Source organism: Apteryx mantelli, chromosome 28 (assembly GCF_036417845.1).
Source record: "Apteryx mantelli isolate bAptMan1 chromosome 28, bAptMan1.hap1, whole genome shotgun sequence".
NCBI classification, from domain to species: Eukaryota; Metazoa; Chordata; class Aves; order Apterygiformes; family Apterygidae; genus Apteryx; species Apteryx mantelli.
The window spans coordinates 7,458,869-7,527,440 of NC_090005.1; the positions used below are offsets into that span (position 1 = coordinate 7,458,869).

General features: G+C 58.6%; 1 protein-coding gene, 2 long non-coding RNA genes and 1 gene segment (V, D, J or C); all 4 read left to right on the plus strand.

Moving 5' to 3' along the window:
* The first annotated feature begins 5,122 nt into the window (after positions 1-5,122).
* LOC136994412 (uncharacterized) lies at positions 5,123-7,018 on the plus strand. The gene is made up of 2 exons (XR_010886497.1): positions 5,123-6,050; positions 6,498-7,018. It is a non-coding gene; the product is annotated as an uncharacterized lncRNA (long non-coding RNA).
* Positions 7,019-13,384: 6,366 nt separating this feature from the next.
* On the plus strand, positions 13,385-14,176 carry LOC136994358 (Ig heavy chain V region 3-like). The segment is given in 2 exon segments: positions 13,385-13,442; positions 13,839-14,176. Coding segments are annotated over 2 exon segments (396 nt in total).
* Positions 14,177-20,166: 5,990 nt separating this feature from the next.
* On the plus strand, positions 20,167-43,636 carry LOC136994411 (uncharacterized). Its single transcript, XM_067312166.1, has 3 exons — positions 20,167-20,258; positions 20,653-20,844; positions 42,654-43,636. Exons 1-3 carry the CDS (start codon positions 20,201-20,203, stop codon positions 43,025-43,027), a joined length of 624 nt encoding a protein of 207 aa, XP_067168267.1. The 5' UTR covers positions 20,167-20,200; the 3' UTR covers positions 43,028-43,636.
* A 3,051-nt stretch (positions 43,637-46,687) lies between these two features.
* LOC136994405 (uncharacterized) lies at positions 46,688-48,258 on the plus strand. Its single transcript, XR_010886491.1, has 2 exons — positions 46,688-46,954; positions 47,632-48,258. It is a non-coding gene; the product is annotated as an uncharacterized lncRNA (long non-coding RNA).
* The last annotated feature ends 20,314 nt before the right edge of the window (positions 48,259-68,572 follow it).

Consider the following 68,572-nt stretch of genomic DNA (forward strand, 5'->3'; position numbering starts at 1 on the left):
TGGAGGGAGCGACACGGGGTACAGAGCTGAGGGGTACCCGGGCCGTGGGCAGCAGCCCAGCACCCAGCTGGCTGGGCAGGGGTCCCAGGGGCACAGACAAGGCAAAAAGCAGGCAGAGCATCTCTGCAGGCAGAGCCAAGCAGAGGAGAATGATACAGAGCAGCCCTAGCCACATGGGGCTTGGGCTTTGGGAACAGCTCTGTTTCCATGGACCGCTGTGACCACAAGGCGGGCAAGGGAGGGTTGGATACCGCCAAAGAGAGACATTCAGAGTTCATGAGGGGTTAAACAGCATAGATTTAATAAAGGACTTACACTCCATGCTGCACAGGGAGCCCCAGGAATCGCACAGAGGGGTCTCCGATGGGAGGCTGCTGGATGCACGGGTCTGATGCTCAGGTGGGACTTGACTCGTTGTATTCTAAGGGATCCTTAAATCTACTAGAACTATTTCCTTATCTCAGCTGTGCTAACCTTCAGAAACTACTGCCCGGGAAGCAGCTAGCCATTGTTTGACAAAACGGAATGTGCATGCCTGGCTCTGATGGGAATCTGGTCAACGTGTAGTTTCACACACTGGGCCTGCTGCCACGTACTCTGACAGTCACTGACTCCTCGCCAGATCTTCCGCAGGTGTTCTCACTACAACCACCCATTTGGACCCAGTCCTGTGACAGACAGACCGACACAGTATGTGAATAACCCTGCTCTGGTAGCAGGCATGGCTGAGGTCGACTCAATGCAGCCTACTAATCTGGCAGTGTAGGGGTCAAGCAGAGAAGACATGCAGCCTGTGATGCACTTATGGTGACCCTGTCTGCCAGAGCGGGAGGCTGGAAAGCCCGCAGAGCTCAGAGAAAGCCGGGGCTGACCGTTGCTCTGCACCACCCCAGACCTGCAGCATGGCACCAATTCTCACCCACGCTGAGCAGCACAGGGAGAACCACAGTCAAGATTCTGCCCAAAGCCTCCCCAGACTCACTGGGTCCCCTCCCAGGCCCTTACAGCTGGCCTCTGCCTGCTTAGGGCACCTGCAGAGCTGGCACAGCAAGAGGAGTGCCTGGCTATGCTGAAAGCTTTCCTAATTGTGGTGGTGTGCTCAGTGGCTCCAGGGGAGTCACGGCTGCTCTTTGCTCCTGCCCCAGTGCCTACCTAGGAAGGGAATGTGGCAGCCTGGGGCTGATCGATGCCATTTGGGAAGAGACGTGCATTGTGCCTGCTGGTGGGACCTTCCCCTTCTGCAGGGGGTTGATGCTGGTGTGGGAGGTGCCAGTGCCAATGAGTCCAGCACCATGTGCAGTCTGCTTCTGGTGGCACAGGCCTGGGCTCTTTCCCACAAACCTCACTTGTGCTCCTTGTCTTTCCAGGTACCTTTTCCCAGGCACACGTGGTGGCATCTGTTCCCAAGGAAGGGAAGGTCTCTGGATCTCTAACACTCACCTGCACCATCACTGGCACTTTGGGGGGACTCTGTACAACTCTCCTGCCATGCATACAGCTTCAGCTAAAAAAAACTATTATGTGCATTTGTAGCGGGAGGCGCCCAGGGCCAAAGTCACAGAGCAGCAGCCAGTCGGGTACTATGAAGAAAGACGGGACCACGGTGGAGGGTCAAGCCACTGCCTCTCATGACATTTCTCGGGGCGAGGCGTCTCTGGCTCTGCATGCTCTGCACCCCCGGGACTCAGCACAATACATCTGTACCATTCCCACAGGGACAGGAACCCCGGCTGTGCTCTGACACAAACCTCTTGCTGGAGCCTCTGGCTGAAGGTGCAAGAGCTGGAGGGGAGTGGAGTGGCGGGGGGACCTCGCAGCTCCTGCCAGGGAGAGCTGGGCCATCACTGCGCGCTGCAGGGAGATCCCAGCTGTGCCGCAAACAGTTCCAGTATCCCCTGATCAGCCTCCCTGCCCTCCACTGTCTCCAGCGACCCTCTTCCCAGGAACAGCCATGGCCAGCTCTCAGGCTCTTCAGCCTCCAGGAAGGAACCAGGGCACACTGGAGATCAGCTGGCCTGAAAGGGATGCATGCTACTCCCCATCCTCCCAAAGCCGGCCTCCTGGTTTGAGTACAGACCGGTGCCATGTCAGCATGTGCATGTACCAGCCGCTGGGCATTTACAAAACAAGAACACCCCCTAAATGCCACAGACAAAAGCATTCTTAACAGCACTGCTCAGTTTGCTGAGGGTTTCCTTTCTAATCACCCAGACAACCTTCATTTGACTTGCAGATTTGTCTTTCAGGTCCCAGCAGGACAACTTGCAGTCAAAAGAGGAAAACAAGACTCCCTCAACATTCCTGTGCAAAAAGTCATTTCTGGAGCTCATGGGGAGAGAAGGACAGAGTTAGGGCATTTGTCAGGAAAGATGATCCCGGAAGGACAAAACTGAGCCTTCCATTCTGAATGGGATTATTTGATGTTTGTTTCCCAGATCTGAGAATGTAATGGGAGCAAGAGCTTTTGAGAACATGTGTCTCTCTAAGGTTAGCATCTTGGAGCTGAGAAGTAGGAGGCCAGGCAAATGTGAGAGTACATCAAGTGATTGCTTGAGCTCTCACCATGTGCTGCTCATCCTTGGCTCCTGTGTCTGCAGGTGCTCTTGCTCAGGTGCAGACAGAGGCCTCTGGGCCCACAGCAGGGAAGGTCTCAGAGCCTCTCACCCTTACCTGCCACATCTCTGGCATACCCCTCACTGACAGCCCACCCAAAACCATGAACATGCTGTTACCTCCTTTCTTCCTCCTCAGTCTCTCTCACACACACACAAAGCAAAAGGGAAGCTTTTGCTGGTCAGGAAGAAGCACAAAGAGCCTTGAGAGCATTTTCACAGGGAAAGCCCAAGCTGAATCAAGTGTGGCTACCTCATGTTCTTTAGGGAGTCCCACAGCAATGCATCTAGGAGCTGCAGAGCCCACTTTTCCCCAGGATAGGAAGAGAAGTCTCTCCTCCTTGTTGTTAATTATGGCTCGATGGGTATATATGCCTTGGCTCCTTGGGGGTTGGGTGGGCAAGGGAAAGCGGCAAGGGACAAGAGGTGCAGAACTCCCAGGGTGCTCACAGCCCTCCACAGGCCTCTAGCCTCCACACCAGGGCCTGCACCCCTGTGGACGGGGCAAGAGGTGCCATGGGGAGGGTTCATTTCCCCACGCTTCTCCCCACCTCGGCCTGCTGGGCAGGGGATGGCGAGTGAGAAAGAGCAGGGTGAGGGTGCAGGGCATGGGGGGGGGGGGGGTCCTGCAAGGGGACCCTGTGGGCTGCCACCTGGCCCTGGGGCTGGCCCAAGTAGGGCCTGGCCAAGGCCTGGACCCCCTCTGGCTGGAGCACAGCACTCATAGCTCTGCTTTGCTCCTGACCGTCCCAGGCCATCTCCACGCCTCCCACACACCCCACAGCCCCTCACCCCACTTTCCTTTCCACAGCAGCCCCCCAGCAGGCAAGCAGCTTTCCCCTGCTGCCTTGCAGGCCTTGCCCAGGTGCCTTCTTTCCAAGGGCTACAGAGGTCTAAAGAGCCCGGCCACCCTCGCAGCCGTCCTGGCAGAAAAGTCTCTTGCTGTGGCCTTCTGGGGGCGCCGCGCTCCTTCGCTGCTGATGGACCTTCCTCAGCCCGCTCCCACGCAGCCCGGCTCGGCCCCGCGCCCCCCTTCTCCTCCCGCAGAGGGGCCGCGGCAGCGGGGGGCGGGGCGGGTCGTGGCGGGGGGGAGGGCAGAGTCGTGGGCGCGGCCGCAGCCGCAGCGAGGGGCGGCGATCGCGGTGCGGGCAGGAGCGGGGCCGAGCGCGGCTCAGCTCTGCTGCTCTCTGCCTCCCGCCGGGGCTGCTTTGCCCCCAGCCGGTCCCGGCCCCGGCCCCCGGCGCGGCAGGGCCTGATGCCGCCCAGGATGGTGCCTTGGCTCCTGGCCTTGTCGTTGGCAGCGGTGCCGGCAGGTGAGAGGCAGCCAGGGAGGGCAGCGAGCGCGGGGCTGGGCGGGCTGGGGCTGCCTGCGGGCGCCTGTGCCCCGTCCTGGGCAAGCTCTCCTGCAAGCTGCCTATGTGGCAGGCAGGGAAATGTGGTGTCTCTCTCTGCTCACAAGGCCTGGTTCCTGTGTCAGGGCTCTTCCTCTGACCATCGTTATCTGTTAGGTTGAAGGAGCAGGATTTAGTGCTCCCGCTGGAGCAGTGACATTGCAATGCCCCCACCAGGGCTGCACCCTTCCCTTGCCCACTCTCAAGGTGACCACGGCTCCCTCTTGCTCTCCACAGCAGTCAACGGCCAGGTGGCCTTGGAGCAACACCGTGGGGAACTGGCAGTGCGAGAAGGCGAGGGAGGCACCTTCCAGTGCAGCATGCGTGGAGGCAGCATGAGCAGCTACAGCATGTTCTGGTACCGGCAGAAGCTGCAGGGCTCTCTGACCTTGATTTACCGGCAGTATGGTAATGCCTATGGAGAGGGTTTCCGGGGTCGCTTTGAGGGGAAAGTGGAGAGCTCCCGGAACAGATTCACGCTGAGGATCCAGGCAGCAAAGCAAGAGGACGCAGCGGTATATTACTGTGGTGCTAGGCTCACACTGGAGCAGGTCTTGAGCAGGGTGGAACAAGAACTGGCTGAGAGGGAGTCCAGACAGCTCAGCACTTCCTCCAAGCAGCCACAAATCGGAAGGTGGCGCCAGGCAATAGCTGGTTCCAAAAGCAGGCCTTTCCCATGCTTGCAGGGAAAAGCAGAGGAGGGAGGAGTGTTTGGAGATGTGAGAGGGTTTATGACGCAGCTATGAGCTCTTCTGGGAAGTTCAGAGGTGTGTGGTGAAGTGCACATTGCCTGAGCCTCCTCTCCAGCATGGCCCAGCTTTTCCTCAGTGCTCTGCTGCTGCTGCTGCTGCCAAGTGAGTGAGTATCGGGGCTTTGCTGCTTCTTTCCTAGCCGTGTTCCTGTGTGCCTGACTTTCCTGGGTGTGAGAGCAGTGTGCCTCCAGATTGGAGAACTGACTATCCATTTCCTCTCTGTGTTTCTCCTGATCCCCTGGAAGATCATGGAAATAGAAACACTTGTTGCCTTAGGCTGTTATTGCAGCTTTGCTCTTGTGCTTCTCCTCATCTTGGAGGATTGGCTCTGCACAAGTCCAGGGTTCAGAGCCCCACACCCTCAGGTGCGCTGCCTGTGGTGAGTCCCTCTCAGCTGGTGGTTTTGTGGCGCCCTGGTAGAAGTGGAATCCTGGAGGGATCCAGTAGTGGATGTCTGCAATATCTGGAGGTACCCTCAGGTGCCCAGGCCAGGATCGCATAGGTCTCCTTCATCAGCTACGATTCTTCCTGCATCTGGTGCAGGGCAGCACAGGAGGGGTGAGCCTCTGCCTCCAAGGACAGTTCCCAGCCAACCGGTCTTTTGCCCTGCTCGCTCTTCTCCCCAGGGACTGTGTCTGCCACTTCTGTGCCATTCCCATGGGAGCAGGACACCTGTCTGAGCACTAACAAAAACCTCCTCCCAGGGCCCCTCATCTCCTTCTAGTGTGCTGTCCCCCCACAGAGAGAGGAGCAGCTTATGCCAGGACATCCACCTCTGGTTGGCAGCCTCCCTGGGAGAGTTGCATGGTCAGCTGGAGGCTAGTGGAAGGTGCCCGGGAGTTCCGTGTTGCCGTCTGCCCCCAGAGCTGAGAAGCCCTAGGGATTTCATGCACCTCTCCTGCCATGGATTCGAGTCCCTTTCCAGAACTTGCACAGGTGCTGGTACCAGCAGGCACTGGTCCACAGTGCAGCAGACAGAACCATGCTGAACGCTGCTCCTCAGTCCTCTGCGGTCTTCCTTTCTACTCACCCATATAACCTTCCTCTCACTTTGCAGGATTTTTTTTTTTTTTTCTCGAGTTCCAGCACTGAAACTTGCAGCCAAAAGATGAAACTGAGACTTCCTCAACTTTCCCTTGCAGGAGGAACATTCCTGCTTATGGAGCTCATCAGGAGCCAAGGAGAAGTCTGAGTTTGTCCCAGAGCACATTCCCCAAAGGCCAGAACCCTGTTGCCAACACCAGCTGGGCAACCAAGTGTTCAGTATCAGTCCACTCCATCTCTCAGCTGTGGAGGTAAAAGACAATCAACAATAGTGGCAAGACTAACTTCATTTTTTTTGTTTTACTAATTACTATCTTAAGATAGAGCAAAGAAAGAAACCTTGAGCTCTGTACAAAATGCTCCAACTCCTGCCTGGCTTGCCAGGAATTCAAACTGCATAAAGCCGGTTAGCAGTTGCAGAGTTTGCTAGTGAAGACTTCCATTCTCTTTGTTCTCTGCCTTGTATATACAGCCAATCAGGGGAGTGTTAGATAGTAACTATACCAACCAAAGAAATGTATGTAAGTCATTTACTTATGGTAATCAGGGAAGCCTCAGCCTGATCTGTGCATCAGACATGCTTCCCCTGCAGCTGCTGCAGGGTGGGTGTGAGAGTGAGAATAAAGGTGCTCTCTGAACTACATCACTGCAAGTAGTAGAGTTTTTCTACTTTTTTTTCCCCCCTCCTTTCTCCTCAGGGTGAGGCCCCAGGCACTCCCTGCAGCCCAAGACTTGCAGAGCTGTGTCCTCCATCAGAAGCTCTGTCTGCACCAAAGCCTCTGACATGACAGGGACAGCTGCTCCAACAGGCCCTGGGGAAAGTGCTCTGTGGTGCTTCACCACCATACCTGAGGCCATGAATGCTGGTCTGGACTGAGATGAGGATGCCTTCTTTGTGCCCTTCTGCACCTACTGCTGCAAAACTGTTGCATCTGTTGGCTCTCTCTATCACCTGTGCTGTGTTAGCTCTGTTACCTGCAGCTCTGTGAGAGGATCTATGATCCAGATGAGAGCACTCCTGGGAACCTAAGCAGCAGTGGGGTGGAATGCACATTCCTGGGGCCTCCTCTCCAGCCTGTCCCAGCTTTTCCTCGTTGCTCTAGTCCTGCTCCCAAGTGGGCAAGTATAAGAGCATTGCTGCTGTGTTTTTAACTGTATTGGGTGTTACTGTGTTTGTGAGAGCTCTGTTCCTGCAAAGACACAGAAGTGATTAGCTGTTTTCTCCTGGTGTTTGTTCTGGTTCCTTGTAGGAGCAGGCACCTGGAAATACTAGTTTCCCCAAGAGTGGGGGCCTTCTCTGCCCTCATCACAGCTTTTGCTCATTTGCTGCTTCTTCTCATGCTCATTTCCAGGCACATGTTCCCAGCTGAGGCTTGTGAGTTTTGGACCCTGCATAGGGCAGGGGCTCAGAGTCTTTCTCCTCAGGTGTGCTGTGATTGGGGTGTCCCTGTCCACTGGTATGTTGGTGGGGCACTGGCACAAGCAGAAAGCAGGAGAGAGCCAGGAGTGGATGGCTGCAGTTTTTGGAGGTGTGCAAACAGACTGTGCCCCATGCTTCCAAAAGACGATCAGCATCACCAGAGACGTCCCCAGCAACCCCTTCTCCATGCAGCTGCATTCCCTGACACCCAGGGCATCACCTTATGTCTCTAGGGAACAGCAGGATTGGACCCCTGGCGCTGGAACCACGGTGCATGGGGCTTGAGCAGGGTGCGGGGTCCACTCCTGGTGTGTTTTCTTTGACCTGAAGACAAGGCTGGGCTTTAGGTGCTGTGGTGGGGATACAGTGGTGGAACCGGGCTGCATACATCAAGCATGCCCCTTCCTCTGTCACTGACATTCTTGAGGGGATTGATGGTATTAATGGGGCAGGTTTGCTTTGGGCTGTGTCAGGTCGAGAGGAGTAGGAGAGCACAAGACCAGACTAGCGGAGCAAAGTGACATCATGCGAGAGCCCCCATAATATTTCATTAAAGAGGACAGTTACTGGCAGAGCAGGACTGGGGACAGCAAGAGAGAATTAAAGTCATCTTGGGGTCCAGCTCTTTCTGCTTCCACACTGGGCGCACTCCCCCATGCAAATCGCCTTCCCCACAGGGGAGCGGGTGCTGTGGCAGGGAGATGGAGGCTTTCAGGATTTCAGAGACATTTCAGGAGAGGGCCAAGATCAGCCGCAAGGAGGGAGTCATTTTCTGGGGCCAGTGAGCTTCCCCAGGTGGAGGGATGATGCTGGTTCTCCATGTCCCTGGCAAGCGGACCCCACTGTGGCAGGTGAACTACCTCTCGCCCTGTGCATGCATTGCTTTGCTCTTTGCACTCGCTGTCTGCAGGGGTGTGGGCCTGCATGCAGCTAGTGGTGGCTGCTGGAGCGTTCTGAGTGCCTGGGGACTCTGAGCACCTCTTCTGCCATGGATCCAGCTGGGCCTCATACATCAGCAGCCAATCAGGTAATATGAAGAAGTATGGGGCCACTGTGGAGGGTCAAGCCACCACCTGCTGGGACAAACCCTGGGCTCAGCAGACTCTGGTCCTGCGCACTCTGCATCCCTGGCACTCAGCTCAGTACTTGTGGACCATTCATTCCCATGGGGACAGGAGACCTGGATGCACCCTGACTGACACAAACATCCTGCTGGGGCTGCTGATCCATGGTGCAGGAGCTGGAGGGGAGGCGACTGCCAGGAGGGGTTCAGGGCAGCTCCCAGGGAGGGATGGGCCATCGCTGCACATCGTGGGGGGGATCCCACTTCCCAAATCTACTCCTCACACTCCCTGCCCTCCACTGTCTCCAGGGACCCTCTTCCCAGGAACAGCCATGGCCAGCTCTCAGGCTCTTCGGCCTCCAGGAAGGAACAGGGCACACTGGAGATCAACTGGCCTAAAGGGGATGCATCCTCCTCCCCACCCTCCCAAAGCCAGCCTCCTGCTTTGGGTACATACTGGTGCCATGTTGAGCATGTGCATGTGCCAGGTGCTGTGTGTTTACAAAACAGCAACACACCTTAAATGCCGCAGAGAAAACAAAGAGTTAGGGCATTTGTCATGAAAAATGATCCTGGAAGGACAAAACTGAGCCTTCCATTCTGAATGAATTATTTGATGTTTACACTGAGGACCTTCCCTGAAGGATTGAAAAGGCATCTTGCAACTGTCCTAGCTTTCACAATATGGCCTGACGTCGCCCCTTTTCTTTTCAGCCTCAAGCGCCTAGCTCCAGTGGGCTCCTGCCTCCCCTTTGCCCTCTGAACCTCCATTTCCCACCTCCTACCCAAGGGACTAGGCTGGAGCACCCAGGGGAAGAGGGAGCGTACAGGAGCTTGCAGGGTTGGCAGCACTGCTGAAAAGATGACACCAGCCAGGACCATGACACCGTGGCACATCTTGGTCCCAGTGGGTGTATTGGCCTGCAGGCACAGAAGTTCTTTTGGGTCCCTCCCAAGCATGGTGAGCGCACAGAAGACAGTCTCCGCTTTCTTCAGAGGATATCCCACAATGTTGTCCCCCACTGAGCCTCGCAGGAGTTGTGTGGGGTGAGCTGGGGGGTGGGGTGAGTGGAGTTGGAGCCAGGACACCGCTCAAGCCTGCACCATCTTGCAGCACCAAGCAAGGACCTGCTCCCGGTGCCCATTAGCCCCATGGAGTCTTGGCTGCCTGGGGAATCCTGGGGGGCCTTTGTCACAGAGAAAAGGTGTGGGGGTGTTCATTCCTCCACGCTCCTCCCCATGTCAGCCTTGTGTGCGGGGGACAGGGAGTGAGGGCAGGGTAAAATGAGAGTGCGGGGCATGGGGAGGGTCCTGGGAGGGGATGCTGTGAGCGGTGAGTGGGTAATGACTCTCCCCCAATGGTGGCAGCAGCTGGGATCCCGCCATGGTGGCAGGGCTTGGTCCTGGCCGGTGTCCTGGCCTGCAGTTGGAAAGGTCCCAGTAGAAGCTCTGGCTCCTTCCCAAGCAGGATGAGTGCACAGAGGAGAGGATGCCTGCACAGGGTGGAGGGAATGGCATAGGGGAGGCTCTGCCTGCGATATCCCAGCCAAGAGGGGCCAAGCTCAGGGGTCCTATCTGGGAACAGCAGTTCTGCAGTGCCAAGAGATGTGGGGGCACAAGGATGCCAATCTGCTGCTCCCAGGGCCAGCCTGGGAGTGTAACATGTAGCGAGGGCCCTGCACTCCCACTGTGCCAAGGACGGTCCCGCTCCTCCTGCACTGGGTGCGGTTCCTGGAATGAGGCTTCTCTGGCCCTGCACCCCTGGAACTCTGCCTGCTACTTCTACACCCTTCACGGAGTGACAGGAAACCTTCTGCGCCCCAGTGTAGCCCACCTGAATACCATCCATCCTCTCTGTGCAGAAATAAGTTTTGGCCGTAGCGGGCCAGCCACGCACAGAGAAAAGGAGCAGCACTGTGGGGCTCCCTTCAATTCTCAGCACTCTCAGACACTTAGGGTCAAAAAAGAACAGATCTCACACAGTGGGATGCATACAGCCCCCTAGCCCAAAATAAACCCAATCCCTCATGAAATATAGCTAACACATACAAAGAAAGAGTTCTGTGAGACCGTGAAACTTCATTTAAACCTGGAAGGAAGAAAGGACAGCAATTCTGCACTCCATTTCCCCACATTCCTTCCAGAGAGGGCAAGGTCAAGGAGAGAGGCACGGGGACAGCAAGCTGCTTGCTTAGGAGAGGTCCCTACATTTCCTGTGCGAGTGGGGAGAGCAGGAGGCAGGCTGGAGTGCAGTGAGGGTGCAGGGTAGAGGAACCATGGGGTGCTGTCGGGAAGAGCATGGGATGTGGTCGAGTGGGTTTTGGTAGGAGGGAGTGGTCCCCACTCTGTCTCTCGGCCCTGTTGTCAGGGGACAGGGAGTGAGGCCAGGGCAGGATGGGGGTGCAGGGCATGGAGAAGGTCCTACGAGAGGACACTGTACGTTGACAGCTCACCCCTGGCGCCAACCCAAGCTGGGTCTGGCCAAGGCCCCAACCTAGCAGTCTCTGCTCCATGTCTCCTGGCCACCCTAGCCCATTTCCATGACTCCCTCACAGCTCACAGCCCCTCACCCCGCTCTCTGTTTCAGAGCTGCCACTAGGCAGGCAGGCACCTTTTCCCTATCGCCTCAGAGGCTTAGGGTCCCTCTTTATGAGGCTCCACGGGGCTAAAGAGCTCGTAAGCCCTCACAGCCATCCTGGGAGAAAAGGGAAAGGAGCTGTGGCCTTCTGGGAATGCCACGCTCCTCCTCTGCTGATGAACCTCCCCTGGCCTGGACTGGCCTGGCCTGGTCTTGCACCCCCCCCCCTTCTCCTCCCACTGAAAGCGCTGTGACAGTGGGGGCAGGTCAGCTGGGGTCAGTGGGTGAGGGGCACAATCCCTGTGCAGACAGGAGAGGGGCTGAGTGGCTCTGCTCCTCTCTGCCTCTGGCAGGTCCTGATGCCACCCAGGATGGTGCCTTGGCTCCTGACCTTCTCCCCCACAGCAGTGCTGGCAGGCGAGAGCCGGCGAGGGAGAGCAGTGAACCCAGGGCTGGACGGGCTGCAGCTGCCCATTGGTGCCCATCCACCATGCCAGGGCCCAGCTCCTCCTGTGCAGAGTGCATTTTCCCCTGTGGAGGGGGGTCCTGTGGCAGGGAGAGAGAGTCTTTGTAGAGGTGGAAATTATTTCTGGAAAGGTCCAATGTCAGCCCTGAGCAGGGCAGCCATGGTAGAGGTGGGACCATGGCTCTCCCTGTTCCTGAGTAGGTGACACCTTTGCCTGAGCAGGTGAGCCGCCTCTACTGTGTGCATGAACTGCCCTGCTCCCTGAGCTCTCTGTCCACTGGGGTGAGGGCTCAGGTGCAGCCGGTGGAGGCCAAGGGAGGGCTGTGAGCAACTGGGGACTCTGTACACCTCTCCTACCATCCATCCAGCTTCACCTTCAAGGACCACGATGCGCTTTGGTGTCAGCAGGCCCCTGGGATCAAGCCTCCAGTGGGTCTCTCACACCAGCTACGATTCCTCATTCATTAAACACGTGCCAGCGGTGGAGGGGTGAGCCACCACCTCCTGGGACAATCCATGGGCCGAGGCATCTCAACACTGCATGCCTTGCACACCCTGCACCCCTGGGACTCTACCGCATCCTTCTCCAGCATTCCCCCAGGGACAGGAAACACAGCTTTACCCTTATACAAACCTCCTGCCAGGGCCCCTGGCCCAAGGTGTGGGAGCTGGCGGGGAGACGAGTGCTGGGGGCGGGCCTTGGGGCTGTTCCCAGGGAGAGCTGGGCTATCACAGCTCTTTGTGAGGTGATCCCAGGTGTCCTGGAAATGGAATTATTCCCTCCATCACTCTTTGCTACGCCCCAGACTCAAGGACAGGTCTCAAATCTACTGTAAACATTTCCATTTCCCGTAACATTTCCCCTTTCCACATCTGCCCTCTAAGCCTCAGCTTCCTTGTGCCTATCGCAGCAAAGCCACGTGGTTCAGGGCTTCTTCCGTTCCTCCCCCAGATTCATGGGTCTCACTGTCCAGGCGGGCTCCAAGAGGGCGACTAGGCTGTGCCTGGGACATGGGGTGGAGGCTGGGTCAGCTCAGACAGGGGTCACACGGGCACAGAAGGGGTGATTGTGAGGGGGAAGCAGGCAGAGCTGCTCTGCAGACAGAGCCAAGCTGAGGAGAGGCAAGGCAACGCTGGCCTGGATGTGTGGTCGACAGCGTGCATGGGGTTATTGCCTGTCCTAAGCAGGCAGGACAGGCACACCAGGCATCTGGGAATCAAGTGTGCCCCTGCATCTGGCACAGCCCTGTGGGGCTGTGCTGACTCCTCGCAGCCTGTCCAGGACAGGGAATTTTCTCTGGCAAGCTGCACCTGCCTACACTGGAGCCCACTTCTCTCAGTCCTCCCCACACTGGGCAGAGCTGAGCAGCGTGTGAAGCCTTGGAAAACATGTCACCTCCTCTGGGTCCCTGTGGGGCAGGTTGGGTGCGTGGGCTTTTGGAGGCTGACTTCCAAAGCTGTTTCTCAGCCCCATGGCCAGAGGACCGGGAGCAAAGCTAGGGCAAGATGCGGTTGTGAGGCATGGGGACAGTCCTGCGAGGGGAGGGGATGCTGGAGGCTGACAGCCCGGTGCTGGGGCCGGCCGAGCTGGGCCTGGCTGAGACCCTGACCCGTGTGCTGGCAGAGCAGGGCACTCCGCATCTTAGCTCTCCTCGCTGCCATCCACGACCGTCTCCAGGGCTCCGTCACGGCTTGCAGCCCCCAGTCTGCTCTTCTTTCTGGAGCAGCCCCCGAGCGGCAGAGAAGCTTTTCCCTCTGGCCTCTGAGGCATTGCCCAGGGCTCCTCTTTACGAGGCTACGCAGGGCTGGGGAGCCCGCACACTCGTCCCACCGTGCGGGGCAAAAAGGGAAAGGAGCTGCGGCCTTCTGGGGGCGCCGCACTCCTTCTCTGCCGATGAACGTCCGCCGGCCGGGCCCTGCGTCGCCGCTCCTCCTCCCACAAAGGGACCGCGACAGCGAGGGGCGGGACGGGGCTGCGGTGGGGGCAGAGTCCTTAGCGCTGCCGCGGTGAAGGCCCCCAGTGGCGGTGTGTGCAGGAGAGGGCCGAGGCAGGGCCTGATGCCGCCCAGGATGGTGCCTTGGCTCCTGGCCTTGTCGTTGGCAGCGGTGCCGGCAGGTGAGAGGCAGCCAGGGAGGGCAGCGAGCGCGGGGCCGGGCGGTCTGGGGCTTGGGCTGCCTGTGCCCCGTCCTGGGAGCCAGCTGCTACCTGCTGCCACGTGAGGTGCAGTCTGCCATGAAAATTGCCTTTGCCAGTGGGGATGAGGTTCTGTGGCAGGGAGAGGGAGGTTTCCAGTACTGGGGGACATTTCAGGACAAGGCCAAGTTCAGCCCTGAGGAGGGCAGCCTTGGGATTTCCCAGGGCCAGTGGGTTTCCCAGGGTAGAGGGATGAGGGAGGGATGATGCCGGGTCTCCATGTGCCCAGGAAGGGGACCCCAGAGCGGCTGGTGAACTGCCTGCCACTGTGTGTGTGTGTGCATGCACTGCCTTGCTCCCTGCACTCTCTGTCCACAGGGGTGCAGGCCCAGGTGCGGCTGGTGGAGGCTGGTGGAGGGCTGCGAGAGTTTGGGGACTCCGTGCAACTCTCCTGCCATGGATCCGGCTTCAGCTTCAGCTACTATGATTTACTTTGGTACCGTCAGGCCGCCGGTGCCACACTCGAGTGGGTCGCCACCATCCTCCGTGATTCTAGCTCCATTCGTTATGGTACGGCAGTGAAGAGTCGAGCCACTGTCTCCCGCGACAATTCACAGGCTGTGGCATCTCTGGCCCTGCGTGCCCTGCGCCCACAGGACTCGGCGCGCTATTTCTGTGCCGTTCCCACAGTGACAGGAAAGCCGTCTGCACCCTGACACAAACCTCCTGCCGGCGGCCCTGGCCCAGAGTGAGGGAGCTGGAGGGGTGGGGAGTGGCAGGCAGGTTTGGGGGCATCGCTGCTCACTGCGTGGCAATCCCACAGGTGTGGCAAATGGGACCTTTCCCCACATCCCTCCTTTCTTACACCACAGAGACAAGGGCAGGCTTCAGCTCTAACATGGGCATTTCCTGTAGCTTTTCCCCTTTCCACGCCCCCCCCCCCCAAACGTCTTCTTTGTGCTTGTTGCAGTGGATGCCTGTGGGAACAGCCCTGCTGTGTTTTCAGGTGTGATTTTGAGCTTCTTACACTTCTTGCACTCCTCCCTCCCTCCCTCCATTTTGCATTCCTGGTTGTCACAGTCCCGCCCTGCTTTGAGGAAGGGACGGGGTTGTGCTGAGGACGGACCTTGGCTGGGTGCAGGTCACAGAGGCCCAGATGGGGTGGGAAATGTGGGCAGAGCAGCACTGCAGCCAGAGCTGAGCTGGAGAGAGGCAAAGTGGAGCAGGCATGATCATGTGGGTTGCCAGATGCATGGGGTTATTGCCCTGCCTAGATCAGCGTGATGGGGGTCGCTGGCACCTTGGGACCTGGGCATGCCCTGTACCCGGCTTGGCCCCGTGGAACTGTGCTGACTGCTCGCAGGCCTGCTGGCCTGACCCTCATGTGTCCCTGCAGAGCACATGGGGAAGAGCCTCGTTCCACTTGCAGCTGCGGATCAGGCACCTCAGTGCGGCTTATGGCCTCCATAGCAGGGGAACAGGCAGGGCACAGGGGAACCTCCCAAGGCTGCTATATCTCACCACTTGTCCCAAGAGAAGCAGAGCCCTGCTCAGGCCAGCCTGGTTGGACTGGTACTGTCTCTCAGCTTTGCCTGTGAAAAGGAAGTGGGCTGAGGTGAGGTGGTTCTGCTCTTGCTACGTCTCTTCCTGGCCATGGTCCTGGGAGGTGAAGGAGATCCTGGTCCTTGGGAGGCATCAACAAAGCTCAGAGCCCTTTCTGTGCACTTACACGTCCATACTAAAGGGGGGGATATCAGAACTGAAGGGGATGGTGGGGGAGTCTTTTCTCCACACTGTGTTTTCAGTGGTGCCGAGCAACAGGACGCAAGGCAACAGGCACAACCTGAAACACAGACAATTCCATCTGAACAGGAGGAAATACTTTTTCACTGTGAGGGTGACAGAGCACTGCAACAGGTTGCCCAGAGAGGTTGTGGAGTCTCCTTCTCTGGAGATATTCAAAACACACCTGGATGCAATCCTGTGCAGTGTGCTCTAGGTGACCCTGCTTGAGCAGGGGGGTTGGACTAGATGATCTCCAGAGGTCCCTTCCAACCTCAGTGATTCTGTGATTCTGTGTTTCGACCCCGTGGGCAGAGGACAGGGAACGAGGCCAGGGCAAGATGGGGGGTGTGGACCATGGGGAGGGTCCTGTGAGGGAAAGTTGTGGGCTGACAGCCTGTAACTGGGGCCTGCTTGAGGTTGGTGTGGCCCAGGCCCCGAGCCGGCTGCAGGCGGAGCAGCGCCCTCCTTGTCTCTGCTTTGTTCCTAGACATTCTTGGCCCTCCCCATTGCTCCCCCATGGCCAGCAGCCCCTCCCCCTGTTCTCCTTTCCAGAGCGGCCAGCAAGCAGGTGAGCAGCTTTTCCCTATTCCCTAGGCATTGCCCAGCCCTCTTTCCAGGGGCTACGCAGGGCTCCAGAGCCAGGACACCCTCACAGCCGTTCTGGAAGAAAAGGGAAAGGAAGCTTGTCCTTTTGGGGGCGCCACGCTCCTTCTCTGCTGATGCCTCTGCCCAGGGTCGGCCAGGCCCGGATCTGGGACCCCCTTCTCCTCCCCAAAAGGGGCTGTGACAGTGGGGGGGGGGGCGGGTCAGATGGGGGAGGGCAGAGTTGGCAGAGCTGCTGCGGCAAGGGGCTGCGATCCTGGTGCGGGCAGGAGCAGAGGCGAGGGTGGCTCAGCTCTGCTCCTCTCCGCCTCCCGCTGGGGCTGCTTTGCCCTCGGCACTAGCCTATGGCCGCGGCCCCCGGCCCGGCAGGGCCTGATGCTGCCCAGGATGGTGCCTTGGCTCCTGGCTCTGTCCTTCGCAGAGATGCTGGCAGGTGAGAGGTGGCCGGGGAGGGCAGCGAGCGCGGGGCCAACCAGGCTGGAGCTGCCTGCGGGTGCCGGACCCCCTTGTGGGGCCCAACTCCTCCTGCTCCCATGCGGAGTGCGCTCTCCCATGAAAACTTCCCTGCTGGGGCCTGGGTGCTGTGGCAGGGAAAGGGAGGCTTTCAGGAGTTCCGAGACATGTCAGGAAACGGCCAGATCAGTCCTGAGGAGAGCAGCCTTGTGATTTTCCAGGGCCAGTGGTTTTTCCAGGGTAGAGGGACAGTGCTGTCTCTCCATGTCCGTGGAAAGGGGATGCCTTAAAAGCTGCAGTGGGCTTGGGATACTGTCAGGCCCTTGGTTCTGGCCTGGAGTGGGTCTCCTCCTTCCAATCTGATTTATCGAGTACATGCCGGTGGTGGAGGGTTGAGCCATTGCCTCCTGGAGCAATCCATGGGCAAAGGCGTCCCTGGCCCTGCATGCCCTGCACCCCTGGGACTCCACCTGATAGTTCAGTGCCATTAGCATGGGAAGAGGAAGCCTGGCTGCACCCTGACACAAACCTCCGGCAGGGGCCAGGGGCCTCTCTCTGGCCCTGGGTGTGGGAGCTGGAGGGGAGGTAACTGCTGGAGTGTTCAGAGCTGTTCCCGAGGAGACCTGGGCTTTCCAAGTGCACCGTGGGGCAATCCCACAGGTGCCATAAAGAGCTACCTTCTTGGGATTAATCTTTTCCTCTTCACAAAACGCAAAGGCAGTGTTCAAGTCTGACAGGGGTGTTCAGCATATTTCACCTCCCCAAACAACCTCTGGCTACTTGAGCTGCCTGCGGCCTTCCCTCCCTGCCCTTCTTCCCTCAGGCTTCCAAAGTGTTTGAGTTTTGGAAATAGCATTTCTTGCTTCCATCACCCCGTGCCCTCCCGCCCCGGCCTCTTTCCTTGTGCTGCTTGGAGTGAAGTGGTGAGTAAAGAGCCCTGCTCTGCTTTCAGGATCATTTCAAGGCGACGCAATCAAACCGACAGTGTCTGCAGTGGGGGGGCGAGCAGGGCATGCAGCGACCTTCCGATGCACTTACAGCTCCAACTCCTCCTATATTTATGTGGCCTGGTATCGGCAGCGTGCTGGCGGGCCCCTGCAATACATCCTGCAGAGGAAGGGCCGGGGGGGTTCATACAGCCACACAGCCCCTTTTGCCCGCAAGAGGTTTTCTGGCCAGGCCGATGAGAGCTCCGGCACCTTGGGCATGGCCACGCTGGACCTGGCTGACAGTGAGCTCTATTATTGCGCCCTGCAAGGACCACGGTGGGAGATGCTCATGGGTGCCCTGACAATATCAGCTTCCTGCCCTCCTCCCTTTTGCGTTTAAGGGTGTCAGAGCCCAGCCCAGACTGGAGGGAGCGACACGGGGTACAGAGCTGAGGGGTACCCGGGCCGTGGGCAGCAGCCCAGCACCCAGCTGGCTGGGCAGGGGTCCCGGGGGCACAGACAAGGCAAAAAGCAGGCAGAGCATCTCTGCAGGCAGAGCCAAACAGAGGAGAAGTGATACAGAGCAGCCCTAGCCACATGGGCTGCCGTGTGTTGGGCATCCTGGTTTGGGTACAGACCGGTGCCATGTCAGCATGTGCATGTACCAGCCGCTGGGCATTTACAGAACAAGAACACCCCCTAAATGCCACAGACAAAAGCCTTCTTAACAGCACTGCTCAGTTTGCTGAGGGTTTCCTTTCTAATCACCCAGACAGCCTTCATTTGACTTGCAGATTTGTCTTTCAGGTCCCAGCAGGACAACTGCAGTCAAAAGAGGAAAACAAGACTCCCTCAACATTCCTGTGCAAAAAGTCATTTCTGGAGCTCATGGGGAGAGAAGGAGAGTCAGAGTTAGGGCATTTGTTAGGAAAAAAGATCCCGGAAGGACAAAACTGAGCCTTCCATTCTGAATGGGATTATTTGATGTTTGTTTCCCAGATCTGAGAATGTAATGGGAGCAAGAGCTTTTGAGAACATGTGTCTCTCTAAGGTTAGCATCTTGGAGCTGAGAAGTAGGAGGCCAGGCAAATGTGAGAGTACATCAAGTGATTGCTTGAGCTCTCACCATGTGCTGCTCATCCTTGGCTCCTGTGTCTGCAGGTGCTCTTGCTCAGGTGCAGACAGAGGCCTCTGAGCCCACAGCAGGGAAGGTCTCAGAGCCTCTCACCCTTACTGCCACATCTCTGGCATACCCCTCACTGACAGCAGCTACGCTTGGGACTGGGGCCAGCAGCCTCCTGGCAAAGACCTGCAACACACTGTGCTGCAGTATCCTTTCACAGGACTCCAACACTTTGCTTCGTCCTTCCAAAGCCAAGTCACCAGCTGCCCCTGGAACTGCTCTCTCCAGCAGCTGCAGACACAGCCACCTATTTCTGCAGCACCAGAGCACTAAGCAAAGGGCAGAGGGATTCAAGCGCAGGCAGGGCAAAGGCAGACATGGAAGGAGGGGGTTAAAATCACACAGGCTGTTCTGTGGTTGGCTGCAGGACAAGGCCCTTCCCAGCCTTCTCCAGGCAAGTCTGGGCTGGCCTTCCCAGCAAGGGGGCAAGAATCTCTCACAAGCCCACCCAAAACCATGAACATGCTGTTACCTCCTTGCTTCCTCCTCAGTCTCTCTCACACACACAAAGCAAAAGGGAAGCTGTTGCTGGTCAGGAAGAAGCACAAAGAGCCTTGAGAGCATTTTCACAGGGAAAGCCCGAGCTGAATCAAGTGTGGCTACCTCGTGTTCTTTAGGGAGTCCCACAGCAATGCATCTAGGAGCTGCAGAGCCCATTTTTCCCCAGGACAGGAAGAGAAGTCTCTCCTCCTTGTTCTTAATTCTGGCTCCATAGGTATATATGCACATGTGTGAGCACTGGGGGCCAGCATGGACTTTTGTGGAAGACGTCAAACAGGGGGATCACAGGAGTTGTGCAGGGTGAGCTGGACTGGAGGGCTTGAGCCAACACCCCTACCCAAGCCTGCACCTCCATGCAAAACCAAGCCAGGACCCGATCCTGCTTTCCATGAGCCCCATGGAGCCTTGGCTCCTTGGGCATGGGGTGGGCAAGGGAAAGTGGCAAGGGGCAGGGGACAAGAGCTGCAGAAACTCCCAGGGTGCTCACAGCCCTCCACAGGCCTCTAGCCTCCACACCAGGGCCTGCACCCCTGTGGACGGGGCAAGAGGTGCCCTGGGGAGGGTTCATTTCCCCACGCTTCCCCCCACCTCGGCCTGCTGGGCAGGGGATGGCGAGTGAGGCAGGGCAGGGTGAGGGTGCAGGGCTTTGGGGGAGCGGGGTCCTGCAAGGGGACCCTGTGGGCTGCCACCTGTCCCTGGGCTGGCCCAAGTAGGGCCTGGCCAAGGCCCGGACCTCGCTCTGGCTGGAGCACAGCACTCATAGCTCTGCTTTGCTCCTGACCGTCCCAGGCCATCTCCACGCCTCCCACACACCCCACAGCCCCTCACCCCGCTTTCCTTTCCACAGCAGCCCCCCAGCAGGCAAGCAGCTTTCCCCTGCTGCCTTGCAGGCCTTGCCCAGGTGCCTTCTTTCCAAGGGCTACAGAGGTCTAAAGAGCCCGGCCACCCTCGCAGCCGTCCTGGCAGAAAAGTCTCTTGCTGTGGCCTTCTGGGGGCGCCGCGCTCCTTCGCTGCTGATGGACCTTCCTCAGCCCGCTCCCACGCAGCCCGGCTCGGCCCCGCGCCCCCCTTCTCCTCCCGCAGAGGGGCCGCGGCAGCGGGGGGCGGGTCGTGGCGGGGGGGAGGGCAGAGTCGTGGGCGCGGCCGCAGCCGCAGCGAGGGGCGGCGATCGCGGTGCGGGCAGGAGCGGGGCCGAGCGCGGCTCAGCTCTGCTGCTCTCTGCCTCCCGCCGGGGCTGCTTTGCCCCCAGCCGGTCCCGGCCCCGGCGCCCGGCGCGGCAGGGCCTGATGCCGCCCAGGATGGTGCCTTGGCTCCTGGCCTTGTCGTTGGCAGCGGTGCCGGCAGGTGAGAGGCAGCCAGGGAGGGCAGCGAGCGCGGGGCCGGGCGGTCTGGGGCTTGGGCTGCCTGTGCCCCGTCCTGGGAGCCAGCTGCTACCTGCTGCCACGTGAGGTGCACACTGCCATGAAAATTGCCTTTGCCAGTGGGGATGAGGTTCTGTGGCAGGGAGAGGGAGGTTTCCAGTATTGGGGGACATTTCAGGACAAGGCCAAGTTCAGCCCTGAGGAGGGCAGCCTTGGGATTTCCCAGGGCCAGTGGGTTTCCCAGGGTAGAGGGATGAGGGAGGGATGATGCCAGGTCTCCATGTCCTCAGGAAGGGGACCCCAGAGTGGCTGGTGAACTGCCTGCCACTGTGTGTGTGTGTGCGCGCTGCCTTGCTCCCTGCACTCTCTGTCCACAGGGGTGCAGGCCCAGGTGCAGCTGGTGGAGGCCGGTGGAGGGCTGCGAGAGTTCGGGGACTCCGTGCAACTCTCCTGCAAAGGATCCGGCTTCACCTTCGAGGATTATCATTTACTTTGGTACCGTCAGGCCGCCGGTGCCACGCTCGAGTGGGTCGCCACCATCAGCGATGATTCTAGCTCCATTCGTTATGGTACGGCAGTGGAGAGTCGAGCCACTGTGTCCCGCGACAATTCACAGGCTGTGGCATCTCTGGCCCTGCGTGCCCTGCGCCCACAGGACTCGGCGCGCTATTTCTGTGCCGTTCCCACAGTGACAGGAAAGCCGTCTGCACCCTGACACAAACCTCCTGCCGGCGGCCCTGGCCCAGAGTGTGGGAGCTGGAGGGGTGGGGAGTGGCAGGCAGGTTTGGGGGCATGGCTGCTCACCGCGTGGCAATCCCACAGGTGCGGCAAATGGGACCTTTCCCCACATCCCTCCTTTCTTACACCACAGAGACAAGGGCAGGCTTCAGCTCTAACATGGGCATTTCCTGTAGCTTTTCCCCTTTCCACGCCCCCCCACATGTCTTGCAGTGGATGCCTGTGGGAACAGCCCTGCTGTGTTTCAGGTGTGATTTTGAGCTTCTTACACTTCTTGCACTCCTCCCTCCCTCCCTCCATTTTGCATTCCTGGTTGTCACAGTCCCGGCCTGCTTTGAGGAAGGGACGGGGTTGTGCTGAGGACGGACCTTGGCTGGGTGCAGGTCCCAGTGGCCCAGATGGGGTGGGAAATGTGGGCAGAGCAGCACTGCAGCCAGAGCTGAGCTGGAGAGAGGCAAAGTGGAGCAGGCATGATCATGTGGGTTGCCAGATGCATGGGGTTATTGCCCTGCCTAGATCAGCGTGATGGGGGTCGCTGGCACCTTGGGACCTGGGCATGCCCTGTACCCGGCTTGGCCCCGTGGAACTGTGCTGACTGCTCGCAGGCCTGCTGGCCTGACCCTCATGTGTCCCTGCAGAGCACATGGGGAAGAGCCTCGTTCCACTTGCAGCTGCGGATCAGGCACCTCAGTGCGGCTTATGGCCTCCATAGCAGGGGAACAGGCAGGGCACAGGGGAACCTGCCAAGGCTGCTCTACCTGCACCTCAGGGCCTGTTGCTTTGCACTGGGCCCAGCAGTTTCCCCTGCGGGCACTGCAGTCAAGCGTGTGAGGACAAGGGCGAAGATGGGGGCATGAGGAAACAGCTCCGTGAGTGGGCCCCAGGTTTCCTGTGATGGTGGGGGAGGCGCCTTCCAGTGCAGAACGAGAGGGGCAGTATGAGCGACCATACCATGTTCTGGTCCCAGCAGATCCCATCTTTGCTCTTTTGCTTCTCCTCCTCCAAGCCTCCAGGGATGAGTGCTGCATTGGGCAATCACCAGGCTGGAGCTGTGCTTTCTACTGAATCTCACCACTTGTCCCAAGACAAGCAGAGCCCTGCTCAGGCCAGCCTGGTTGGACTGGTACTGTCTCTCAGCTTTGCCTGCGAAAAGGAAGTGGGCTGAGGTGAGGTGGTTCTGCGCTTGCTACATCTCTTCTTGGCCATGGTCCTGGGAGGTGAAGGAGATCCTGGTCCTTGGGAGGCATCAACAAAGCTCAGAGCCCTTTCTGTGCACTTACACGTCCATACTAAAGGGGGGGATATCAGAACTGAAGGGGATGGTGGGGGAGTCTTTTCTCCACACTGTGTTTCGACCCCATGGGCAGAGGACAGGGAACGAGGCCAGGGCAAGATTGCGGGGTGTGGACCATGGGGAGGGTCCTGTGAGGGAAAGCTGTGGGCCGACAGCCTGTAACTGGGCCCTGCTTGAGGTTGGTGTGGCCCAGGCCCCGAGCCGGCTGCAGGCGGAGCAGCGCCCTCCTTGTCTCTGCTTTGTTCCTAGCCATTCTTGGCCCTCTCCATTGCTCCCCCATGGCCAGCAGCCCCTCCCCCTGTTCTCCTTTCCAGAGCGGCCAGCAAGCAGAAGAGCAGCTTTTCCCTATTCCCTAGGCATTGCCTAGCCCTCTTTCCGGGGGCTACGCAGGGCTTCAGAGCCAGGACACCCTCACAGCCGTTCTGGAAGAAAAGGGAAAGGAAGCTTGTCCTTTTGGGGGCACCACGCTCCTTCTCTGCTGATGCCTCTGCCCAGGGTCGGCCAGGCCTGGATCTGGGTCCCCCCTTCTCCTCCCCAAAAGGGGCTGTGACAGTGGGGGGGGGCGGGTCGGATGGGGGAGGGCAGAGTTGGCAGAGCTGCTGTGGCAAGGGTCTGCGATCCTGGTGCGGGCAGGAGCAGAGGCGAGGGTGGCTCAGCTCTGCTCCTCTCCGCCTCCCGCTGGGGCTGCTTTGCCCTCGGCACTAGCCTATGGCCGCGGCCCCCGGCCCGGCAGGGCCTGATGCTGCCCAGGATGGTGCCTTGGCTCCTGGCTCTGTCCTTCGCAGAGATGCTGGCAGGTGAGAGGTGGCCGGGGAGGGCAGCGAGCGCGGGGCCAACCAGGCTGGAGCTGCCTGCGGGTGCCGGACCCCCTTGTGGGGCCCAACTCCTCCTGCTCCCATGCGGAGTGCGCTCTCCCATGAAAACTTCCCTGCTGGGGCCTGGGTGCTGTGGCAGGGAAAGGGAGGCTTTCAGGAGTTCCGAGACATGTCAGGAAAGGGCCAAGATCAGTCCTGAGGAGGGCAGCCTTGTGATTTTCCGGTGGTGGAGGGTTGAGCCATCGCCTCCTGGAGCAATCCACGGGCAAAGGCGTCCCTGGCCCTGCATGCCCTGCACCCCTGGGACTCCACCTGATAGTTCAGTGCCATTAGCATGGGAAGAGGAAGCTTGGCTGCACCCTGACACAAACCTCCGGCAGGGGCCAGGGGCCTCTCTCTGGCCCTGGGTGTGGGAGCTGGAGGGGAGGTAACTGCTGGAGTGTTCAGAGCTGTTCCCTGCGGCCTTCCCTCCCTGCCCTTCTTCCCTCAGGCTTCCAAAGTGTTTGAGTTTTGGAAATAGCATTTCTTGCTTCCATCACCCCGTGCCCTCCTGCCCCGGCCTCTTTCCTTGTGCTGCTTGGAGTGAAGTGGTGAGTAAAGAGCCCTGCTCTGGTTTCAGGATCATTTCAAGGGGACGCGATCAAACCGACAGTGTCTGCAGTGGGGGGGCGAGCAGGGCATGCAGCGACCTTCCGATGCACTTACAGCTCCAACTCCTCCTATATTTATGTGGCCTGGTCTCGGCAGCGTGCTGGCGGGCCCCTGCAATACATCCTGCAGAGGAAGGGCCGGGGGGGTTCATACAGCCACACAGCCCCTTTTGCCCGCAAGAGGTTTTCTGGCCAGGCTGGTGAGAGCTCCGGCACCTTGGGCATGGCCACGCTGGACCTGGCTGACAGTGAGCTCTATTATTGCGCACTGCAAGGACCACGGTGGGAGATGCTCATGGGTGCCCTGACAATATCAGCTTCCTGCCCTCCTCCCTTTTGCGTTTAAGGGTGTCAGAGCCCAGCCCAGACTGGAGGGAGCGACACGGGGTACAGAGCTGAGGGGTACCTGGGCCGTGGGCAGCAGCCCAGCACCCAGCTGGCTGGGCAGGGGTCACAGGGGCACAGACAAGGCAAAAAGCAGGCAGAGCATCTCTGCAGGCAGAGCCAAGCAGAGGAGAATGATACAGAGCAGCCCTAGCCACATGGGGCTTGGGCTTTGGGAACAGCTCTGTTTCCATGGACCGCTGTGACCACAAGGCGGGCAAGGGAGGGTTGGATACCGCCAAAGAGAGACATTCAGAGTTCATGAGGGGTTAAACAGCATAGATTTAATAAAGGACTTACACTCCATGCTGCACAGGGAGCCCCAGGAATCGCACAGAGGGGTCTCCGATGGGAGGCTGCTGGATGCACGGGTCTGATGCTCAGGTGGGACTTGACTCGTTGTATTCTAAGGGATCCTTAAATCTACTAGAACTATTTCCTTATCTCAGCTGTGCTAACCTTCAGAAACTACTGCCCGGGAAGCAGCTAGCCATTGTTTGACAAAACGGAATGTGCATGCCTGGCTCTGATGGGAATCTGGTCAATGTGTAGTTTCACACACTGGGCCTGCTGCCACGTACTCTGACAGTCACTGACTCCTCGCCAGATCTTCCGCAGGTGTTCTCACTACAACCACCCATTTGGACCCAGTCCTGTGACAGACAGACCGACACAGTATGTGAATAACCCTGCTCTGGTAGCAGGCATGGCTGAGGTCGACTCAATGCAGCCTACTAATCTGGCAGTGTAGGGGTCAAGCAGAGAAGACATGCAGCCTGTGATGCACTTATGGTGACCCTGTCTGCCAGAGCGGGAGGCTGGAAAGCCCACAGAGCTCAGGGAAAGCCGGGGCTGACTGTTGCTCTGCACCACCCCAGACCTGCAGCATGGCACCAATTCTCACCCACGCTGAGCAGCACAGGGAGAACCACAGTCAAGATTCTGCCCAAAGCCTCCCCAGACTCACTGGGTCCCCTCCCAGGCCCTTACAGCTGGCCTCTGCCTGCTCAGGGCACCTGCAGAGCTGGCACAGCAAGAGGAGTGCCTGGCTATGCTGAAAGCTTTCCTAATTGTGGTGGTGTGCTCAGTGGCTCCAGGGGAGTCACGGCTGCTCTTTGCTCCTGCCCCAGTGCCTACCTAGGAAGGGAATGTGGCAGCCTGGGGCTGATCAATGCCATTTGGGAAGAGACGTGCATTGTGCCTGCTGGTGGGACCTTCCCCTTCTGCAGGGGGTTGATGCTGGTGTGGGAGGTGCCAGTGCCAATGAGTCCAGCACCATGTGCAGTCTGCTTCTGGTGGCACAGGCCTGGGCTCTTTCCCACAAACCTCACTTGTGCTCCTTGTCTTTCCAGGTACCTTTTCCCAGGCACACATGGTGGCATCTGTTCCCAAGGAAGGGAAGGTCTCTGGATCTCTAACACTCACCTGCACCATCACTGGCACTTTGGGGGGACTCTGTACACCTCTCCTGCCATGCATACAGCTTCAGCTAAAAAAAACTATTATGTGCATTTGTAGCGGGAGGCACCCAGGGCCAAAGTCACAGAGCAGCAGCCAGTCGGGTACTATGAAGAAAGACGGGACCACGGTGGAGGGTCAAGCCACTGCCTCTCATGACATTTCTCGGGGCGAGGCGTCTCTGGCTCTGCATGCTCTGCACCCCCGGGACTCAGCACAATACATCTGTACCATTCCCACAGGGACAGGAACCCCGGCTGTGCTCTGACACAAACCTCTTGCTGGAGCCTCTGGCTGAAGGTGCAAGAGCTGGAGGGGAGTGGAGTGGCGGGGGGACCTCGCAGCTCCTGCCAGGGAGAGCTGGGCCATCACTGTGCGCTGCAGGGAGATCCCAGCTGTGCCGCAAACAGTTCCAGTATCCCCTGATCAGCCTCCCTGCCCTCCACTGTCTCCAGGGACCCTCTTCCCAGGAACAGCCATGGCCAGCTCTCAGGCTCTTCAGCCTCCAGGAAGGAACCAGGGCACACAGGAGATCAGCTGGCCTGAAAGGGATGCATGCTACTCCCCATCCTCCCAAAGCCAGCCTCCTGGTTTGAGTACAGACTGGTGCCATGTCAGCATGTGCATGTACCAGCCGCTGGGCATTTACAAAACAAGAACACCCCCTAAATGCCACAGACAAAAGCCTTCTTAACAGCACTGCTCCGTTTGCTGAGGGTTTCCTTTCTAATCACCCAGACAGCCTTCATTTGACTTGCAGATTTGTCTTTCAGGTCCCAGCAGGACAACTTGCAGTCAAAAGAGGAAAACAAGACTCCCTCAACATTCCTGTGCAAAAAGTCATTTCTGGAGCTCATGGGGAGAGAAGGAGAGTCAGAGTTAGGGCATTTGTTAGGAAAAAAGATCCCGGAAGGACAAAACTGAGCCTTCCATTCTGAATGGGATTATTTGATGTTTGTTTCCCAGATCTGAGAATGTAATGGGAGCAAGAGCTTTTGAGAACATGTGTCTCTCTAAGGTTAGCATCTTGGAGCTGAGAAGTAGGAGGCCAGGCAAATGTGAGAGTACATCAAGTGATTGCTTGAGCTCTCACCATGTGCTGCTCATCCTTGGCTCCTGTGTCTGCAGGTGCTCTTGCTCAGGTGCAGACAGAGGCCTCTGGGCCCACAGCAGGGAAGGTCTCAGAGCCTCTCACCCTTACCTGCCACATCTCTGGCATACCCCTCACTGACAGCCCACCCAAAACCATGAACATGCTGTTACCTCCTTTCTTCCTCCTCAGTCTCTCTCACACACACACAAAGCAAAAGGGAAGCTTTTGCTGGTCAGGAAGAAGCACAAAGAGCCTTGAGAGCATTTTCACAGGGAAAGCCCAAGCTGAATCTAGTGTGGCTACCTCATGTTCTTTAGGGAGTCCCACAGCAATGCATCTAGGAGCTGCAGAGCCCACTTTTCCCCAGGATAGGAAGAGAAGTCTCTCCTCCTTGTTGTTAATTATGGCTCGATGGGTATATATGCCTTGGCTCCTTGGGGGTTGGGTGGGCAAGGGAAAGCGGCAAGGGACAAGAGGTGCAGAACTCCCAGGGTGCTCACAGCCCTCCACAGGCCTCTAGCCTCCACACCAGGGCCTGCACCCCTGTGGACGGGGCAAGAGGTGCCATGGGGAGGGTTCATTTCCCCACGCTTCTCCCCACCTCGGCCTGCTGGGCAGGGGATGGCGAGTGAGAAAGAGCAGGGTGAGGGTGCAGGGCATGGGGGGGGGGGGGTCCTGCAAGGGGACCCTGTGGGCTGCCACCTGGCCCTGGGGCTGGCCCAAGTAGGGCCTGGCCAAGGCCCAGACCTCGCTCTGGCTAGAGCACAGCACTCATAGCTCTGCTTTGCTCCTGACCGTCCTAGGCCATCTCCACGCCTCCCACACACCCCACAGCCCCTCACCCCACTTTCCTTTCCACAGCAGCCCCCCAGCAGGCAAGCAGCTTTCCCCTGCTGCCTTGGAGGCCTTGCCCAGGTGCCTTCTTTCCAAGGGCTACAGAGGTCTAAAGAGCCCGGCCACCCTCGCAGCCGTCCTGGCAGAAAAGTCTCTTGCTGTGGCCTTCTGGGGGCGCCGCGCTCCTTCGCTGCTGATGGACCTTCCTCAGCCCGCTCCCACGCAGCCCGGCTCGGCCCCGCGCCCCCCTTCTCCTCCCGCAGAGGGGCCGCGGCAGCGGGGGGCGGGTCGTGGCGGGGGGGAGGGCAGAGTCGTGGGCGCGGCCGCAGCCGCAGCGAGGGGTGGCGATCGCGGTGCGGGCAGGAGCGGGGCCGAGCGCGGCTCAGCTCTGCTGCTCTCTGCCTCCCGCCGGGGCTGCTTTGCCCCCAGCCGGTCCCGGCCCCGGCCCCCGGCGCGGCAGGGCCTGATGCCGCCCAGGATGGTGCCTTGGCTCCTGGCCTTGTCGCTGGCAGCGGTGCTGGCAGGTGAGAGGCGAGCAGGGAGGGCAGCGAGCGCGGGGCTGGGCGGGCTGGGGCTGCCTGCGGGCGCCTGTGCCCCGTCCTGGGCAAGCTCTCCTGCAAGCTGCCCATCTGGCAGGCAGGGAAATGTGGTGTCTCTCTCTGCTCACAAGGCCTGGTTCCTGTGTCAGGGCTCTTCCTCTGACCATCGTTATCTATTGGGTTGAAGGAGCAGGATTTAGTGCTCCCGCTGGACCAGTGACATTGCAATGCCCCCACCGGGGCTGCACCCTCCCTTGCCCACTCTCAAGGTGACCACGGCTCCCTCTTGCTCTCCACAGCAGTCAACGGCCAGGTGGCCTTGGAGCAGCACCATGGGGAACTGGCAGTGCGAGAAGGCGAGGAAGGCACCTTCCAGTGCAGCATGCGCGGAGGCAGCATGAGCAGCTACTACATGTTCTGGTACCAGCAGAAGCTTCAGGGCTCTCTGACCTGGATATACCGGGCGAGTGGTAATGCCTATGGAAAGGGTTTCCGGGGTCGCTTTGAGGGGAAAGTGGAGAGCTCCCAGAACAGATTCACGCTGAGGATCCGGGCAGCAAAGCAAGAGGACGCAGCGGTATATTACTGTGGTGCTAGGCTCACACTGGAGCAGGTCTTGAGCAGGGTGGAACAAGAACTGGCTGAGACGGAGTCCAGAGAGCTCAGCACTTCCTCCAAGCAGCCACAAATCGGAAGGTGGCGCCAGGCAATAGCTGGTTCCAAAAGCAGGCCTTTCCCATGCTTGCCGGGAAAAGCAGAGGAGGGAGGAGTGTTTGGAGATGTGAGAGGATTTATGACGCAGCTATGAGCTCTTCTGGGAAGTTCGGAGGTGTGTGGTGAAGTGCACATTGCCTGAGCCTCCTCTCCAGCATGGCCCAGCTTTTCCTCAGTGCTCTGCTGCTGCTGCTGCTGCCAAGTGAGTGAGTATTGGGGCTTTGCTGCTTCTTTCCTAGCCGTGTTCCTGTGTGCCTGACTTTCCTGGGTGTGAGAGCAGTGTGCCTCCAGATTGGAGAACTGACTACCCGTTTCCTCTCTGTGTTTCTCCTGATCCCCTGGAAGACCATGGAAATAGAAACACTTGCTGCCTTAGGCTGTTATTGCAGCTTTGCTCTTGTGCTTCTCCTCGTCTTGGAGGATTGGCTCTGCGCGAGTCCAGGGTTCCAAGCCCCACACCCTCAGGTGCGCTGCCTGTGGTGAGTCCCTCTCAGCTGGTGGTTTTGTGGCGCCCTGGTAGAAGTGGAATCCTGGAGGGATCCGGTAGTGGATGTCTGCAATATCCGGAGGTACCCTCAGGTGCCCAGGCCAGGATCACATGGTTCTCCTTCATCAGCTACGATTCTTCCTGCATCTGGTGCAGGGCAGCACAGGAGGGGTGAGCCTCTGCCTCCAAGGACAGTTCCCAGCCAACCGGTCTTTTGCCCTGCTTGCTCTTCTCCCCAGGGACTGTGTCTGCCACTTCTGTGCCATTCCCATGGGAGCAGGACACCTGTCTGGGCACTAACAAAAACCTCCTCCCAGGGCCCCTCATCTCTTTCTTGTGTGCTGTCCCCCCTCCAGGAGAGGAGCAGCTTATGCCAGGACATCCACCTCTGGTTGGCAGCCTCCCTGGGAGAGGTCAGCTGGAGGCTAGTGGAAGGTGCCCGGGAGTTCCGTGTTGCCGTCTGCCCCCAGAGCTGAGAAGCCCTAGGGATTTCATGCACCTCTCCTGCCATGGATTCGAGTCCCTTTCCAGAACTTGCACAGGTGCTGGTACCAGCAGGCACTGGTGCACAGTGTCTGCACAGCATACACTATGATCATTAGAGTTTCAAGCATGAGAGCGAGAAGAGCATCCCAGGCATGTGAAGGAGAAGAGGGAAGACAGTGGCCCTAAAGAAAGATGTGGTTTGACATGCTTCAGGTACAGCTGGCCCCCTTTTTGGCCCCCTTTCTTCTGCCCTTCCAGGGCTGGCTGACATTACAGCTTCAGGCATTACAGGCAGGCAGAGCTTTTGGCAAAAACTCTGGGGTCTGGAAATGTTTTGGGATGACTCCTGTGTCCTTGTACTTCGGATTGTGGGGCAGACCCGGAGCCTTCCCTCCCAGCCTCGCATGCTCCCGTGTGCTGCCCTGTGCCCTTTGCAGGTGTCAGGCAGGGGCCTCTGGGGTTGGAGTGGATCTCCTGATCTCTCTCCCTCCCTGCCCCTGTGTGCAGGGGCCCTGTTTCCAGGAAGAGCCATGGCCAGCAGCTGGGCCTCCCAGGCTCCAGGAAGCAAGCAGGAGACATGGGAGATGTGCGTGTTATTCCCTGTCCTTCCCAAACTGGGCTCTTCAGGTGTGTACCTGCTGCTGCAGCCTCTCAGTGTGCGCATTGCCCAGTGTCGGTGTCTTTACAAAAAGCAGCCAGTCACACACCATAAATGCAGCAGACAGAACCATGCTGAACACTGCTCCTCAGTCCTCTGGGGTCTTCCTTTCTACTCACCTATATAACCTTCCTCTCACTTGCAGGATTTTTTTTCTCGAGTTCCAGCACTGAAACTTGCAGCCAAAAGATGAAACTGAGACTTCCTCAGCTTTCCCTTGCAGGAGGAACATTCCTGCTTATGGAGCTCATCAGGAGCCAAGGAGAAGTCTGAGTTTGTCCCGGAGCACGTTCCCCAAAGGCCAAAAATGGGCCTTCCATGCAGAATAAGACTGACTTTTAAAATCAGCAGCTTGCACACATGGAGAATCCCAAGGGGAACACCCTGAATGGGCGTGCAAGGAACTCCTGGCAAAAGCCAGACCTGAAAAGGAAGTGTACAAGAGGTGGAAGCAGGGACAGGGGGCCCAGGAGGGATATGAAGGCAGTGTCCGAGCATGCAGGGATGGGGTTAGGGGAACTGAAGTCCATCTGAAGTTGAAACTGGCAAGGGATGTTAAGGGCAAGAAGAAAGGCTTCTAAAAGTGCACAAGCAGCAAAAGGAAGGCTAGGGCAAGAAGGAGGACCTGGGGAACTACAGGCCAGTCAGCTTCAGCTCAGTCCCTGTGCAGGTGATGGAGCCTTCCTTACCAGGTCAGCCAGCCTGTTGGCAGAGCTACTTTTGCCCCGTTTAGTGAGGTGGATCCTGTCTCTCCCAGGGAGACATAATTCTCCAAAAGGGTCCCATGGCCATAGAAAGCAAAACCCTGTTGCCAACACCAGCTGGGCAACCAAGTGTTCATGTGCAGTATCAGTCCACTCCATCTCTCAACTGTGGAGGTAAAAGACAATCAACAATAGTGGCAAGACTAACTTCGTTTTTTTGTTTTACTAATCACTATCTTAAGATAGAGCAAAGAAAGAAGCCTTGAGCTTTGTACAAAATGCTCCAGCTCCTGCCTGGCTTGCCAGGAATTCAAACTGCATAAAGCCGGTTAGCAGTTGCAGAGTTTGCTAGTGAAGACTTCCATTCTTTTTGTTCTCTGCCTTGTATATACAGCCAACCAGGGAGTGTTAGATAGTAACTATACCAACCAAAGAAATGTATCTAAGTCATTTACTTATGCTAACTATGCAACTATTGCCTTGGAGGCGTTGCCCAGGTGCCTTCTTTTCAAGAGCTACAGGGGTCTAAAGAGCCTGGCCACCCTCACAGCTGTCCGGGCAGAAAAGGGAAAGGAGCCCTGGTACCTATTTCAGCAGCAGAATCTCTCACAAGCCCACCCAAAACCATGAACATGCTGTTACCTCCTTGCTTCCTCCTCAGTCTCTCTCACACACACACACTGTCACAGGGAAAGAGCTGGTCAGGAAGAAACACAAAGAGCATTTTCACAGGGAAAGCCCAAGCTGAATCAAGCGTGGCTACCTCATGTTCTTTAGGGAGTCCCACAGCAATGTAGCACGAAGAGCTGAGCTGTAGAGCAGATTTTCCCCTGGAGGGGTTATAAAGTCTCTTCTCTGTGTTGTTACTTCTGTCTCCATGTGCATATATGCACATGTATGTACACATACACACGTGTATGTACCCTAGGGGCCAGCATGGGTTTTTGTGGAATACCCCAAACAAGAGTATCTAGGGGGTGCTCTGGGCCAGAAAAATGCCCCAGTCCTCCACACTTTTTAAGGGCCGCAGAGGACCCAGCAGCTCCTCCCCCACTGGGACAGCCCCAAGTGGCCAGCGGTGCCCTGCTCCTTCTCTGTTGAGGACCTTCCCCCAGCCACAGCCCTAAATCTCTGCCTTCTCTTCCTCCCTCTAGTCTCCAGCGCCTGTGGGCCCCTGCTTCTCCTTTGTCCTCTGCATCTCCATTTCCCACCCCTGCCCTGGACCTCCTCCCCAAGGCACCAGGTAGAGTGCCTAGGGCAAGATGGCGTGACAAGAGCTCAAGACCCTGGGGGGCAGGTGGGGGGTGGGTGGGTGATGATTCTCCCCCAATGGTGGCAGCAGCTGGGATCCCGCCATGGGGGCAGGGCTTGGTCCTGGCAGGTGTCCTGGCCTGCAGATGGAAAGGTCCCAGCAGAAGCTCTGGCTCCCTCCCAAGCAGGATGAGTGCACAGAGGAGAGTCTCCCCATTCTACTGAGGAGCACCACCACTGTCGTCCCCTGCGGAGCCCCACACAATTTGTGGGGGATGAGGTGGGGAGGGTGTCAAGCCCACGCCTCCACTCCAGCCTCACTGCAGCACTGAGCATGGTGCCTCTCCTGCTTGCCACAAGCCCTTATGGGCGTTGGCCACTTGGAGGTGCCCAGGTGGCCCCTGCGGGGGGAAAGGCAGCTGGAGAAGGGGTGGCAGCGTGGAGCAAGCAGAGGGAGAGGATGCCTGCACAGGGTGGAGGGAATGGCATAGGGGAGGCTCTGCCTGCGATATCCCAGCCAAGAGGGGCCAAGCTCAGGGGTCCTATCTGGGAACAGCAGTTCTGCAGTGCCAAGAGATGTGGGGGCACAAGGATGCCAATCTGCTGCTCCCAGGGCCAGCCTGGGAGTGTAACATGTAGCGAGGGCCCTGCACTCCCACTGTGCCAAGGACGGTCCCGCTCCTCCTGCACTGGGTGCAGTTCCTGGAATGAGGCTTCTCTGGCCCTGCACCCCTGGAACTCTGCCTGCTACTTCTACACCCTTCATGGAGTGACAGGAAACCTTCTGCGCACCAGTGTAGCCCACCTGAATACCATCCATCCTCTCTGTGCAGAAATATGTTTTGGCCGTAGCGGGCCAGCCACGCACAGGGAAAAGGAGCAGCACTGTGGGGCTCCCTTCAATTCTCAGCACTCTCAGACACTTAGGGTCAAAAAAGAACAGATCTCACACAGTGGGATGCATACAGCCCCCTAGCCCAAAATAAACCCAATCCCTCATGAAATATAGCTAACACATACAAAGAAAGAGTTCTGTGAGACCGTGAAACTTCATTTAAACCTGGAAGGAAGAAAGGACAGCAATTCTGCACTCCATTTCCCCACATTCCTTCCAGAGAGGGCAAGGTCAAGGAGAGAGGCACGGGGACAGCAAGCTGCTTGCTTAGGAGAGGTCCCTACATTTCCTGTGCGAGTGGGGAGAGCAGGAGGCAGGCTGGAGTGCAGTGAGGGTGCAGGGTAGAGGAACCATGGGGTGCTGTCGGGAAGAGCATGGGATGTGGTCGAGTGGGTTTTGGTAGGAGGGAGTGGTCCCCACTCTGTCTCTCGGCCCTGTTGTCAGGGGACAGGGAGTGAGGCCAGGGCAGGATGGGGGTGCAGGGCATGGAGAAGGTCCTACGAGAGGACACTGTACGTTGACAGCTCACCCCTGGCGCCAACCCAAGCTGGGTCTGGCCAAGGCCCCGACCTAGCAGTCTCTGCTCCATGTCTCCTGGCCACCCTAGCCCATTTCCATGACTCCCTCACAGCTCACAGCCCCTCACCCCACTCTCTGTTTCAGAGCTGTCACTAGGCAGGCAGGCACCTTTTCCCTATCGCCTCGGAGGCTTAGGGTCCCTCTTTATGAGGCTCCACGGGGCTAAAGAGCTCGTAAGCCCTCACAGCCATCCTGGGAGAAAAGGGAAAGGAGCTGTGGCCTTCTGGGAATGCCACGCTCCTCCTCTGCTGATGAACCTCCCCTGGCTTGGCCTGGCCTGGCCTGGTCTTGCACCCCCCCACACCTTCTCCTCCCACTGAAAGGGCTGTGACAGTGGGGGCAGGTCAGCTGGGGTCAGTGGGTGAGGGGCACAATCCCTGTGCAGACAGGAGAGGGGCTGAGAGTGGCTCTGCTCCTCTCTGCCTCTGGCAGGTCCTGATGCCACCCAGGATGGTGCCTTGGCTCCTGACCTTCTCCCCCACAGCAATGCTGGCAGGTGAGAGCCGGCGAGGGAGAGCAGTGAACCCAGGGCTGGACGGGCTGCGGCTGCCCATTGGTGCCCATCCACCATGCCAGGGCCCAGCTCCTCCTGTGCAGAGTGCATTCTCCCCTGTGGAGGGTGGTCCTGTGGCGGGGAGAGAGAGTCTTTGTAGAGGTGGAAATTATTTCTGGAAAGGTCCAATGTCAGCCCTGAGCAGGGCAGCCATGGTAGAGGTGGGACCATGGCTCTCGCTGTTCCTGAGTAGGTGACACCTTCGCCTGAGCAGGTGAGCCGCCTCCACTGTGTGCATGAACTGCCCTGCTCCCTGTGCTCTCTGTCCACTGGGGTGAGGGCTCAGGTGCAGCCGGTGGAGGCCAAGGGAGGGCTGTGAGCAACTGGGGACTCTGTACACCTCTCCTACCATCCATCCAGCTTCACCTTCAAGGACCATGATGCACTTTGGTGTCAGCAGGCCCCTGGGATCAAGCCTCCAGTGGGTCTCTCACACCAGCTACGTTTCCTCATTCATTAAACACGTGCCAGCGGTGGAAGGGTGAGCCACCACCTCCTGGGACAATCCATGGGCCGAGGCATCTCAACACTGCATGCCTTGCACACCCTGCACCCCTGGGACTCTACTGGATCCTCCTCCAGCATTCCCCCAGGGACAGGAAACACAGCTTTACCCTTATACAAACCTCCTGCCAGGGCCCCTGGCCCAAGGTGTGGGAGCTGGCGGGGAGACGAGTGCTGGGGGCGGGCCTTGGGGCTTTTCCCAGGGAGAGCTGGGCTATCACAGCTCTTTGTGAGGTGATCCCAGGTGTCCTGGAAATGGAATTATTCCCTCCATCACTCTTTGCTACGCCCCAGACTCAAGGACAGGTCTCAAATCTACTGTAAACATTTCCATTTCCCGTAACATTTCCCCTTTCCACATCTGCCCTCTAAGCCTTAGCTTCCTTGTGCCTATCACAGCAAAGCCATGTGGTTCAGGGCTTCTTCCGTTCCTCCCCCAGATTCATGGGTCTCACTGTCCAGGCAGGCTCCAAGAGGGCGACTAGGCTGTGCCTGGGACATGGGGTGGAGGCTGGGTCAGCTCAGACAGGGGTCACACGGGCACAGAAGGGGTGATTGTGAGGGGGAAGCAGGCAGAGCTGCTCTGCAGACAGAGCCAAGCTGAGGAGAGGCAAGGCAACGCTGGCCTGGATGTGTGGTCGACAGCGTGCATGGGGTTATTGCCTGTCCTAAGCAGGCAGGACAGGCACACCAGGCATCTGGGAATCAAGTGTGCCCCTGCATCTGGCACAGCCCTGTGGGGCTGTGCTGACTCCTCGCAGCCTGTCCAGGACAGGGAATTTTCTCTGGCAAGCTGCACCTGCCTGCACTGGAGCCCGCTTCTCTCAGTCCTCCCCACACTGGGCAGAGCTGAGCAGCGTGTGAAGCCTTGGAAAACATGTCACCTCCTCTGGGTCCCTGTGGGGCAGGTTGGGTGCGTGGGTTTTTGGAGGCTGACTTCCAAAGCTGTTTCTCAGCCCCATGGCCAGAGGACCGGGAGCGAAGCTAGGGCAAGATGCGGTTGTGAGGCATGGGGACAGTCCTGCGAGGGGAGGGGATGCTGGAGGCCGACAGCCCGGTGCTGGGGCCGGCCGAGCTGGGCCTGGCTGAGACCCTGACCCGTGTGCTGGCAGAGCAGGGCACTGCGTGTCTTAGCTCTCCTCGCTGCCATCCACGACCGTCTCCAGGGCTCCGTCACGGCTTGCAGCCCCCAGTCTGCTCTTCTTTCTGGAGCAGCCCCCGAGCGGCAGAGAAGCTTTTCCCTCTGGCCTCTGAGGCATTGCCCAGGGCTCCTCTTTACGAGGCTACGCAGGGCTGGGGAGCCCGCACACTCGTCCCACCGTCCGGGGCAAAAAGGGAAAGGAGCTGCGGCCTTCTGGGGGCGCCGCACTCCTTCTCTGCCGATGAACGTCCGCCGGCCGGGCCCTGCGTCGCCGCTCCTCCTCCCACAAAGGGACCGCGACAGCGAGGGGCGGGACGGGTCTGCGGTGGGGGCAGAGTCCTTAGCGCTGCCGCGGTGAAGGCCCCCAGTGGCGGTGTGTGCAGGAGAGGGCCGAGCGCGGCTCAGCTCTGCGCCTCTCTGCCTCCCACCGGGGCTGCTTTGCCCGCAGCCGGGGGCGGCCCCGGCCCCCGGCGCGGCAGGGCCTGATGCCGCCCAGGATGGTGCCTTGGCTCCTGGCCTTGTCGTTGGCAGCGGTGCCGGCAGGTGAGAGGCAGCCAGGGAGGGCAGCGAGCGCGGGGCCGGGCGGGCTGGGGCTGGTGCTGGGGCTGCCTGTGCCCCGTCCTGGGAGCCAGCTGCTACCTGCTGCCACGTGAGGTGCAGTCTGCCATGAAAATTGCCTTTGCCAGTGGGGATGAGGTTCTGTGGCAGGGAGAGGGAGGTTTCCAGTACTGGGGGACATTTCAGGACAAGGCCAAGTTCAGCCCTGAGGAGGGCAGCCTTGGGATTTCCCAGGGCCAGTGGGTTTCCCAGGGTAGAGGGATGAGGGAGGGATGATGCCGGGTCTCCATGTGCCCAGGAAGGGGACCCCAGAGCGGCTGGTGAACTGCCTGCCACTGCGTGTGTGTGTGCGCGCTGCCTTGCTCCCTGCACTCTCTGTCCACAGGGGTGCAGGCCCAGGTGCGGCTGGTGGAGGCCGGTGGAGGGCTGCGAGAGTTCGGGGACTCCGTGCAACTCTCCTGCCGTGGATCCGGCTTCACCTTCGAGGATTATCATTTACTTTGGTACCCTCAGGCCACCGGTGCCACACTCGAGTGGGTCGCCACCATCAACCGTGATTCTAGCTACATTCGTTATGGTACGGCAGTGGAGAGTCGAGCCACTGTCTCCCGCGACAATTCACAGGCTGTGGCGTCTCTGGCCCTGCGTGCCCTGCGCCCACAGGACTCGGCGCGCTATTTCTGTGCCGTTCCCACAGTGACAGGAAAGCCGTCTGCACCCTGACACAAACCTCCTGCCAGCGGCCCTGGCCCAGAGTGTGGGAGCTGGAGGGGTGGGGAGTGGCAGGCAAGTTTGGGGGCATGGCTGCTCACTGCGTGGCAATCCCACAGGTGCGGCAAATGGGACCTTTCCCCACATGCCTCCTTTCTTACACCACAGAGACAAGGGCAGGCTTCAGCTCTAACATGGGCGTTTCCTGTAGCTTTTCCCCTTTCCACGCCCCCCCCCCCCAAACGTCTTCTTTGTGCTTGTTGCAGTGGATGCCTGTGGGAACAGCCCTGCTGTGTTTTCAGGTGTGATTTTGAGCTTCTTACACTTCTTGCACTCCTCCCTCCCTCCCTCCCTCCATTTTGCGTTCATGGTTATCACAGTCCCAGTCTGCTTTGAGGAAGGGACTGGGTTGTGCTGAGGACGGACCTTGGCTGGGTGCAGGTCCCAGTGGCCCAGATGGGGTGGGAAATGTGGGCAGAGCAGCACTGCAGCCAGAGCTGAGCTGGAGAGAGGCAAAGTGGAGCAGGCATGATCATGTGGGTTGCCAGATGCATGGGGTTATTGCCCTGCCTAGATTAGCATGATGGGGGTCCCTGGCACCTTGGGACCTGGGCATGCCCTGTACCCGGCTTGGCCCCGTGGAACTGTGCTGACTGCTCGCAGGCCTGCTGGCCTGACCCTCATGTGTCCCTGCAGAGCACATGGGGAAGAGTCTCGTTCCACTTGCAGCTGCGGATCAGGCACCTCAGTGCGGCTTATGGCCTCCATAGCAGGGGAACAGGCAGGGCACAGGGGAACCTCCCAAGGCTGCTATATCTCACCACTTGTCCCAAGAGAAGCAGAGCCCTGCTCAGGCCAGCCTGGTTCGACTGGTACTGTCTCTCAGCTTTGCCTGCGAAAAGGAAGTGGGCTGAGGTGAGGTGGTTCTGCTCTTGCTACATCTCTTCCTGGCCATGGTCCTGGGAGGGGAAGGAGATCCTGGTCCTTGGGAGGCATCAACAAAGCTCAGAGCCCTTTCTGTGCACTTACATGTCCATACTAAAGGGGGGAATATCAGAACTGAAGGGGATGGTGGGGGAGTCTTTTCTCCACACTGTGTTTTCAGTGGTGCCGAGCAACAGGACGCGAGGCAACAGGCACAACCTGAAACACAGACAATTCCATCTGAACAGGAGGAAATACTTTTTCACTGTGAGGGTGACAGAGCACTGGAACAGGTTGCCCAGAGAGGTTGTGGAGTCTCCTTCTCTGGAGATATTCAAAACACGCCTGGATGCAATCTTGTGCAGTGTGCTCTAGGTGACCCTGCTTGAGCAGGGGGGTTGGACTAGGTGATCTCCAGAGGTCCCTTCCAACCTCAGTGATTCTGTGATTCTGTGTTTCGACCCCGTGGGCAGAGGACAGGGAACGAGGCCAGGGCAAGATGGCGGGTGCGGACCATGGGGAGGGTCCTGTGAGGGAAAGCTGTGGGCCGACAGCCTGTAACTGGGGCCTGCTTGAGATTGGTGTGGCCCAGGCCCTGAGCCGGCTGCAGGCGGAGCAGCACCCTCCTTGTCTCTGCTTTGTTCCTAGCCATTCTTGGCCCTCTCCATTGCTCCCCCATGGCCAGCAGCCCCTCCCCCTGTTCTCCTTTCCAGAGCGGCCAGCAAGCAGAAGAGCAGCTTTTCCCTATTCCCTAGGCATTGCCTAGCCCTCTTTCCGGGGGCTACGCAGGGCTGCAGAGCCAGGACACCCTCACAGCCGTTCTGGAAGAAAAGGGAAAGGAAGCTTGTCCTTTTGGGGGCGCCACGCTCCTTCTCTGCTGATGCCTCTGCCCAGGGTCGGCCAGGCCCGGATCTGGGTCCCCCCTTCTCCTCCCCAAAAGGGGCTGTGACAGTGGGGGGGGGGGGCGGGTCGGATGGGGGAGGGCAGAGTTGGCAGAGCTGCTGCGGCAAGGGGCTGCGATCCTGGTGCGGGCAGGAGCAGAGGCGAGGGTGGCTCAGCTCTGCTCCTCTCCGCCTCCCACCGGGGCTGCTTTGCTCTCGGCACTAGCCTATGGCCACGGCCCCCGGCCCGGCAGGGCCTGATGCCGCCCAGGATGGTGCCTTGGCTCCTGGCTCTGTCCTTCGCAGAGATGCTGGCAGGTGAGAGGTGGCCGGGGAGGGCAGCGAGCGCGGGGCCAACCAGGCTGGAGCTGCCTGCGGGTGCCTGACCCCCTTGTGGGGCCCAACTCCTCCTGCTCCCATGCGGAGTGCGCTCTCCCATGAAAGCTTCCCCACTGGGGCCTGGGTGCTGTGGCAGGGAAAGGGAGGCTTTCAGGAGTTCCGAGACATGTCAGGAAAGGGCCAGATCAGTCCTGAGGAGGGCAGCCTTGTGATTTTCCAGGGCCGGTGGTTTTTCCAGGGTAGAGGGACAGTGCTGTCTCTCCATGTCCGTGCAAAGGGGATGCCTTCAAAGCTGCAGTGGGCTTGGGATACTGTCAGGCCCTTGGTTCTGGCCTGGAGTGGGTCTCCTACTTCCAATCTGATTTCTCGAGTACATGCCGGTGGTGGAGGGTTGAGCCATCGCCTCCTGGAGCAATCCACGGGCAAAGGCGTCCCTGGCCCTGCATGCCCTGCACCCCTGGGACTCCACCTGATAGTTCAGTGCCATTACCATGGGAAGAGGAAGCCTCGCTGCACCCTGACACAAACCTCCGGCAGGGGCCAGGGGCCTCTCTCTGGCCCTGGGTGTGGGAGCTGGAGGGGAGGTAACTGCTGGAGTGTTCAGAGCTGTTCCCGAGGAGAGCTGGGCTTTCCATGTGCACCATGGGGCAATCCCACAGGTGCCGTAAAGAGCTACCTTCTTGGGATTAATCTTTTCCTCTTCGCAAAACGCAAAGGCAGTGTTCAAGTCTGACAGGGGTGTTCAGCATATTTCACCTCCCCAAACAACCTCTGGCTACTTGAGCTGCCTGCGGCCTTCCCTCCCTGCCCTTCTTCGCTCAGGCTTCCAAAGTGTTTGAGTTTTGGAAATAGCATTTCTTGCTTCCATCACGCCGTGCCCTCCTGCCCCGGCCTCTTTCCTTGTGCTGCTTGGAGTGAAGTGGTGAGTAAACAGCCCTGCTCTGCTTTCAGGATCATTTCAAGGCAACGCAATAAAACCAACAGCGTCTGCAGTGTGGGGGCAAGCAGGGCATGCAGCGACCTTCCGATGCACTTACAGCTCCAACTCCTCCTATATTTATGTGGCCTGGTCTCGGCAGCGTGCTGGCGGGCCCCTGCAATACATCCTGCAGAGGAAGGGCCGCGGGGGTTCATACAGCCACACAGCCCCTTTTGCCCGCAAGAGGTTTTCTGGCCAGGCCGGTGAGAGCTCTGGCACCTTGGGCATGGCCACGCTGGACCTGGCTGACAGTGAGCTCTATTATTGCGCCCTGCAAGGACCACGGTGGGAGATGCTCATGGGTGCCCTGACAGTATCAGCTTCCTGCCCTCCTCCCTTTTGCGTTTAAGGGTGTCAGAGCCCAGCCCAGACTGAAGGGAGCGACACGGGGTACAGAGCTGAGGGGTACCCGGGCCGTGGGCAGCAGCCCAGCACCCAGCTGGCTGGGCAGGGGTCCCAGGGGCACAGACAAGGCAAAAAGCAGGCAGAGCATCTCTGCAGGCAGAGCCAAACAGAGGAGAAGTGATACAGAGCAGCCCTAGCCACATGGGCTGCCATGTGTTGGGTTACTGTTTGTCCTAGGTAAGGGGCGGGGGGGGGGATGAGAGGGGTGTCACACCCCAGGAACTGAGCACCCCCCTGCACCTCATACAGCCCTATGGGGCTTGCTGACCCCTCACACCACAACCTGTCCCCCAAGCTTGACCACTGTGTGTCTGTGCAGAGCGTGGTGGGAAGAGCCCTGCTGTGCTTTGCTGAGGGCAGGCTTTTGCCAGGTGAGCTTGGGGCTGCTCCCAGGGAGAGACGGGCCTTTAGTGCACACCGCGGGCTGAGCCCAGACATTCCGCAAAAGGTTACTTTCCGGGCATCACCCCTTTCCTCCCGACAAGACCCAAAGCCAGGGTTCAAGTCCGGTGGGGACATTCAACATAATTCTTGGCCCTATGCGAGCGCTAACCATTGTGTATGCTTCCACCACCCTCTCCCACTACCCCACACTGCCCCTCAGGTACCCAAAATGCTTGGGCTTTGGGAACAGCTCTGTTTCCATGGACCGCTGTGACCACAAGGCGGGCAAGAGAGGGTTGGATACCGCCAAAGGGAGACATTCAGAGTTCATGAGGGGTTAAACAGCATAGATTTAAAAAAGGACTTACACTCCATGCTGCACAGGGAGCCCCAGGAATCGCACAGAGGGGTCTCCGATGGGAGGCTGCTGGATGCACAGGTCTGATGCTCAGGTGGGACTTGACTCATTGTATTCTAAGGGATCCTTAAATCTACTAGAACTATTTCCTTATCTCAGCTGTGGTAACCTTCAGAAACTACTGCCCGGGAAGCAGCTAGCCATTGTTTGACAAAACGGAATGTGCATGCCTGGCTCTGATGGGAATCTGGTCAATGTGTACTTTCACACACTGGGCCTGCTGCCACGTACTCTGACAGGCACTGACTCCTCGCCAGATCTTCCGCAGGTGTTCTCACTACAACCACCCATTTGGACCCAGTCCTGTGACAGACAGACCGACACAGTATGTGAATAACCCTGCTCTGGTAGCAGGCATGGCTGAGGTCGACTCAATGCAGCCTACTAATCTGGCAGTGTAGGGGTCAAGCAGAGAAGACATGCAGCCTGTGATGCACTTATGGTGACCCTGTCCGCCAGAGCGGGAGGCTGGAAAGCCCGCAGAGCTCAGGGAAAGCCAGGGCTGACCGTTGCTCTGCACCACCCCAGACCTGCAGCATGGCACCAATTCTCACCCACGCTGAGCAGCACAGGGAGAACCACAGTCAAGATTCTGCCCAAAGCCTCCCCAGACTCACTGGGGCCCCTCCCAGGCCCTTACAGATGGCCTCTGCCTGCTCAGGGCACCTGCAGAGCTGGCACAGCAAGAGGAGTGCCTGGCTATGCTGAAAGCTTTCCTAATTGTGGTGGTGTGCTCAGTGGCTCCAGGGGAGTCAGGGCAGCTCTTTGCTCCTGCCCCAGTGCCTACCTAGGAAGGGAATGTGGCAGCCTGGGGCTGATCAATGTCATTTGGGAAGAGACGTGCATTGTGCCTGCTGGTGGGACCTTCCCCTTCTGCAGGGGGCTGGAGCTGGGGTGGGAGGTGCCAGTGCCAATGAGTCCAGCACCATGTGCAGTCTGCTTCTGGTGGCACAGGCCTGGGCTCTTTCCCGCAAACCTCACTTGTACTCCTTGTCTTTCCAGGTACCTTTTCCCAGGCACACGTGGTGGCATCTGTTCCCAAGGAAGGGAAGGTCTCTGGATCTCTAACACTCACCTGCACCATCACTGGCACTTTGCGGGGACTCTGTACAACTCTCCTGCCGTGCATACAGCTTCAGCTAAAAAAAACTATTATGTGCATTTGTAGCGGGAGGCGCCCAGGGCCAAAGTCACGGAGCAGCAGCCAGTCGGGTACTATGAAGAAATACGGGACCACGGTGGAGGGTCAAGCCACTGCCTCTCATGACATTTCTCGGGGCGAGGCGTCTCTGGCTCTGCATGCTCTGCACCCCCGGGACTCAGCACAATACATCTGTACCATTCCCACAGGGACAGGAACCCCAGCTGTGCTCTGACACATACCTGCTGCCGGAGTCCCGGGCTGAGGGTGCAGGAGCTGGAGGGGAGGGGAGTGGTGGGGGGACCTCACGGCTCCTGCCAGGGAGAGCTGGGCCATCACTGCGCGCTGCAGGGAGATCCCAGCTGTGCCGCAAACAGTTCCAGTATCCCCTGATCAGCCTCCCTGCCCTCCACTGTCTCCAGGGACCCTCTTCCCAGGAACAGCCATGGCCAGCTCTCAGGCTCTTCACCCTCCAGGAAGGAACCAGGGCACACAGGAGATCAGCTGGCCTGAAAGGGATGCATGCTACTCCCCATCCTCCCAAAGCCAGCCTCCTGGTTTGGGTACAGACCGGTGCCATGTCAGCATGTGCATGTACCAGCCGCTGGGCATTTACAAAACAAGAACACCCCCTAAATGCCACAGACAAAAGCCTTCTTAACAGCACTGCTCAGTTTGCTGAGGGTTTCCTTTCTAATCACCCAGACAGCCTTCATTTGACTTGCAGATTTGTCTTTCAGGTCCCAGCAGGACAACTGCAGTCAAAAGAGGAAAACAAGACTCCCTCAACATTCCTGTGCAAAAAGTCATTTCTGGAGCTCATGGGGAGAGAAGGACAGTCAGAGTTAGGGCATTTGTTAGGAAAAAAGATCTCGGAAGGACAAAACTGAGCCTTCCATTCTGAACGAGATTATTTGATGTTTGTTTCCCAGATCTGAGAATGTAATGGGAGCAAGAGCTTTTGAGAACATGTGTCTCTCTAAGGTTAGCATCTTGGAGCTGAGAAGTAGGAGGCCAGGCAAATGTGAGAGTACATCAAGTGATTGCTTGAGCTCTCACCATGTGCTGCTCATCCTTGGCTCCTGTGTCTGCAGGTGCTCTTGCTCAGGTGCAGACAGAGGCCTCTGGGCCCACAGCAGGGAAGGTCTCAGAGCCTCTCACCCTTACCTGCCACATCTCTGGCATACCCCTCACCGACAGCAGCTACGCTTGGGACTGGGGCCAGCAGCCTCCTGGCAAAGACCTGCAACACATAGTGCTGCAGTATCCTTGCACGGGACTCCAACACTTTGCTTCGTCCTTCCAAAGCCAAGTCACCAGCTGCCCCTGGAACTGCTCTCTCCAGCAGCTGCAGACACAGCCACCTATTTCTGCAGCACCAGAACGCTAAGCAAAGGGCAGAGGGATTCAAGTGCAGGCAGGGCAAAGGCAGACATGGAAGGAGGGGGTTAAAATCACACAGGCTGTTCTGTGGTTGGCTGCAGGACAAGGCCCTTCCCAGCCTTCTCGAGGCAAGTCTGGGCTGGCCTTCCCAGCAAGGGGGCAAGAATCTCTCACAAGCCCACCCAAAACCATGAACATGCTGTTACCTCCTTGCTTCCTCCTCAGTCTCTCTCACACACACACACAAAGCAAAAGGGAAGCTTTTGCTGGTCAGGAAGAAGCACAAAGAGCCTTGAGAGCATTTTCACAGGGAAAGCCCGAGCTGAATCAAGTGTGGCTACCTCGTGTTCTTTAGGGAGTCCCACAGCAATGCATCTAGGAGCTGCAGAGCCCATTTTTCCCCAGGACAGGAAGAGAAGTCTCTCCTCCTTGTTCTTAATTCTGGCTCCATGGGTATATATGCACATGTGTGAGCACTGGGGGCCAGCATGGACTTTTGTGGAGGACGTCAAACAGGGGGATCACAGGAGTTGTGCAGGGTGAGCTGGACTGGAGGGCTTGAGCCAACACCCCTACCCAAGCCTGCACCTCCATGCAAAACCAAGCCAGGACCCGATCCTGCTTTCCATGAGCCCCATGGAGCCTTGACTCCTTGGGGGTGGGACGGGCAAGGGAAAGCAGCAAGGGGCAAGGGACAAGAGGTGCAGAAACTCCCAGGGTGCTCACAGCCCTCCACAGGCCTCTATCCTCCACACCAAGGCCTGCACCCCTGTGGACGGGGCAAGAGGTGCCATGGGGAGGGTTCATTTCCCCATGCTTCTCCCCACCTCAGCCTGCTGGGCGGGGGATGGCGAGTGAGGAAGGGCAGGGTGAGGGTGCAGGGCATGGGGGGGTGGGTCCTGCAAGGCACCCTGTGGGCTGCCACCTGTCCCTGGGGCTGGCCCAAGTAGGGCCTGGCCAAGGCCTGGACCCCCTCTGGCTGGAGCACAGCACTCATAGCTCTGCTTTGCTCCTGACCGTCCCAGGCCATCTCCACGCCTCCCACACACCCCACAGCCCCTCACCCCGCTTTCCTTTCCACAGCAGCCCCCCAGCAGGCAAGCAGCTTTCCCCTGCTGCCTTGGAGGCCTTGCCCAGGTGCCTTCTTTCCAAGGGCTACAGAGGTCTAAAGAGCCCGGCCACCCTCGCAGCCATCCTGGCAGAAAAGTCTCTTGCTGTGGCCTTCTGGGGGCGCCGCGCTCCTTCGCTGCTGATGGACCTTCCTCAGCCCGCTCCCACGCAGCCCGGCTCGGCCCCGCGCCCCCCTTCTCCTCCCGCAGAGGGGCCGCGGCAGCGGGGGGCGGGTCGTGGCGGGGGGGAGGGCAGAGTCGTGGGCGCGGCCGCAGCCGCAGCGAGGGGCGGCGATCGCGGTGCGGGCAGGAGCGGGGCCGAGCGCGGCTCAGCTCTGCTGCTCTCTGCCTCCCGCCGGGGCTGCTTTGCCCCCAGCCGGCCCCGGCCCCGGCCCCCGGCGCGGCAGGGCCTGATGCCGCCCAGGATGGTGCCTTGGCTCCTGGCCTTGTCGTTGGCAGCGGTGCCGGCAGGTGAGAGGTGAGCAGGGAGGGCAGCGAGCGCGGGGCTGGGCGGGCTGGGGCTGCCTGCGGGCGCCTGTGCCCCGTCCTGGGCAAGCTCTCCTGCAAGCTGCCTATGTGGCAGGCAGGGAAATGTGGTGTCTCTCTCTGCTCACAAGGCCTGGTTCCTGTGTCAGGGCTCTTCCTCTGACCATCGTTATCTATTGGGTTGAAGGAGCAGGATTTAGTGCTCCCGCTGGAGCAGTGACATTGCAATGCCCCCACCAGGGCTGCACCCTTCCCTGCCCACTCTCAAGGTGACCACGGCTCCCTCTTGCTCTCCACAGCAGTCAACGGCCAGGTGGCCTTGGAGCAACACCATGGGGAACTGGCAGTGCGAGAAGGCGAGGGAGGCACCTTCCAGTGCAGCATGCGCGGAGGCAGCATGAGCAGCTACTACATGTTCTGGTACCGGCAGAAGCTGCAGGGCTCTCTGACCTTGATTTACCGAGAGGGTGATGTCTATGGAGAGGGTTTCCAGGGTCGCTTTGAGGGGAAAGTGGAGAGCTCCCAGAACAGATTCACGCTGAGGATCCAGACAGCAAAGCAAGAGGACGCAGCGGTATATTACTGTGGTGCTTGGCGCACACTGGAGCAGGTCTTGAGCAGGGTGGAACAAGAACTGGCTGAGAGGGAGTCCAGACAGCTCCACATTTCCTCCAGGCAGCCACAAATCGGAAGGTGGCGCCAGGCAATAGCTGGTTCCAAAAGCAGGCCTTTCCCATGCTTGCAGGGAAAAGCAGAGGAGGGAGGAGTGTTTGGAGATGTGAGAGGATTTATGACGCAGCTATGAGCTCTTCTGGGAAGTTCAGAGGTGTGTGGTGAAGTGCACATTGCCTGAGCCTCCTCTCCAGCATGGCCCAGCTTTTCCTCAGTGCTCTGCTGCTGCTGCCAAGTGAGTGAGTATCGGGGCTTTGCTGCTTCTTTCCTAGCCGTGTTCCTGTGTGCCTGACTTTCCTGGGTGTGAGAGCGGTGTGCCTCCAGATTGGAGAACTGACTACCCGTTTCCTCTCTGTGTTTCTCCTGATCCCCTGGAAGACCATGGAAATAGAAACACTTGTTGCCTTAGGCTGTTATTGCAGCTTTGCTCTTGTGCTTCTCCTCATCTTGGAGGATTGGCTCTGCGCGAGTCCAGGGTTCCGAGCCCCACACCCTGAGGTGCGCTGCCTGTGGTGAGTCCCTCTCAGCTGGTGGTTTTGTGGCGCCCTGGTAGAAGCGGAATCCTGGAGGGATCCGGTAGTGGATGTCTGCAATATCCAGAGGTACCCTCAGGTGCCCAGGCCAGGATCGCATGGGTCTCCTTCATCAGCTACGATTCTTCCTGCATCTGGTGCAGGGCAGCACAGGAGGGGTGAGCCTCTGCCTCCAAGGACAGTTCCCAGCCAACCGGTCTTTTGCCCTGCTCGCCCTTCTCCGCAGGGACTGTGTCTGCCACTTCTGTGCCATTCCCATGGGAGCAGGACACCTGTCTGGGCACTAACAAAAACCTCCTCCCAGGGCCCCTCATCTCTTTCTTGTGTGCTGTCCCCCCACAGAGAGAGGAGCAGCTTATGCCAGGACATCCACCTCTGGTTGGCAGCCTCCCTGGGAGAGTTGCATGGTCAGCTGGAGGCTAGTGGAAGGTGCCCGGGAGTTCCATGTTGCCGTCTGCCCCCAGAGCTGGGAAGCCCTAGGGATTTCATGCACCTCTCCTGCCATGTATTCGAGTCCCTTTCCAGAACTTGCACAGGTGCTGGTACCAGCAGGCACTGGTCCACAGTGCAGCAGACAGAACCATGCTCAACACTGCTCCTCAGTCCTCTGGGGTCTTCCTTTCTACTCACCCATATAACCTTCCTCTCAATTGCAGGATTTTTTTTTTTCTCGAGTTCCAGCACTGAAACTTGCAGCCAAAAGATGAAACTGAGACTTCCTCAGCTTTCCCTTGCAGGAGGAACATTCCTGCTTATGGAGCTCATCAGGAGCCAAGGAGAAGTCTGAGTTTGTCGCAGAGCACATTCCCCAAAGGCCAAAACCCTGTTGCCAACACCAGCTGTGCAACCAAGTGTTCAGTATCAGTCCACTCAATCTCTCAGCTGTGGAGGTAAAAGACAATCAACAATAGTGGCAAGACTAACTTCATTTTTTTGTTTTACTAATCACTATCTTAAGATAGAGCAAAGAAAGAAACCTTGAGCTCTGTACAAAATGCTCCAACTCCTGCCTGGCTTGCCAGGAATTCAAACTGCATAAAGCCGGTTAGCAGTTGCAGAGTTTGCTAGTGAAGACTTCCATTCTCTTTGTTCTCTGCCTTGTATATACAGCCAATCAGGGGAGGGTTAGATAGTAACTATACCAACCAAAGAAATGTATGTAAGTCATTTACTTATGCTAATCAGGGAAGCCTCAGCCTGATCTGTGCATCAGACATGCTTCCCCTGCAGCTGCTGTGGGGTGTGTGTGTGTGAGAGTGAGAATAAAGGTGCTCTCTGAACTACATCACTGCAAGTAGTAGAGTTTTTCCACTTTTTTTTTCCCCTCCTTTCTCCTCAGGGTGAGGCCCCAGGCACTGCCTGCAGCCCAAGACTTGCAGAGCTGTGTCCTCCATCAGAAGCTCTGTCTGCACCAAAGCCTCTGACATGACAGGGACAGCTGCTCCAACAGGCCCTGGGGAAAGTGCTCTGTGGTGCTTCACCACCATACCTGAGGCCATGAATGCTGGTCTGGACTGAGATGAGGATGCCTTCTTTGTGCCCTTCTGCACCTACTGCTGCAAAACTGTTGCATCTGTTGGCTCTCTCTATCACCTGTGCTGTGTTAGCTCTGTTACCTGCAGCTCTGTGAGAGGATCTATGATCCAGATGAGAGCACTCCTGGGAACCTAAGCAGCAGTGGGGTGGAATGCACATTCCTGGGGCCTCCTCTCCAGCCTGTCCCAGCCTTTCCTCGTTGCTCTAGTCCTGCTCCCAAGTGGGCAAGTGTAAGAGCATTGCTGCTGTGTTTTTAACTGTATTGGGTGTTACTGTGTTTGTGAGAGCTCTGTTCCTGCAAAGACACAGAAGTGATTAGGTATTTTCTCCTGGTGTTTGTTCTGGTTCCTTGTAGGAGCAGGCACATGGAAATACTAGTTTCCCCAAGAGTGGGGGCCTTCTCTGCCCTCATCACAGCTTTTGCTCATTTGCTGCTTCTTCTCATGCTCATTTCCAGGCACACGTTCCCAGCTGAGGCTTGTGAGTTTTGGACCCTGCATAGGGCAGGGCCTCAGAGTCTTTCTCCTCAGGTGTGCTGTGTTTGGGGTGTCCCTGTCCACTGGTATGTTGGTGGGGCACTGGCACAAGCAGAAAGCAGGAGAGAGCCAGGAGTGGATGGCTGCAGTTTTTGGAGGTGTGCAAACAGACTGTGCCCCACGCTTCCAAAAGAGGATCAGCATCACCAGAGACGTCCCCAGCAACCCCTTCTCCATGCAGCTGCATTCCCTGACACCCAGGGCATCACCTTATGTCTCTGGGGAACAGCGGGATTGGACCCCTGGCACTGGAACCATGGTGCATGGGGCTTGAGCAGGGTGCAGGGTCCACTCCTGGTGTGTTTTCTTTGACCTGAAGACAAGGCTGGGCTTTAGGTGCTGTGGTGGGGATACAGTGGTGGAACCGGGCTGCATACATCAAGCATGCCCCTTCCTCTGTCACTGACATTCTTGAGGGGATTGATGGTATTAATGGGGCAGGTTTGCTTTGGGCTGTGTCAGGTCGAGAGGAGTAGGAGAGCACAAGACCAGACTAGCGGAGCAAAGTGACATCATGCGAGAGCCCCCATAATATTTCATTAAAGAGCACAGTTACTGGCAGAGCAGGGCTGGGGCTGGGGACAGCAAGAGAGAAGCAAAGTCATCTTGGGGTCCAGCTCTTTCTGCTTCCACACTGGGCGCACTCCCCCATGCAAATCGCCTTCCCCACAGGGGAGCGGGTGCTGTGGCAGGGAGATGGAGGCTTTCAGGATTTCAGAGACATTTCAGGAGAGGGCCAAGATCAGCCGCAAGGAAGGAGTCATTTTCTGGGGCCAGTGAGCTTCCCCAGGTGGAGGGATGATGCTGGTTCTCCATGTCCCTGGCAAGCGGACCCCACTGTGGCAGGTGAACTACCTCTCGCCCTGTGCATGCATTGCTTTGCTCTTTGCACTCTCTGTCCGCAGGGGTGTGGGCCTGCATGCAGCTAGTGGTGGCTGCTGGAGCGTTCTGAGTGCCTGGGGACTCTGAGCACCTCTTCTGCCATGGATCCAGCTGGGCCTCATACATCAGCAGCCAATCAGGTAATATGAAGAAGTATGGGGCCACTGTGGAGGGTCAAGCCACCACCTGCTGGGACAAACCCTGGGCTCAGCAGACTCTGGTCCTGCGCACTCTGCATCCCTGGCACTCAGCTCAGTACTTGTGGACCATTCATTCCCATGGGGACAGGAGACCTGGATGCACCCTGACTGACACAAACATCCTGCTGGGGCTGCTGATCCATGGTGCAGGAGCTGGAGGGGAGGCGACTGCCAGGAGGGGTTCAGGGCAGCTCCCAGGGAGGGATGGGCCATCGCTGCACATCGTGGGGGGGATCCCACTTCCCAAATCTACTCCTCACACTCCCTGCCCTCCACTGTCTCCAGGGACCCTCTTCCCAGGAACAGCCATGGCCAGCTCTCAGGCTCTTCGGCCTCCAGGAAGGAACAGGGCACACTGGAGATCAACTGGCCTAAAGGGGATGCATCCTCCTCCCCACCCTCCCAAAGCCAGCCTCCTGCTTTGGGTACATACTGGTGCCATGTTGAGCATGTGCATGTGCCAGGTGCTGTGTGTTTACAAAACAGCAACACACCTTAAATGCCGCAGAGAAAACAAAGAGTTAGGGCATTTGTCATGAAAAATGATCCTGGAAGGACAAAACTGAGCCTTCCATTCTGAATGAATTATTTGATGTTTACACTGAGGACCTTCCCTGAAGGATTGAAAAGGCATCTTGCAACTGTCCTAGCTTTCACAATATGGCCTGACGTCGCCCCTTTTCTTTTCAGCCTCAAGCGCCTAGCTCCAGTGGGCTCCTGCCTCCCCTTTGCCCTCTGAACCTCCATTTCCCACCTCCTACCCAAGGGACTAGGCTGGAGCACCCAGGGGAAGAGGGAGCGTACAGGAGCTTGCAGGGTTGGCAGCACTGCTGAAAAGATGACACCAGCCAGGACCATGACACCGTGGCACATCTTGGTCCCAGTGGGTGTATTGGCCTGCAGGCACAGAAGTTCTTTTGGGTCCCTCCCAAGCATGGTGAGCGCACAGAAGACAGTCTCCGCTTTCTTCAGAGGATATCCCACAATGTTGTCCCCCACTGAGCCTCGCAGGAGTTGTGTGGGGTGAGCTGGGGGGTGGGGTGAGTGGAGTTGGAGCCAGGACACCGCTCAAGCCTGCACCATCTTGCAGCACCAAGCAAGGACCTGCTCCCGGTGCCCATTAGCCCCATGGAGTCTTGGCTGCCTGGGGAATCCTGGGGGGCCTTTGTCACAGAGAAAAGGTGTGGGGGTGTTCATTCCTCCACGCTCCTCCCCATGTCAGCCTTGTGTGCGGGGGACAGGGAGTGAGGGCAGGGTAAAATGAGAGTGCGGGGCATGGGGAGGGTCCTGGGAGGGGATGCTGTGAGCGGTGAGTGGGTAATGACTCTCCCCCAATGGTGGCAGCAGCTGGGATCCCGCCATGGTGGCAGGGCTTGGTCCTGGCCGGTGTCCTGGCCTGCAGTTGGAAAGGTCCCAGTAGAAGCTCTGGCTCCTTCCCAAGCAGGATGAGTGCACAGAGGAGAGGATGCCTGCACAGGGTGGAGGGAATGGCATAGGGGAGGCTCTGCCTGCGATATCCCAGCCAAGAGGGGCCAAGCTCAGGGGTCCTATCTGGGAACAGCAGTTCTGCAGTGCCAAGAGATGTGGGGGCACAAGGATGCCAATCTGCTGCTCCCAGGGCCAGCCTGGGAGTGTAACATGTAGCGAGGGCCCTGCACTCCCACTGTGCCAAGGACGGTCCCGCTCCTCCTGCACTGGGTGCGGTTCCTGGAATGAGGCTTCTCTGGCCCTGCACCCCTGGAACTCTGCCTGCTACTTCTACACCCTTCACGGAGTGACAGGAAACCTTCTGCGCCCCAGTGTAGCCCACCTGAATACCATCCATCCTCTCTGTGCAGAAATAAGTTTTGGCCGTAGCGGGCCAGCCACGCACAGAGAAAAGGAGCAGCACTGTGGGGCTCCCTTCAAGTCTCAGCACTCTCAGACACTTAGGGTCAAAAAAGAACAGATCTCACACAGTGGGATGCATACAGCCCCCTAGCCCAAAATAAACCCGATCTCTCATGAAATATAGCTAACACATACAAAGAAAGAGTTCTGTGAGACCGTGAAACTTCATTTAAACCTGGAAGGAAGAAAGGACAGCAATTCTGCACTCCATTTCCCCACATTCCTTCCAGAGAGGGCAAGGTCAAGGAGAGAGGCATGGGGACAGCAAGCTGCTTGCTTAGGAGAGGTCCCTGCATTTCCTGTGCGAGTGGGGAGAGCAGGAGGCAGGCTGGAGTGCAATGAGGGTGCAGGGTAGAGGAACCATGGGGTGCTGTCGGGAAGAGCATGGGATGTGGTTGAGTGGGTTTTAGTAGGAGGGAGTGGTCCCCACTCTGTCTCTCGGCCCTGTTGTCAGGGGACAGGGAGTGAGGCCAGGGCAGGATGGGGGTGCAGGGCATGGAGAAGGTCCTACGAGAGGACACTGTACGTTGACAGCTCACCCCTGGCGCCAACCCAAGCTGGGTCTGGCCAAGGCCCTGACCTAGCAGTCTCTGCTCCATGTCTCCTGGCCACCCTAGCCCATTTCCATGACTCCCTCACAGCTCACAGCCCCTCACCCCGCTCTCTGTTTCAGAGCTGCCACTAGGCAGGCAGGCACCTTTTCCCTATCGCCTCAGAGGCTTAGGGTCCCTCTTTATGAGGCTCCACAGGGCTAAAGAGCCTGTAAGCCCTCACAGCCGTCCTGGGAGAAAAGGGAAAGGAGCTGTGGCCTTCTGGGAATGCCACGCTCCTCCTCTGTTGATGAACCTCCCCTGGCCTGGACTGGCCTGGCCTGGTCTTGCACCCCCCCCCCCTTCTCCTCCCACTGAAAGCGCTGTGACAGTGGGGGCAGGTCAGCTGGGGTCAGTGGGTGAGGGGCACAATCCCTGTGCAGACAGGAGAGGGGCTGAGTGGCTCTGCTCCTCTCTGCCTCTGGCAGGTCCTGATGCCACCCAGGATGGTGCCTTGGCTCCTGACCTTCTCCCCCACAGCAGTGCTGGCAGGCGAGAGCCGGCGAGGGAGAGCAGTGAACCCAGGGCTGGACGGGCTGCAGCTGCCCATTGGTGCCCATCCACCATGCCAGGGCCCAGCTCCTCCTGTGCAGAGTGCATTTTCCCCTGTGGAGGGGGGTCCTGTGGCAGGGAGAGAGAGTCTTTGTAGAGGTGGAAATTATTTCTGGAAAGGTCCAATGTCAGCCCTGAGCAGGGCAGCCATGGTAGAGGTGGGACCATGGCTCTCCCTGTTCCTGAGTAGGTGACACCTTTGCCTGAGCAGGTGAGCCGCCTCTACTGTGTGCATGAACTGCCCTGCTCCCTGAGCTCTCTGTCCACTGGGGTGAGGGCTCAGGTGCAGCCGGTGGAGGCCAAGGGAGGGCTGTGAGCAACTGGGGACTCTGTACACCTCTCCTACCATCCATCCAGCTTCACCTTCAAGGACCACGATGCGCTTTGGTGTCAGCAGGCCCCTGGGATCAAGCCTCCAGTGGGTCTCTCACACCAGCTACGATTCCTCATTCATTAAACACGTGCCAGCGGTGGAGGGGTGAGCCACCACCTCCTGGGACAATCCATGGGCCGAGGCATCTCAACACTGCATGCCTTGCACACCCTGCACCCCTGGGACTCTACCGCATCCTTCTCCAGCATTCCCCCAGGGACAGGAAACACAGCTTTACCCTTATACAAACCTCCTGCCAGGGCCCCTGGCCCAAGGTGTGGGAGCTGGCGGGGAGACGAGTGCTGGGGGCGGGCCTTGGGGCTGTTCCCAGGGAGAGCTGGGCTATCACAGCTCTTTGTGAGGTGATCCCAGGTGTCCTGGAAATGGAATTATTCCCTCCATCACTCTTTGCTACGCCCCAGACTCAAGGACAGGTCTCAAATCTACTGTAAACATTTCCATTTCCCGTAACATTTCCCCTTTCCACATCTGCCCTCTAAGCCTCAGCTTCCTTGTGCCTATCGCAGCAAAGCCACGTGGTTCAGGGCTTCTTCCGTTCCTCCCCCAGATTCATGGGTCTCACTGTCCAGGCGGGCTCCAAGAGGGCGACTAGGCTGTGCCTGGGACATGGGGTGGAGGCTGGGTCAGCTCAGACAGGGGTCACACGGGCACAGAAGGGGTGATTGTGAGGGGGAAGCAGGCAGAGCTGCTCTGCAGACAGAGCCAAGCTGAGGAGAGGCAAGGCAACGCTGGCCTGGATGTGTGGTCGACAGCGTGCATGGGGTTATTGCCTGTCCTAAGCAGGCAGGACAGGCACACCAGGCATCTGGGAATCAAGTGTGCCCCTGCATCTGGCACAGCCCTGTGGGGCTGTGCTGACTCCTCGCAGCCTGTCCAGGACAGGGAATTTTCTCTGGCAAGCTGCACCTGCCTACACTGGAGCCCACTTCTCTCAGTCCTCCCCACACTGGGCAGAGCTGAGCAGCGTGTGAAGCCTTGGAAAACATGTCACCTCCTCTGGGTCCCTGTGGGGCAGGTTGGGTGCGTGGGCTTTTGGAGGCTGACTTCCAAAGCTGTTTCTCAGCCCCATGGCCAGAGGACCGGGAGCAAAGCTAGGGCAAGATGCGGTTGTGAGGCATGGGGACAGTCCTGCGAGGGGAGGGGATGCTGGAGGCTGACAGCCCGGTGCTGGGGCCGGCCGAGCTGGGCCTGGCTGAGACCCTGACCCGTGTGCTGGCAGAGCAGGGCACTCCGCATCTTAGCTCTCCTCGCTGCCATCCACGACCGTCTCCAGGGCTCCGTCACGGCTTGCAGCCCCCAGTCTGCTCTTCTTTCTGGAGCAGCCCCCGAGCGGCAGAGAAGCTTTTCCCTCTGGCCTCTGAGGCATTGCCCAGGGCTCCTCTTTACGAGGCTACGCAGGGCTGGGGAGCCCGCACACTCGTCCCACCGTGCGGGGCAAAAAGGGAAAGGAGCTGCGGCCTTCTGGGGGCGCCGCACTCCTTCTCTGCCGATGAACGTCCGCCGGCCGGGCCCTGCGTCGCCGCTCCTCCTCCCACAAAGGGACCGCGACAGCGAGGGGCGGGACGGGGCTGCGGTGGGGGCAGAGTCCTTAGCGCTGCCGCGGTGAAGGCCCCCAGTGGCGGTGTGTGCAGGAGAGGGCCGAGGCAGGGCCTGATGCCGCCCAGGATGGTGCCTTGGCTCCTGGCCTTGTCGTTGGCAGCGGTGCCGGCAGGTGAGAGGCAGCCAGGGAGGGCAGCGAGCGCGGGGCCGGGCGGTCTGGGGCTTGGGCTGCCTGTGCCCCGTCCTGGGAGCCAGCTGCTACCTGCTGCCACGTGAGGTGCAGTCTGCCATGAAAATTGCCTTTGCCAGTGGGGATGAGGTTCTGTGGCAGGGAGAGGGAGGTTTCCAGTACTGGGGGACATTTCAGGACAAGGCCAAGTTCAGCCCTGAGGAGGGCAGCCTTGGGATTTCCCAGGGCCAGTGGGTTTCCCAGGGTAGAGGGATGAGGGAGGGATGATGCCGGGTCTCCATGTGCCCAGGAAGGGGACCCCAGAGCGGCTGGTGAACTGCCTGCCACTGTGTGTGTGTGTGCATGCACTGCCTTGCTCCCTGCACTCTCTGTCCACAGGGGTGCAGGCCCAGGTGCGGCTGGTGGAGGCTGGTGGAGGGCTGCGAGAGTTTGGGGACTCCGTGCAACTCTCCTGCCATGGATCCGGCTTCAGCTTCAGCTACTATGATTTACTTTGGTACCGTCAGGCCGCCGGTGCCACACTCGAGTGGGTCGCCACCATCCTCCGTGATTCTAGCTCCATTCGTTATGGTACGGCAGTGAAGAGTCGAGCCACTGTCTCCCGCGACAATTCACAGGCTGTGGCATCTCTGGCCCTGCGTGCCCTGCGCCCACAGGACTCGGCGCGCTATTTCTGTGCCGTTCCCACAGTGACAGGAAAGCCGTCTGCACCCTGACACAAACCTCCTGCCGGCGGCCCTGGCCCAGAGTGAGGGAGCTGGAGGGGTGGGGAGTGGCAGGCAGGTTTGGGGGCATCGCTGCTCACTGCGTGGCAATCCCACAGGTGTGGCAAATGGGACCTTTCCCCACATCCCTCCTTTCTTACACCACAGAGACAAGGGCAGGCTTCAGCTCTAACATGGGCATTTCCTGTAGCTTTTCCCCTTTCCACGCCCCCCCCCCCCAAACGTCTTCTTTGTGCTTGTTGCAGTGGATGCCTGTGGGAACAGCCCTGCTGTGTTTTCAGGTGTGATTTTGAGCTTCTTACACTTCTTGCACTCCTCCCTCCCTCCCTCCATTTTGCATTCCTGGTTGTCACAGTCCCGCCCTGCTTTGAGGAAGGGACGGGGTTGTGCTGAGGACGGACCTTGGCTGGGTGCAGGTCACAGAGGCCCAGATGGGGTGGGAAATGTGGGCAGAGCAGCACTGCAGCCAGAGCTGAGCTGGAGAGAGGCAAAGTGGAGCAGGCATGATCATGTGGGTTGCCAGATGCATGGGGTTATTGCCCTGCCTAGATCAGCGTGATGGGGGTCGCTGGCACCTTGGGACCTGGGCATGCCCTGTACCCGGCTTGGCCCCGTGGAACTGTGCTGACTGCTCGCAGGCCTGCTGGCCTGACCCTCATGTGTCCCTGCAGAGCACATGGGGAAGAGCCTCGTTCCACTTGCAGCTGCGGATCAGGCACCTCAGTGCGGCTTATGGCCTCCATAGCAGGGGAACAGGCAGGGCACAGGGGAACCTCCCAAGGCTGCTATATCTCACCACTTGTCCCAAGAGAAGCAGAGCCCTGCTCAGGCCAGCCTGGTTGGACTGGTACTGTCTCTCAGCTTTGCCTGTGAAAAGGAAGTGGGCTGAGGTGAGGTGGTTCTGCTCTTGCTACGTCTCTTCCTGGCCATGGTCCTGGGAGGTGAAGGAGATCCTGGTCCTTGGGAGGCATCAACAAAGCTCAGAGCCCTTTCTGTGCACTTACACGTCCATACTAAAGGGGGGGATATCAGAACTGAAGGGGATGGTGGGGGAGTCTTTTCTCCACACTGTGTTTTCAGTGGTGCCGAGCAACAGGACGCAAGGCAACAGGCACAACCTGAAACACAGACAATTCCATCTGAACAGGAGGAAATACTTTTTCACTGTGAGGGTGACAGAGCACTGCAACAGGTTGCCCAGAGAGGTTGTGGAGTCTCCTTCTCTGGAGATATTCAAAACACACCTGGATGCAATCCTGTGCAGTGTGCTCTAGGTGACCCTGCTTGAGCAGGGGGGTTGGACTAGATGATCTCCAGAGGTCCCTTCCAACCTCAGTGATTCTGTGATTCTGTGTTTCGACCCCGTGGGCAGAGGACAGGGAACGAGGCCAGGGCAAGATGGGGGGTGTGGACCATGGGGAGGGTCCTGTGAGGGAAAGTTGTGGGCTGACAGCCTGTAACTGGGGCCTGCTTGAGGTTGGTGTGGCCCAGGCCCCGAGCCGGCTGCAGGCGGAGCAGCGCCCTCCTTGTCTCTGCTTTGTTCCTAGACATTCTTGGCCCTCCCCATTGCTCCCCCATGGCCAGCAGCCCCTCCCCCTGTTCTCCTTTCCAGAGCGGCCAGCAAGCAGGTGAGCAGCTTTTCCCTATTCCCTAGGCATTGCCCAGCCCTCTTTCCAGGGGCTACGCAGGGCTCCAGAGCCAGGACACCCTCACAGCCGTTCTGGAAGAAAAGGGAAAGGAAGCTTGTCCTTTTGGGGGCGCCACGCTCCTTCTCTGCTGATGCCTCTGCCCAGGGTCGGCCAGGCCTGGACCTGGGTCCCCCCTTCTCCTCCCCAAAAGGGGCTGTGACAGTGGGGGGGGGGGGGCAGGTCGGATGGGGGAGGGCAGAGTTGGCAGAGCTGCTGCGGCAAGGGGCTGCGATCCTGGTGCGGGCAGGAGCAGAGGCGAGGGTGGCTCAGCTCTGCTCCTCTCCGCCTCCCGCCGGGGCTGCTTTGCCCTCGGCACTAGCCTATGGCCGCGGCTCCCGGCCCGGCAGGGCCTGATGCCGCCCAGGATGGTGCCTTGGCTCCTGGCTCTGTCCTTCACAGAGATGATGGCATGTGAGAGGTGGTCGGGAAGGGCAGCGAGCGCGGGGCCGGGCGGGCTGGAGCTGCCTGCGGGTGCCTGACCCCCTTGTGGGGCCCAACTCCTCCTGCTCCCATGCGGAGTGCGCTCTCCCATGAAAACTTCCCCGCTGGGGCCTGGGTGCTGTGGCAGGGAAAGGGAGGTTTTCAGGAGTTCCGAGACATGTCAGGAAACGGCCAGATCAGTCCTGAGGAGAGCAGCCTTGTGATTTTCCAGGGCCAGTGGTTTTTCCAGGGTAGAGGGACAGTGCTGTCTCTCCATGTCCATGGAAAGGGGATGCCTTAAAAGCTGCAGTGGGCTTGGGATACTGTCAGGCCCTTGGTTCTGGCCTGGAGTGGGTCTCCTCCTTCCAATCTGATTTATCGAGTACATGCCGGTGGTGGAGGGTTGAGCCATTGCCTCCTGGAGCAATCCATGGGCAAAGGCGTCCCTGGCCCTGCATGCCCTGCACCCCTGGGACTCCACCTGATAGTTCAGTGCCATTAGCATGGGAAGAGGAAGCCTGGCTGCACCCTGACACAAACCTCCGGCAGGGGCCAGGGGCCTCTCTCTGGCCCTGGGTGTGGGAGCTGGAGGGGAGGTAACTGCTGGAGTGTTCAGAGCTGTTCCCGAGGAGACCTGGGCTTTCCAAGTGCACCGTGGGGCAATCCCACAGGTGCCATAAAGAGCTACCTTCTTGGGATTAATCTTTTCCTCTTCACAAAACGCAAAGGCAGTGTTCAAGTCTGACAGGGGTGTTCAGCATATTTCACCTCCCCAAACAACCTCTGGCTACTTGAGCTGCCTGCGGCCTTCCCTCCCTGCCCTTCTTCGCTCAGGCTTCCAAAGTGTTTGAGTTTTGGAAATAGCATTTCTTGCTTCCATCACCCCGTGCCCTCCCGCCCCGGCCTCTTTCCTTGTGCTGCTTGGAGTGAAGTGGTGAGTAAAGAGCCCTGCTCTGCTTTCAGGATCATTTCAAGGCGACGCAATCAAACCGACAGTGTCTGCAGTGGGGGGGCGAGCAGGGCATGCAGCGACCTTCCGATGCACTTACAGCTCCAACTCCTCCTATATTTATGTGGCCTGGTCTCGGCAGCGTGCTGGCGGGCCCCTGCAATACATCCTGCAGAGGAAGGGCCGGGGGGGTTCATACAGCCACACAGCCCCTTTTGCCCGCAAGAGGTTTTCTGGCCAGGCCGATGAGAGCTCCGGCACCTTGGGCATGGCCACGCTGGACCTGGCTGACAGTGAGCTCTATTATTGCGCCCTGCAAGGACCACGGTGGGAGATGCTCATGGGTGCCCTGACAATATCAGCTTCCTGCCCTCCTCCCTTTTGCGTTTAAGGGTGTCAGAGCCCAGCCCAGACTGGAGGGAGCGACACGGGGTACAGAGCTGAGGGGTACCCGGGCCGTGGGCAGCAGCCCAGCACCCAGCTGGCTGGGCAGGGGTCCCGGGGGCACAGACAAGGCAAAAAGCAGGCAGAGCATCTCTGCAGGCAGAGCCAAACAGAGGAGAAGTGATACAGAGCAGCCCTAGCCACATGGGCTGCCGTGTGTTGGGCATCCTGGTTTGGGTACAGACCGGTGCCATGTCAGCATGTGCATGTACCAGCCGCTGGGCATTTACAGAACAAGAACACCCCCTAAATGCCACAGACAAAAGCCTTCTTAACAGCACTGCTCAGTTTGCTGAGGGTTTCCTTTCTAATCACCCAGACAGCCTTCATTTGACTTGCAGATTTGTCTTTCAGGTCCCAGCAGGACAACTGCAGTCAAAAGAGGAAAACAAGACTCCCTCAACATTCCTGTGCAAAAAGTCATTTCTGGAGCTCATGGGGAGAGAAGGAGAGTCAGAGTTAGGGCATTTGTTAGGAAAAAAGATCCCGGAAGGACAAAACTGAGCCTTCCATTCTGAATGGGATTATTTGATGTTTGTTTCCCAGATCTGAGAATGTAATGGGAGCAAGAGCTTTTGAGAACATGTGTCTCTCTAAGGTTAGCATCTTGGAGCTGAGAAGTAGGAGGCCAGGCAAATGTGAGAGTACATCAAGTGATTGCTTGAGCTCTCACCATGTGCTGCTCATCCTTGGCTCCTGTGTCTGCAGGTGCTCTTGCTCAGGTGCAGACAGAGGCCTCTGAGCCCACAGCAGGGAAGGTCTCAGAGCCTCTCACCCTTACTGCCACATCTCTGGCATACCCCTCACTGACAGCAGCTACGCTTGGGACTGGGGCCAGCAGCCTCCTGGCAAAGACCTGCAACACACTGTGCTGCAGTATCCTTTCACAGGACTCCAACACTTTGCTTCGTCCTTCCAAAGCCAAGTCACCAGCTGCCCCTGGAACTGCTCTCTCCAGCAGCTGCAGACACAGCCACCTATTTCTGCAGCACCAGAGCACTAAGCAAAGGGCAGAGGGATTCAAGCGCAGGCAGGGCAAAGGCAGACATGGAAGGAGGGGGTTAAAATCACACAGGCTGTTCTGTGGTTGGCTGCAGGACAAGGCCCTTCCCAGCCTTCTCGAGGCAAGTCTGGGCTGGCCTTCCCAGCAAGGGGGCAAGAATCTCTCACAAGCCCACCCAAAACCATGAACATGCTGTTACCTCCTTGCTTCCTCCTCAGTCTCTCTCACACACACAAAGCAAAAGGGAAGCTGTTGCTGGTCAGGAAGAAGCACAAAGAGCCTTGAGAGCATTTTCACAGGGAAAGCCCGAGCTGAATCAAGTGTGGCTACCTCGTGTTCTTTAGGGAGTCCCACAGCAATGCATCTAGGAGCTGCAGAGCCCATTTTTCCCCAGGACAGGAAGAGAAGTCTCTCCTCCTTGTTCTTAATTCTGGCTCCATGGGTATATATGCACATGTGTGAGCACTGCGGGCCAGCATGGACTTTTGTGGAGGACGTCAAACAGGGGGATCACAGGAGTTGTGCAGGGTGAGCTGGACTGGAGGGCTTGAGCCAACACCCCTACCCAAGCCTGCACCTCCATGCAAAACCAAGCCAGGACCCGATCCTGCTTTCCATGAGCCCCATGGAGCCTTGGCTCCTTGGGCATGGGGTGGGCAAGGGAAAGTGGCAAGGGGCAGGGGACAAGAGCTGCAGAAACTCCCAGGGTGCTCACAGCCCTCCACAGGCCTCTAGCCTCCACACCAGGGCCTGCACCCCTGTGGACGGGGCAAGAGGTGCCCTGGGGAGGGTTCATTTCCCCACGCTTCCCCCCACCTCGGCCTGCTGGGCAGGGGATGGCGAGTGAGGCAGGGCAGGGTGAGGGTGCAGGGCTTTGGGGGAGCGGGGTCCTGCAAGGGGACCCTGTGGGCTGCCACCTGTCCCTGGGCTGGCCCAAGTAGGGCCTGGCCAAGGCCCGGACCTCGCTCTGGCTGGAGCACAGCACTCATAGCTCTGCTTTGCTCCTGACCGTCCCAGGCCATCTCCACGCCTCCCACACACCCCACAGCCCCTCACCCCGCTTTCCTTTCCACAGCAGCCCCCCAGCAGGCAAGCAGCTTTCCCCTGCTGCCTTGGAGGCCTTGCCCAGGTGCCTTCTTTCCAAGGGCTACAGAGGTCTAAAGAGCCCGGCCACCCTCGCAGCCGTCCTGGCAGAAAAGTCTCTTGCTGTGGCCTTCTGGGGGCGCCGCGCTCCTTCGCTGCTGATGGACCTTCCTCAGCCCGCTCCCACGCAGCCCGGCTCGGCCCCGCGCCCCCCTTCTCCTCCCGCAGAGGGGCCGCGGCAGCGGGGGGCGGGGCGGGTCGTGGCGGGGGGGAGGGCAGAGTCGTGGGCGCGGCCGCAGCCGCAGCGAGGGGCGGCGATCGCGGTGCGGGCAGGAGCGGGGCCGAGCGCGGCTCAGCTCTGCTGCTCTCTGCCTCCCGCCGGGGCTGCTTTGCCCCCAGCCGGTCCCGGCCCCGGCGCCCGGCGCGGCAGGGCCTGATGCCGCCCAGGATGGTGCCTTGGCTCCTGGCCTTGTCGTTGGCAGCGGTGCCGGCAGGTGAGAGGCAGCCAGGGAGGGCAGCGAGCGCGGGGCCGGGCGGTCTGGGGCTTGGGCTGCCTGTGCCCCGTCCTGGGAGCCAGCTGCTACCTGCTGCCACGTGAGGTGCACACTGCCATGAAAATTGCCTTTGCCAGTGGGGATGAGGTTCTGTGGCAGGGAGAGGGAGGTTTCCAGTATTGGGGGACATTTCAGGACAAGGCCAAGTTCAGCCCTGAGGAGGGCAGCCTTGGGATTTCCCAGGGCCAGTGGGTTTCCCAGGGTAGAGGGATGAGGGAGGGATGATGCCAGGTCTCCATGTCCTCAGGAAGGGGACCCCAGAGTGGCTGGTGAACTGCCTGCCACTGTGTGTGTGTGTGCGCGCTGCCTTGCTCCCTGCACTCTCTGTCCACAGGGGTGCAGGCCCAGGTGCAGCTGGTGGAGGCCGGTGGAGGGCTGCGAGAGTTCGGGGACTCCGTGCAACTCTCCTGCAAAGGATCCGGCTTCACCTTCGAGGATTATCATTTACTTTGGTACCGTCAGGCCGCCGGTGCCACGCTCGAGTGGGTCGCCACCATCAGCGATGATTCTAGCTCCATTCGTTATGGTACGGCAGTGGAGAGTCGAGCCACTGTGTCCCGCGACAATTCACAGGCTGTGGCATCTCTGGCCCTGCGTGCCCTGCGCCCACAGGACTCGGCGCGCTATTTCTGTGCCGTTCCCACAGTGACAGGAAAGCCGTCTGCACCCTGACACAAACCTCCTGCCGGCGGCCCTGGCCCAGAGTGTGGGAGCTGGAGGGGTGGGGAGTGGCAGGCAGGTTTGGGGGCATGGCTGCTCACTGCGTGGCAATCCCACAGGTGCGGCAAATGGGACCTTTCCCCACATCCCTCCTTTCTTACACCACAGAGACAAGGGCAGGCTTCAGCTCTAACATGGGCATTTCCTGTAGCTTTTCCCCTTTCCACGCCCCCCCACATGTCTTGCAGTGGATGCCTGTGGGAACAGCCCTGCTGTGTTTCAGGTGTGATTTTGAGCTTCTTACACTTCTTGCACTCCTCCCTCCCTCCCTCCATTTTGCATTCCTGGTTGTCACAGTCCCGGCCTGCTTTGAGGAAGGGACGGGGTTGTGCTGAGGACGGACCTTGGCTGGGTGCAGGTCACAGAGGCCCAGATGGGGTGGGAAATGTGGGCAGAGCAGCACTGCAGCCAGAGCTGAGCTGGAGAGAGGCAAAGTGGAGCAGGCATGATCATGTGGGTTGCCAGATGCATGGGGTTATTGCCCTGCCTAGATCAGCGTGATGGGGGTCCCTGGCACCTTGGGACCTGGGCATGCCCTGTACCCGGCTTGGCCCCGTGGAACTGTGCTGACTGCTCGCAGGCCTGCTGGCCTGACCCTCATGTGTCCCTGCAGAGCACATGGGGAAGAGCCTCGTTCCACTTGCAGCTGCGGATCAGGCACCTCAGTGCGGCTTATGGCCTCCATAGCAGGGGAACAGGCAGGGCACAGGGGAACCTCCCAAGGCTGCTATATCTCACCACTTGTCCCAAGAGAAGCAGAGCCCTGCTCAGGCCAGCCTGGTTGGACTGGTACTGTCTCTCAGCTTTGCCTGCGAAAAGGAAGTGGGCTGAGGTGAGGTGGTTCTGCTCTTGCTACATCTCTTCCTGGCCATGGTCCTGGGAGGTGAAGGAGATCCTGGTCCTTGGGAGGCATCAACAAAGCTCAGAGCCCTTTCTGTGTGCTTACATGTCCATACTAGCTGTGCTTGGCTCCCACCGCATGCACTGCTGCCGCTACCCCAAAGTATTGCAAGAAGGCATTGCAGTTCTCAGTGCTGGTTGAGGGGCTTTCTGGAAAAAGCAGAGCAACTACAGAGCTGGGAGAGGAGGGGAGCCCCACAGCACAGGCCTTGAACAGATCAGCTCCTTTGACAAGAGGGGACTTGTGGTCCTTCCCTGGTGAGCAGCAACTCTTGATGAGTGACACTGCAGGTGGAAGGTGGCTGGAAGGAGCCCATGGGCTTCCTGCTGCTATCCCTGGTCCTCTGGGACTATAGTTGAGTGTCCTTTCAACAGTGAGGCAGTGGCAACTGGAGAAGGGCTGAGAGTGTCCGGGGACTCCATGTACCCAACAGAAGAGACCTAAAGGGGGGAATATCAGACTGAAGAGGATGGTGGGGGAGTCTTTTCTCCACACTGTGTTTCGACCCCATGGGCAGAGGACAGGGAACGAGGCCAGGGCAAGATGGTGGGTGTGGACCATGGGGAGGGTCCTGTGAGGGAAAGCTGTGGGCCGACAGCCTGTAACTGGGGCCTGCTTGAGGTTGGTGTGGCCCAGGCCCCGAGCCGGCTGCAGGCGGAGCAGCGCCCTCCTTGTCTCTGCTTTGTTCCTAGCCATTCTTGGCCCTCTCCATTGCTCCCCCATGGCCAGCAGCCCCTCACCCTGTTCTCCTTTCCAGAGCGGCCAGCAAGCAGGAGAGCAGCTTTTCCCTATTCCCTAGGCATTGCCTAGCCCTCTTTCCAGGGGCTACGCAGGGCTCCAGAGCCAGGACACCCTCACAGCCGTTCTGGTCTCGGCAGCGTGCTGGCGGGCCCCTGCAATACATCCTGCAGAGGAAGGGCCGGGGGGGTTCATACAGCCACACAGCCCCTTTTGCCCACAAGAGGTTTTCTGGCCAGGCCGGTGAGAGCTCCGGCACCTTGGGCATCGCCACGCTGGACCTGGCTGACAGCGAGCTCTATTATTGTGCCCTGCAAGGACCACGGTGGGAGATGCTCATGGGTGCCCTGACAATATCAGCTTCCTGCCCTCCTCCCTTTTGCGTTTAAGGGTGTCAGAGCCCAGCCCAGACTGGAGGGAGCGACACGGGGTACAGAGCTGAGGGGTACCCAGGCCATGGGCAGCAGCCCTGCACCCAGCTGGCTGGGCAGGGGTCACAGGGGCACAGACAAGGCAAAAAGCAGGCAGAGCGTCTCTGCAGGCAGAGCCAAACAGAGGAGAAGTGATACAGAGCAGCCCTGGCCACATGGGCTTCCGGGTGTTGGGTTACTGTTTGTCCTAGGTAAGGGCTGGGGGGGGATGAGAGGGGTGTCACACCCCAGGAACTGAGCACCCCCCTGCACCTCATACAGCCCTATGGGGCTTGCTGACCCCTCACACCACAACCTGTCCCCCAAGCTTGACCACTGTGTGTCTGTGCAGAGCGTGGTGGGAAGAGCCCTGCTGTGCTTTGCTGAGGGCAGGCTTTTGCCAGGTGAGCTTGGGGCTGCTCCCAGGGAGAGACGGGCCATTAGTGCACACCGCGGGCTGAGCCCAGACATTCCGCAAAAGGTTACTTTCCGGGCATCAGCCCTTTCCTCCCGACAAGACCCAAAGCCAGGGTTCAAGTCCGGTGGGGACATTCAACATAATTCTTGGCCCTATGCGAGCAATAACCATTGTGTATGCTTCCACCCCCCTCTCCCACTACCCCACACTGCCCCTCAGGTACCCAAAATGCTTGGGCTTTGGGAACAGCTCTGTTTCCATGGACCGCTGTGACCACAAGGCGGGCAAGGGAGGGTTGGATACCGCCAAAGAGAGACATTCAGAGTTCATGAGGGGTTAAACAGCATAGATTTAATAAAGGACTTACACTCCATGCTGCACAGGGAGCCCCAGGAATCGCACAGAGGGGTCTCCGATGGGAGGCTGCTGGATGCACGGGTCTGATGCTCAGGTGGGACTTGACTCGTTGTATTCTAAGGGATCCTTAAATCTACTAGAACTATTTCCTTATCTCAGCTGTGCTAACCTTCAGAAACTACTGCCCAGGAAGCAGCTAGACATTGTTTGACAAAACGGAATATGCATGCCTGGCTCTGATGGGAATCTGGTCAACGTGTAGTTTCGCACACTGGGCCTGCTGCCACGTACTCTGACAGGCACTGACTCCTCGCCAGATCTTCCGCAGGTGTTCTCGCTACAACCACCCATTTGGACCCAGTCCTGTGACAGACAGACCGACACAGTATGTGAATAACCCTGCTCTGGTAGCAGGCATGGCTGAGGTCGACTCAATGCAGCCTACTAATCTGGCAGTGTAGGGGTCAAGCAGAGAAGACATGCAGCCTGTGATGCACTTACGGTGACCCTGTCTGCCAGAGCGGGAGGCTGGAAAGCCCGCAGAGCTCAGAGAAAGCCGGGGCTGACCGTTGCTCTGCACCACCCCAGACCTGCAGCATGGCACCAATTCTCACCCACGCTGAGCAGCACAGGGAGAACCACAGTCAAGATTCTGCCCAAAGCCTCCCCAGACTCACTGGGTCCCCTCCCAGGCCCTTACAGATGGCCTCTGCCTGCTCAGGGCACCTGCAGAGCTGGCACAGCAAGAGGAGTGCCTGGCTATGCTGAAAGCTTTCCTAATTGTGGTGGTGTGCTCAGTGGCTCCAGGGGAGTCACGGCTGCTCTTTGCTCCTGCCCCAGTGCCTACCTAGGAAGGGAATGTGGCAGCCTGGGGCTGATCAATGCCATTTGGGAAGAGACGTGCATTGTGCCTGCTGGTAGGACCTTCCCCTTCTGCAGGGGGCTGGAGCTGGGGTGGGAGGTGCCAGTGCCAATGAGTCCAGCACCATGTGCAGTCTGCTTCTGGTGGCACAGGCCTGGGCTCTTTCCCGCAAACCTCACTTGTGCTCCTTGTCTTTCCAGGTACCTTTTCCCAGGCACACGTGGTGGCATCTGTTCCCAAGGAAGGGAAGGTCTCTGGATCTCTAACACTCACCTGCACCATCACTGGCACTTTGCGGGGACTCTGTATAACTCTCCTGCCGTGGATACAGCTTCAGCTAAAAAAACTATTATGTGCATTTGTAGCGGGAGGCGCCCAGGGCCAAAGTCACGGAGCAGCAGCCAGTCGGGTACTATGAAGAAATACGGGACCACGGTGAAGGGTCAAGCCACTGCCTCTCATGACATTTCTCGGGGCGAGGCGTCTCTGGCTCTGCATGCTCTGCACCCCCGGGACTCAGCACAATACATCTGTACCATTCCCACAGGGACAGGAACCCCGGCTGTGCTCTGACACAAACCTCTTGCTGGAGCCTCTGGCTGAAGGTGCAAGAGCTGGAGGGGAGTGGAGTGGCGGAGGGACCTCGCAGCTCCTGCCAGGGAGAGCTGGGCCATCACTGTGCGCTGCAGGGAGATCCCAGCTGTGCCGCAAACAGTTCCAGTATCCCCTGATCAGCCTCCCTGCCCTCCACTGTCTCCAGGGACCCTCTTCCCAGGAACAGCCATGGCCAGCTCTCAGGCTCTTCAGCCTCCAGGAAGGAACCAGGGCACACTGGAGATCAGCTGGCCTGAAAGGGATGCACGCTACTCCCCATCCTCCCAAAGCCGGCCTCCTGGTTTGAGGACAGACTGGTGCCATGTCAGCATGTGCATGTACCAGCCGCTGGGCATTTACAAAACAAGAACACCCCCTAAATGCCACAGACAAAAGCCTTCTTAACAGCACTGCTCAGTTTGCTGAGGGTTTCCTTTTTAATCACCCAGACAACCTTCATTTGACTTGCAGATTTGTCTTTCAGGTCCCAACAGGACAACTTGCAGTCAAAAGAGGAAAACAAGACTCCCTCAACATTCCTGTGCAAAAAGTCATTTCTGGAGCTCATGGGGAGAGAAGGACAGAGTTAGGGCATTTGTCAGGAAAAAAGACCCCTGAAGGACAAAACTGAGCCTTCCATTCTGAATGGGATTATTTGATGTTTGTTTCCCAGATCTGAGAATGTAATGGGAGCAAGAGCTTTTGAGAACATGTGTCTCTCTAAGGTTAGCATCTTGGAGCTGAGAAGTAGGAGGCCAGGCAAATGTGAGAGTACATCAAGTGATTGCTTGAGCTCTCACCATGTGCTGCTCATCCTTGGCTCCTGTGTCTGCAGGTGCTCTTGCTCAGGTGCAGACAGAGGCCTCTGGGCCCACAGCAGGGAAGGTCTCAGAGCCTCTCACCCTTACCTGCCACATCTCTGGCATACCCCTCACTGACAGCCCACCCAAAACCATGAACATGCTGTTACCTCCTTTCTTCCTCCTCAGTCTCTCTCACACACACACAAAGCAAAAGGGAAGCTTTTGCTGGTCAGGAAGAAGCACAAAGAGCCTTGAGAGCATTTTCACAGGGAAAGCCCGAGCTGAATCAAGTGTGGCTACCTCATGTTCTTTAGGGAGTCCCACAGCAATGCATCTAGGAGCTGCAGAGCCCACTTTTCCCCAGGATAGGAAGAGAAGTCTCTCCTCCTTGTTGTTAATTATGGCTCGATGGGTATATATGCCTTGGCTCCTTGGGGGTGGGGCGGGCAAGGGAAAGTGGCAAGGGGCAAGGGACAAGAGGTGCAGAACTCCCAGGGTGCTCACAGCCCTCCACAGGCCTCTATCCTCCACACCAGGGCCTGCACCCCTGTGGACGGGGCAAGAGGTGCCCTGGGGAGGGTTCATTTCCCCACGCTTCTCCCCACCTCGGCCTGCTGGG

Bases quoted from the DNA above. Each gene is read 5' to 3' on its own strand.
- LOC136994411 (XM_067312166.1), top strand. From the start codon at position 20,201: ATGCCGCCCAGGATGGTGCCTTGGCTCCTGGCCTTGTCGTTGGCAGCG. The intron at 20,259-20,652 runs GTGAGAGGCAGC...CTCTGTCCACAG, and splicing joins GTTGGCAGCGGTGCCGGCAG to GGGTGCAGGCCCAGGTGCAG. The intron at 20,845-42,653 runs GTACGGCAGTGG...TTGTCTTTCCAG, and splicing joins TTCTAGCTCCATTCGTTATG to GTACCTTTTCCCAGGCACAC.